At 47.5% G+C, this 72,089-nt stretch overlaps 1 protein-coding gene across 1 annotated transcript; it reads left to right on the forward strand.

Moving 5' to 3' along the window:
• Positions 1-13,852: 13,852 nt before the first annotated feature.
• Positions 13,853-35,032, forward strand: LOC147736456 (uncharacterized). The gene is made up of 2 exons (XM_086953187.1): positions 13,853-13,988; positions 28,988-35,032. Exon 2 carries the CDS (start codon positions 29,587-29,589, stop codon positions 31,627-31,629), a length of 2,043 nt encoding a protein of 680 aa, XP_086809313.1. The 5' UTR covers positions 13,853-13,988; positions 28,988-29,586; the 3' UTR covers positions 31,630-35,032.
• Positions 35,033-72,089: the final 37,057 nt, after the last annotated feature.

A 72,089-nucleotide genomic window follows, 5' to 3' on the forward strand; every position in this document is an offset into this window, starting at 1 on the left:
TAGGCCTTCATGACAAAGCATTTTTTTTCTGTCGCCACAAAACAAAATACATTTGCTAGCCACAGCACCGCCACACCCATTCAATGCCGGGTGGTTACGTGCATACATCCAATCCTGGGACTTTTACAAATGTGTGCCCTTCAGCATTTGCAGAACAAATGTTCTTCAAATGACACAAGATAAAAGCCTCGGGGACCCTGATAGGTGTATATGCCATGCCCTTAGCCCCTTTCACTGGAAGATGAAGAAACATGTGTTTTCCCTGTTAGCTGGATGATTATACTTCGCAGAGTTTTGGGCTGTACAGGTTAAATCATTCCCTTGGGATTGTGGTGTCTCAGTGTCTGACAGGCTGTTACCGTTAGGTTCTGGCCTCGCATCATGTGAGCCAACAGCACCTCTACCTCTGCATATCTGGTGCTGTCAAATCCATTCACTGAATTTGAAGTGTATAGCGTATTTTCCATAGAAGCACTAGGGGGCATATTCTCAAGGACTTATCACCGAGTTATCTGCACTTTAGCGCAGTAAAAGTGCTGAAAGAATAATCGCCCATTCTCAAGCTGGTGCAAACTGCCGATATCGCCAGTTTTCCAGCAATAGCTTCCGCAAAAAACATTGCAGCGGATGAGAGCGACAACTAACGCTAATGATATGCAGAATAGGCGTTCCCATGCAAAAACACCAGAAAACACAATTTCTCGATATTCTCAATGACCAGTCAGACCTGGATGCGATCCAAAAACAGGCGATAAGGTGCGTTAGCAGCAGGGATTCAACACCTGCCTTTTACTGGTTTAAAGCAGGACAACTACCTGCAGTATGAAAGGGAGCCCAGCCCAGAGCCACATCTGAAGACCAACACATGTCATGGAGCTACAGATCATGCAGCTCGGAGACCCAAGAGGTCCACAGCACCAACCACCACCACCCCCATGGCCCTCCGGACCACCCCCAACCCCGACTACCACTGAGGCAGCGCAGAACAGGACAGCTGACCTTCAAACAACGGCATGGCCCCTCAGCCACACAATAGCAGAATGTGGGGATAGGTAGAAACCAAGTGGTGGTGATGTGCTGGACAGACCTCAGTATGCAGAGCACACACCTGTCCATGTGGACATATACATTCTGTTGTTTGTAGTGTTGTGGACAGTGGACGCAACCATGTTACCTCAGGCAGTGGGGAAGACCTCAGTCATGTAGGTGTGTCGTCCTCCCCTGTAAGTGTAAGCAGAGTGGGCTGGTCCGGCGTACGCCAGTCCAGCGTAGGAGTGTGAATAAATAGGCCGGGGCTCTGGGAGTGGTTCACTTCCGGGATGGCCAACGTGTCTGCCAGGGAGTCCCACGCTGTGACTGCCGGCCTCCTCAGCCGATCGCTGGCATCCGCGACACAGGCCCCCAGTGGCACAGCACAGCAGAGTTGTGTCTGTGCTGACTATTGCCTTCGACCTACACTGTGGTCAGCAGGGCTCACAATTCAGATCGAGTCACGATTGCAGATAACACAGTCCAGTAGACAACATACATTGCTACCAGTGCGGCCTGCCAGGACAACGCATCATCACAGGCTGTGCACACGCTGAGCGCTACAGGTGCCACTAACTCTGTGCACCACAAGTCAACGCCACGTGGCTGTGGACCCCTGCTGACCTCTGCCTCCGGCCTACACTGTGGTCAGCAGGGCTCACACACATCAAATCCATTCCTGACCTTCACAGACGATGCATCATCGGAGGTTGCACACCCGCTGGGCACGTAGAGAAGTGTGGCTCAATGGTTAGAGCGGCAGACCCTGATGCAGTAGTCTGGCCGGGACCAGGGTTCAATTCCCGCCTCGGTGGGTCTCGGGCTCAATTTCCTCGGACCTGATAATTCTCGCTTTGGTGCCTATTCTAATCATGAGTCCCACTCTGCACCTCTGGGCAATAGCTTGCTTAATCTCTACAACGGCCCTAACAACGCTGAGGATGCCTGACTTCACCTTGGGGATGCCCAGGAGTGGGCTCCTCACAGGGAAAGGCCAGGAAGGGTTCCTCGGCGGTATTCGTACAAGCGCTGAGATGCCTACGGGTAGTCGTGCGCTATACAAGTGCGTAATCATTTCATTTCATTTCATTTCAGCACCACAGGTGCCACTAACTCTGTGCACCACAATTCATGGACACTTTGGGCCTGATTCACAGAACTAACTTAAGACAACATCCTAAACTTACTACTTTTGGTATTCACAGAAGTTAGGACTTTGTCTTAAGTTTGTCTTAAGACAAACTTAAGACAGACTTAAGTTAGGATTTTGTCTTAAGTCTGTCTTAAGTTTGTCTTAAGACAAACTTAAGACAAAATCCTAACTTCTGTGAATACCAAAAGCAGTAAGTTTAGGATTTTGTCGTAAGTTAATTCTGTGAATCGGCCCCTTTATGATTGAGTTGCGTGCTGTGGACTGTGGACGCAACAATGCCACCTCAAGCCGTGTGGAAGACCTGGGACGATGATGATGAAGACGAGGCAGGTGTAACACACCCCGCTGCAGCAATAATATCCCAAAGGGACACAATCATTGACAATTTCTTCATATGAGAACGCTTAGTTCAGGTGCCCCAACCTCAGTGCACCACAAGTCATGGCCCCTTCTGATTGAATATTGGGTGACCTCTGTACTTGCTCCGGCTATCTCCATGATGCTTCGCAGTTGTTTGTGTTATGTTGGTGTTTTTTGTTTCTGCTTTAATAGTGATCACTGTTCAAGTTGTTGCCAGCACCAACCACTCCCTGAGGGCTGGCTCACAGTCACCCACCCCATACCCATCCAGCACAGGCGTCACTGGATATGTGATGCTGGCAATAAAAAGGGGCCGGGCGCACGTACCCGTAGCCAGTTCCACTATCTATCCAAATGTGTCCGTATGATTATTATGTATGAATGAGGGCCCTGGGCCCTACCACATTACATTGTGCTGTCGACAGCGGACGCAACTATGTCACCTCAGGCAGTGGGTAAGAGCTTGGACATGTAGCTAAGTCCCCCCCCTGTAAGGGACAATGTTGCGATGTAGCATGCACCCCTGAGGGCGGGCGCGCAAGAACGGATTAATGAAGGAGCCCAAGACCGCTCAGGGTCCAGGATCATACATGCCAAGTGTTGTGTGTATCTGTATTGACGCAGCATGAGACAAATGCCTAGACATATTAGCAGAGCGAATTCAGCCAGGCTGACTCTACATCTGTGTCCGCCCTATCCTTACCATCGGCCTACACTCACGTGGCCCACCACCTTCAACGGCCAACATCACAGTGTCGATGTCAGGCTTGTGGACGTGTGCAGACAGGCATGACAATACTGTGCCGTAGGAGTGCAAGTGATGTAATCATGCAGCGCACATAAGTAAATGGGTTCGGGGGAGGGAGGAGCAGCTGTGAGGCAACGTAACACACAGTGATGTCGCTCATATGCCACATGCAGGGCATGTCAAAAATGAATCCCAAAGTCGCACTCATCCTACCCCACCCCCAACAAGCCACTTCACATTTCATGAATGCAAGCAGATTACAAACTCACATTAGGGGTGAATGCTCTTTTGTCTGAACTACCAGGCGGAAGAACATCTGCACATCCGAATTTGAAATTGCATGTGGCCAACACTCCCTGACAGATACGATAGCAGCCGAGGACGACTCCCACACTTTGCACAGTCTGACAACAGACCACCGTATACACACCCCACACACAGAAGTCCTTGCTAGGAGTCATCTTGCATGGAATGGCCTTCACGCTTACTCCCACACCATCCCAGGCGTACAACTGTTGCACCATTAAAACGACTCATTGATCCGAGCTGTGGCATTTCCTCCACAGAACTGGCGCAGGTCTGAACAGTGCCGCTTTAACCAGAGCCAATAACTCATGGGCAGAACATCCCGACCAAATGCACAACCTTGGTCACGTGGAACTGTACCGTGCACATATGCTGCATTTACTGGGGGCACTGCTATTGGCAGTGCTGTGGATAAGTTACCGACTAAGCCTCCGCCTATCCAACTTCACCTGCGTTAAGCCTGTGTTGCATTGTCGATCATGCATATTCGAGTGGTCCACGGCTGTCTGCCTTTCCAACAGGATGGTAGCTGAACTGGATTTTGACATGTGTGTGCGCCCCTTGTTGGACCACTACCAGAAGTGTCACAGTGTTTCCTGTTTATGGGACGCCTGGATACTTGTCATACATGCTGGCAGATGGAGCTGGGGGATTGCACAACTCCTCGTGTACAGTGACCACATTGAACCACTCCCCTATTTAGCTGTCATGCTAATTGGTGAAAGGGGGTGGACGCAGCACATCTCTCCGGACCTGCTAATGGATTACCTCTCCGTCCTGTTTGATGAAGTTGTCAACAACCTCATGTTGTAAATGATGGCCTACGAAGCTACAATCGCTTTCATGGATGAGTAACTACGTACCTGCAGCCACAACAGATTGGAACCCATTGCAAATGTACCAACACCTTCTTGCATCTATGAGATCTGGTCACATGTCCCATGACAATAGTGGACATGGCTGCATTCACCTGGACTCAGAATGCATGAGCGGACAACAACGCAGGCTAACACACACCTGTGAAAGGTGAGGCCCTCCCCCAAAGTGGACAGGGGTGCTTGGCAACGTTCCCCATTCGGACATTCTGCTGCATTGGTCTGCATGTTGTGGCACTTGTGTTGACCGTACTGACACACATTTGTTAATAAAGTCTACACACCTTCACTTCTATTCTACTGTGATGAGTGTTGATTTGAATGACAATGTGTGTCTCACTGCCTGTCAGGGTCACGGTCATACATGCACATTGATAGCATTACCCAGGGAGTATCTTTCTGTGGAATCACTGTCTCTACGTTCATCCATACTTAATCCTAGCCATGACACATCTGTGTGTATTAGAATGCTTTATTCGCATTCAGTGGAGTGTTGGAGCTGGACCAGTACAGGGCCATGCAAACCCCACTTTACATTGTTGGCTCATAGAGGGCCAGCCACAGTCCTTTAGGGATTGACAAGTTCATCGGTAGAGGAAGACTTCAGTCCGCAGTGTGATTGCTGTCATTGGTAACAAAACAAAATATGGCAATCCATGTCGAGGTCCAAGGTGAGAGTCGTTGATCATATCAAGGGACAGTGGAAGGTGATATTCCAAGGCATGAATCAGAGGGCAGAAGCAAGCAGAAACAGGCCATATGGTGGAGATGAATGCTACAACTTCATTCTTTTTTTTTTTTTAATTTTTGGAAGACCTTTATTGATAAAAAAAAGGCAATTACAAGTCAACAGGAGCCCTGGGGCTCACACATACGGTACATTATAACTTACTGAAAGCACAGAGGATTCATTACAGAAGGACTGAGGTCTAGTTTTAAAGTTTTCCTTGTAGGATAGACATAAGCAGGATATCGTAGCACAGCAAGTCAATACTGGTGTAGGACAATCAGGATAGACAATCTTGTAACATAAGAGAACACCAGAGTTGCTGCGCAGCACCCAGAAAAGAAACGTCTAAACCCCAGGGAAGGAAAAAAGGGGAAAAGAATAGAAGGCCCATAGAACAAAAAAGAAAAACAAAAAGAAAGCAGCCCCACCCCCCAAGTACCCCCCACCCTGCACCCCTGCAGCTGGCTACGGCCTGTCCCCCCCTAGCAGTGTGCCTGTCGCCCAAGAAAAGGAGTTCCGAAATATAGAGAGTAAGAAAAGGATAGAATCCTAAAACTCTCATAAAATAAAGAAGGGTGGGGAGGAGCCCACTATCCGTCCCCCAGCTCCGCCATCTCGTACCAATAGTATCAGCAGTAGTCTGACGCCCAATAATGGTAACATGCCCAATATGCAGAGAAAACTGGAGTCGCAGCAGCAGCGCACAGTGTATGTAAGGCAGCAACACCCAACCCAAGCGTAGGCCTCCGCTATAGTCTTCTAGCACCACCGATACATTTCCGGGTCACTCAAAGAAACTAGGTCCCCCGCTGTCCCACCCACAAGAACGGTGCAAGAGCAGGAGTTAGTAGCCTGATGGCCATAAAACGGTCCCAGAGCACAGATTGGAGCACAGCGGCAATATCAATAAAACAGATTACCGACAACATGTCCCCCTCCGTCACAATCAGTAACCAGAAATCCACCAGTTCGATAAGGGAAGTGTCTATCCTTGTCCCGTTTTCTCCTTACCACCGCAGACCCGTATGGTTGATGTAGGTGAAGACGGCAGTCCAGGGAAATAACCGCGGTGCAGGTGACTCGGTGCATACAGGGCAGTTAAATCCAGGAGTCCCAAAGAAAGCGCCGAGCACGCCATCTCAAACTCCCCGGGTATAGCCAGGGCAGGGAGGGAGATCTCTGCGTCCATCACCTCTCGGGGCGAGTCTCGGGGATCCGCGAACATGGCGAGGAGGGAGGGCTCACGTCGTGGCGGAGGCTCCGGAGGGGTATACGATTTCGGGAGCCAATCTCCCGCGACTGATGGTAGTGACAGGCTTGGGGTCACGAGGGTGCCACCGACCCCAGTGGACGCCATCGTAGCACAGGTGAAGGTGGAACAAAGAGCGGCGCCGAGACCCTGCAAGTCGGCCATCTTGGGGCGAGTCGAAGCACTGAGGATGTTCTCCATCTTGTCCAACAGGGCGCAGCCAAAGCGTAGAGCCTCAGATCGGAAGGAGAGGACCGCTTCCAATATACTCCCATAGCTGTGAGAGGTAGCACACAGTATATCAGGCATGTCTTTCCACTCAGTGGGTCCAGAAACACCAATCACAGCCAACCCGTCAGGATACATAACAGCATGTCCACCATAGCGTCAGGCAGGGATTCCCCGGGTAGGAACAGGCTGCGCACCCTAGGAGAACAACTGGGCGTGCTGCGAAGGCAGATGTATGGGCCTGGGTGCAGACAATAATTCAGTCCGTCCAATACGTCGCCCCGCTTAGTTCCGAGTACCTGGCCAGGTCGGAAGCCCATCACCAATAGCGGGACGAAATGCAGGCAATAAGCACACAAACAGCAGTGCAAGTGCCCGTAGCATTACAGTTGTAGCCTGGTGGAATTGTCGCAGCGCCAACAGTGCAGCGGGACATGGGTGCAGGGTCCGCTGTCCGACGATAGCTGCCAATCGGGACCTCACAGTCACCAAGCCCGGGAGCGCGCGTCTGACGACCGGCCTCGATAGACACACGAGGTCCCGGTCTTTATGCCGATGCGGGCCGCCAACTGTGTCCAAGCGTTTCTTCAACTTGCCGAAGAGCAAATACTTCAGGATTTCGTGGCGGGTCGGCGGAGTGCGTCTGCTGTCGAAATCAGCCACTTCGGTACAGGATATCTGGCAGGAGAGGCTCGAAGGCGGAGACGGTACCCGGAGCCGAGGGACTACACGTCCGATCCGAGCACCATTTTGGCTCCTCCCCCCTACAACGTCATTCTTATTTCATAAAACAATGGTCCTAAGCATAGAAGGGATAATCACAAAAGTTTTTATAGACTTCAATAAGCACTATAAAGTTGATTCTTGTGTCCAGCCGGACATGGAATGTTTATTAAATCAATATATAGATACGAAAAAATTAAACCACAAACAAATACAGTAGGGCACAGTCCTGTACCCAACATGAGGGAAAGAAAATAAAGGAAAAGGTAGGAATCAAACAAAATATCAGGCAATAACTTTGAAGCCAAACGTGGCTTGCACCTCATTACGTAATACGGCAAGCTCTAACTGACAGTAACCACAATACATAAACACAATGGTTAATTTGCAGCACAGTTTGTGAAAGTCGACGTTTTGATCCCAAGCTCCTACATTAACGGGATCATCATCAGGACTATTAATATAATTACCTGGTTGTAAACATTTTGGCCTGTTGGAATAAGGGGAGAGAGAAAACAGATAGTGACCCAGGAGAATCACCTAAAGTTCAAGTTCAAGCATGTCAACAACAATTGGCTGATCCTCCATGTGGCTTGTGGGGTTCTGGTTGTCTTCTGTACTTGCTCCGGCTACCTCCATGGTGCTTCACAGTTTTTTGTGTTTTGTATGTGTATTTTTTTGCCGCTTTTATAATGAATTTTGCAACCTGACTTGTTGGAATTGCAGGCCTAGCGCTGCTTATCGCTGACTTTTTTATCGCAGATGGGCCCATCACAACTTTTTTCATGTTTGGGTTTGGATTTTTATCGCCATCCCGGTAATGTTATCGCGGACATTTGATGCCTTATCGGGTAACTAGAGCATGTTACCAACGTGTTGTGAATGTGACGTTAAGACGGAGTTATTTTCCTGCGATAGACGGCGATATAAAAAATTGCGTTCGTATTTTTTAGCGATGATTATCGCATGTTCTTGAGAATATGCCCCTATGTGTAAATGTATTATGTGCCATCTTGAATATCATTGTGTATAGAACCACAAACGAGTGCTATTTTTTAACATTAACACGTTTTTTTCAGTCTGCAGTTGTTTATGGACCAAATAAACATTGTACTACTGTGTGAGCAAGTGGCACCCAGTTAGCCATTATGTTTCGCACTTGTGCTCTAGTTTTGTAACTACTTCTAATCTTGTGCATTAGCCATAGTTCATCATAGGGGGGCCGATATGACAACTTCTAGAGTGCTGCAGATTTTTTAAACCTGCGCTGGTGACAGCTTTTTGCCATCCTCTCTCCTATTATGCTGTATCAGCCTGATATGAATGTTTACAGGGCTTCGAAGAAACGTGTGCTTTATTATGCAACCTTGAATGAAAACCACTATTTTCTAGCTTCTGACGTATTACTAAATCAGTACCTTGTTCCGATGTCTCCAAAGCCACCTTCCGCATATTGGTATCTTATGGAAAATGTGCAAGTTTTGGATACATGATAATAGACCCAAGTTAGACTGGAGACTGTTAATCTTTTAACCAAAAAGTGCTTTATTTTGGAATCCACCCCTTCAAATTGCCTCTGCTTCAGTAGTCAGTGGGAGAAATGCATTCTCCCAATTCGTTATCCTACTTTCCTCTATTAAAATTTTCACATGTTTGGTTTTGTTTGCCAATTTTGAAATTCGTTTCACTCTTGATGCTCACCAGTGCTTACGTGCTTAACCAGAGAACCGTCGGCATGTGATTATTTTTTTTACTTTTGTTTTACACCTTGATATGTAAACCATTTGAAAAACAGTTGAATTAATTGTGTTTATGTCCATTGGTCTTTCTCACATTACTTTAATATGGAAGGGCTGAAGAACCGGGCCTTTGGGCCTGGCGGCGCAGGGCACGCCTGAAATCTTCGAGTTCACCTGCCTTGTTGCACAGAGACACAGAATACTCTGTTGGCGTAGAAAGACCAAGTTTATTAGCTGCTGCTAAGCACAGTTGTCCAAGAAGTACATCAAGTAGGTTCTCAGGAGACTGACACTTTACTCCGTGGCTCACAAACTTTTATATCCAAAATACATCTGTACAAACATACACCCAATGCACAAAGTTTTAGCCAATCAGAAGAGTTTGAAAACAAGGTGTTGTGCAACCAGAATGCTTTCTGCTTACATGTTTGTGTGTTATCCAGCCCCCAGAGTTAATCAATACTGGTACCCATGGTTCAGTCTTGCAATGGCAGGACATGTCTTTATGCTTCAAAAGAAAGGTTGTAAAATAGGAAAACACAAGGAGAGAATGGCGAAGGCCAAAATATAAGATACGGCTAGAGAAGAATACTAAAGGCTAACAGATAGTTAATTTAGAGATTAGGTAGTCCAGACAAGGATTAGTTAGGCCGGCTGGTGTCTGAGATTGGTTTCAAAACAAGGAAGGAGGGGGTTTTCGACGCGTTGCAGTCCAAAAAGGCAGAGATACTTCGTTCATCGAGCAGCCTGTGTAAAGGCAACACAAAATGGCGGCAAATGTAAAATGGAGTCAAAATTAAAGAACCTCAGGGCAACGTTTTAGCTAATTACCACTTTGATTTTTTTTTTTAACAGGCACCATGGTGCGCATGAATGTTCTTGCAGATGCTCTTAAAAGCATCAACAATGCAGAAAATGTGGAAAATGCCAGTTTCTGGTCAGGCCATGCTCCAAAGTGTTTGTGCGTTTTTTAACTGTGATGATGAAACATGGTAAGTATACTGACTAATGCTGACAGTCATATTAGTTGGATGGCATATTACCTCACCGGGTTGTAGTTGTTTTTGTGTGTTAAATGGGTCCGGTATAAATTTTGTATCTAATACGGAGTGGAAGCTCCATGGAAGCTCCACCCATGTTTTTAATTGGCTTGTGTCATTGTCCTTCGTAAATGCTACCGTCTGATTGATTATGAGGCTTGTTGGTCCCTCCTTATTAAGGCCATGTCGTCATTTGTGTTCTTCCACGGCTACTGGCCCCTTTACATCGAGTGTTGCACCATATGTGTTATTTAGATTGTGAGCACTATTTTGTTCCTGTGGGTTCTCCCCCTTCCTGCAGTCCATGACTCCTTGCCCCCTGCTCCCTACCCGCACTCCCGTTTGCAATGCAATAGGTCTCGCGTAAATGTGAGTCCTATTGCATTGCAAATGCTTGTTTACACTGTGTTCTATTTTGGTCACTCACTGTTCTCGCGCCCGCACTAGTTTTCAGTCGCAGCGAGAGTCACACTCTGCGAGACACCCCACCAGTGCCATCATGGCGGTACGTTTTTTACTATTATTTTATTTCCGTCGTAGTGGTAAGACACACCTGCTTTGTTATTGTTTATTCACATGTCAGAATTGCATGCGTTTAATCCCACTGTCATCAGTTTCTTGTGATGCTGGTTACTTACCACGCACGGCAAAATGTGTGTGCTATGCAAGTTTGGCTAACCCCACTATTCACTTTAGATTACAATGAGGCACGTTTGGCTATTTTCACTGAAGGGCATATTACCAACAACTAGCAATATTTATAGCTAAATGGGCTTAGCAAGTTTTTTTTATCGCCAAGCATCGCCGGATATTATCGCAGAGATAACATACTATAAGCAACGGTTATCTCTAAAGCGATAAAATATCCGGCGATTGCGGCAAAATCTGTGAATATCGCTGAGAATACAGCGTTATTCAAGCATTAACGCCAATAGGGTCTTAGCCATAATATCCACCTCCCATTGGATATAATGGCTAAGAACTGGTCTGAGCAGGCTTTAGGTTTTGGAGATATTCACGTTTAGCGCAAATAATTCCATCGCTACCCCTGCGTTGATAATAGGCAATAGCGATGTTAGCGACTGTTTTTAGTCACTAACAGGTTGGGTACGCCCACTTTGCATGTCATTAGCGATAAATATTGCTGATATGCAAATCGGGCCCCAAACCGCTTGCTATCACCTGAAAGCTGTTGCTAACTGATGTTAGCGACAGCTTACTAATAAGGAGATAAAACGGCCGCTAAATCGGGGATAATTAAATTTCGACCGCCTTGATAATCTGCCCGTGAGTATCTCCCTTTTGCATGACCTTTTCTTCGCACAGAGCCCCTGATTACTCGCTTTTTACTATTTTAAAATCCCGTACACCAGTCGTGTGGATTAGTGCCTTTACTTTCGTCCCTGGTTTGGATTTAACACACAGCCTTTTTCTCTCCATCTTTCACCATTAACCTTTCGATGTACTTGTGAACAACAATGGCCGTAAAAGGAAACTAAAGAGTAGGCGAGCCCAGGCTCCAGGCAGTGTTCGAAACACATTTGTATAAACGTAGACTCCCTCTAAAGTGCTTTAGTGCACACCGCAGACGTGTTCCTGTGTGACAGGGGGTATAGGTGAATAAATGGCCCCGGGGGTGGAATGTTATGTTATGTTATGTTATGTTATGTTATGCGTTTTTATTTGGCGCATAGATGCTCCAGCTAAGGAGCGTCCTGGCGCCCGACAAGGCAGCTGCACAACACAACTAAACAAAAGAACAAACATATGTATACAAACTAAGGAAATAAAAAGGTTTTCACCGCACGACGAAAGGAAAGCAAATCGCTCATAGCGCGAATCGCCGGGGGCAAAGAGTTCCAAAGGACAGCTGTGCGCACTCGAAACGAGCGTCCACCGGCCCTACTCCGCTTAAAGCGCGGCACCACGGCCAGTTCAAGGTCTGCAGATCTTAAGGGTCGCGCTGGGATGTAGTTGGCCAGGAGGACCGTAAGGATCGTTGCTGGGGACCCCTTCAGAATTTTATAGGCGACGCAGAGGACCTTAAACTGAATCCGCTGGGCCACCGGAAGCCAATGCAGTGACCGCAGGGTACTGGAAGTAGGACAGAATCTTGGGAGGCCTACCACCGCTCTAGCTGCGGCGTTCTGCGGCGTTCTGCGGCGTTCTGAATCCTCTGAATGTGCACGTAAGTACAAATTTCTTCCAAAAGTCGGAGGCTGTCCACAAACTATGACAAGTTCAGACTCATCATCACTGCTGGTGAGCCCCTGCTGTCTGCTCCATATTTCACCAGGTGGAATTACCAGATGTTAGCAAGCGGCTTTTGCACTTGTAATATTGCCCTTGAAAAGACCAGGTTCCTCCTCCCCCACCTTCCCCTGCTGCAGCAGTGGTTGTGAGCCCAGCCCGCCATTTGCCAGCAGCTTGTAGCTGTCCTTCCATCTCACTGCATTCACCAGTAGTGTAGCAAAATCTGGGGGGTTGATAGGGGACCTGACGCTGCAAGGTACGCTGATGGCCAACCCTGAATTATGGCTACCAGGTAGAGCCGGTGTCAGGCTTCTGAGGCTGGGCGATCCAGTGCTTAATTTGTGCCGGTGGCACGCTACTGAGGGCTGGGTGATCCATTTCCACCCACCAAATATTGGCATCTTGTAGTGAGGAAGAGCTGAAATGAAGTTTAGATGTAGGAGTAGAGGGAGACTTTTTACTACAGGAGCTGAAGCTGGCACACGATATTTTTATTGCTTCATGGGAGAGATCCTTTTTTTTAAAGTATACAACACCCTTCCTGGCCCACAGCCATAAAAGCAGTATGTCTTTTCATTCCAAAGCTTAAATCTTCCTCCTTGTAAGAGTAGGCATCGGTTGAGTTACAATATAGGTCTGGATTTGAGTGCAGAGGGACTGATTGTCTGTTCTGGCCACTATATATTTTCCCTTCAACTGTAGATGGAACTGCAGTGCTTTCCACTTCACCACCAGTTATCTCCAATTGTACTACCAAGTTTTCTGCACTTCGGATCAAGAACCCTTCACTTCCTCATCCTCCAAAGTTGCACCCCTCCCCCAGATGCTGACATTTTTCTGTTATCAGAACTGAGCATGGATATTGAAAAAGAACTCCCCGTATTACGTTGTCCTTCACCAGCCATCCTATCAGATCTTGCGATATCTGTGGCGTAACTGGAATCAACTGTGCGTAATTGAGGGGGTTTGGGGCCCAGTGATCCAAGACATGATTTACCGTGAGTTTGGGGTGGTATTGTGAAATGCAGCTGTTGATACCAACTTCATCCCTTGCACTTTCAACAACATTCTTGTATACACTTGGGTCTATGGTAACAGAATCATAAATTTGCAACATTTTATTTGGGGCAAAGCCTCTGGATACTGTTTGAGGCTACACAGCCGTATTAAATATAACAAATATCTCACAGAAACATGAACATTAGAAAAACGCTGTCCGGTTAAATGCAGCAGCTGTTTACATTTTCATTTGTTGAATATCAATTTACTCCTGGAGACTGGAGGCAGAGGTTCTGTAAACGGCCACTAGGGGCGCACTTCGCCTGTTTATAAAATCTACGGAGAACATTGTACGAGAGAGAGGAGGGTTTCCTCTTCTGGGTCAGTGGCGGTAGAGACAGCACCAGCTGCGGATGCTGACATCGCTTCCAGCTTCCCTGTGCACTTATTTTCATCCTCAGACCCCCACAGACAGCTTTTCAGAACCCAAATCTGCACCTACCACACTCTGGGAGGAGGATAGAGCCTGGGAATATCTGCACAGGCTTCTGCCCAGGTAGGAGATTGTCAGCACCTTCTGCTGTGTTTGTAGAAATAGTCTTGATAATCCTGGAGGAAATCTCTGCCAGGAACCGGGCTGAGCTCTGGGGGCCTTTCCTTCAAGCCCTGGGGTCGTTTATGATCATCGTTTGTGTTAAAGAGGGGATCTGTGCAGTGCACTGCATCCAACTGCACTGTGAGGAGTCAGTGCACACTGCACTGCATCTTCCTGTACTATGAGGAATCTCTGCAGAGTTCACTGCATCTCACTGCACTATGGGGAATCAGTGCATACAGACTGAACCCTTTTGAAGTCTGCGTTTAAGCGTTAAGACACTTGGTATTTGTGCACTTAAGAACATTATTACTTGCTTACTACACTGCATCTTACTGCACTATGAGAAATGTGTGCACTGCATCTTACTGTAGTATGAGAAATCTGTGCACTACACTATGAGGAATCTTTACACTACACTGCATCTTACTGCACTAAGAGGAATCTGTGCACACTACTACTCCATTTTACTGCACTATGAGAATTCTGTTCAAACTGCACTGCATCTTACTGTACTACGAGGAAAGTATGCACACAACACTGCATCTTACTGCACTATGAAAAATATGTGCACTGCATCTTACTGCTCTATGAGGGATCTGTGCACACGACACTTCAGCCTACAGAAATATGAGAAATATGTGCACTGCACTGCATCTTACTGCACTATGAGGAATTTGTGCACACTGCACTGTATTTGTCTGCAGTGTGAGGGATTTTTAAACACTGCAGTGCATCGTACTGCACTATGAGGAATCTGCACACTGCACTGCTTTTAACTACACTCTGTGGATTATTGACAAAAGAGGAGGTGTGTGAAAATGGCTCTGCTTTTTACTACTTTGTGAGAAATGTGTGCACTTCTGTTCACTACTGTCTGTGGACTGTTTTACAATGAAAATCTGTACATTGCATTTATTTTTCCTACTCTAAGGTGGATGTTGACAGGAAAGGAAATGTGTGCACTACACTGCTTTTTTACTACAGTATAAGGGGGATTTAAAATAAAGGAGGAAATCTGTGTAGACTCCTTTGCCTTTGACTAATCTGACAAGGGTGTTTGGAGCACAGCTGTAGTCTGCATACTGAGTTACTTTTTACTAAACTACGAGAGGGGGTTAAAAAGAGATATTCTGAAAGAACAGTTAGTTATAAATTCCTTACCTTAGAATTACCCCCAGGCGTCAGACTGGAGCCAGAAAGTTTTTTGTCAGTAGTACTCCTGTGCGTTGAAAGGTGGCCTTAGTCGGCTTCGCGTTCGTTGTTGGCGTGATGGACATTGCAGTAGCTATTTTAGATGATGCCCTCGCGCGCTGATGTCAGTTCTTTCTTTTTCCGCGCCTTCCAGAGCAGATCCGGAGAGAGCGGTACCTCCAGTCACTTTTTGACTGACTTTCTGCCGACTTTTGTTGACCCTGTTTTCGAGTCTTCGACTCCTGGTGCACGTCAGGGATGCCCGGCTTCAAGGCTGGCGGTTCCTGTACCCGACTGATGTTGGTGACGGATCCGCACCGCATGTGCCTCGCTTGCCTGGGGCGTGACCATGACCCCAAGTCGGGCGCTCAGACTGCCGGACCATGAATACGAAGTCTTTGCGGGAGCAGTCCTGAAAGCTTCTCGAGGCCTGGCAGTCTGTTCCAGTGCCGTCCGAGGTATCGGTCATGTGGGAGTTTGAGGGACAGGTCGCGGAGTCATCATCATCATTCTTCTTTCAAGTTTTCGCACTTGGGGTCAGGTAAGTCGAGGCACAAGAAGAAGTCAACGAAGCATCGTCGCTCTTTGACTACTCCCTGTCTCTGGGCTGACATGATGAGGGATGCAGGTGGTGCCCCTCCTGCGGCTCCTCGTGCGGATCCCGAAGGGTCGACTCCGAGATTCCCTCCCTTCCCGGGACCCAGAGTGACCCCTGCCATGCTTCGCCAATTTTACGAATCGATGCATGCTATTTTTGGGCAGCCAGACTCCGCAAGTTCACCTTCAGGCACTGGGGACTCAGCTGGGGGCCCTGGGCCTTCGATGCCAGTAGCTTTGGCCCCGGCTCGGTAGGGTCCCCTTGGATCCAGGCCTGGATCCGGATCGGCGCCGGTTCCACCGGCACCACGTCTGCAGCTAGCGTTGGTTGTGTCCCCAGCCGACATCGACCCCTGCCTACTCCTCGATGTAGACACGGAGCCGGACCAGCGTCAACCGACGCCAGATCCGGTGCCGATGGGTACTTTTGTGCCTTGTCCTGCCCTTGCTCTTTTAGACCAGATTGGCACCCAGAAGAGGGTGAAGAGGACTGGGAGGGGTCTGGAGACCTTTTAACTGACCAGATAGGTTATGAACCGGACTGGAGAGGGGAACTGGGGGGAAGCCAGTGGTCTGAATACCTCACCAGATCTTGGCATGTTGTCTACTCCTACCGTGGCTACGGAGGCGGGAGCGTCTTACGCCGGGGTGTTGCGTAGGGCGGCTGAGGCTCTTCACCTCGAGCTAACTACGGTGGCAGTAAGGACTAACCTCCTGCAGGAGATGCTTCAACCGGCAACGAGCTCTTCAGAGCCCCTGCTACTGTTTAATGAAGTCCTCAGTGACATACTTTTGGGCATCTGGTCCAGGCCCAACACAGGGGCTCCTGTGGATGGATGGTTGCCCGACGCCACCGCCTGGCCCAGTAAGACCCCACTTTCCTCTCCCAACACCCCACCCCTGAGAGCTTTGTGGTCCAAGCCCCCACCTCCAAAGGCGCATTCCCTACCGCACCACCTGATAGGGAATCTAAAAAGCTGGACCATCTTGGGAAGAAGATGTTTTCTTCCTCCTTCTTGGGACTGCGGTCGGTAAACGCTGCATGCCTGTTGAGCCGTTACACCCACTCCGTGTGGGATACAGTGGCGCAAGTACTGCCCCAGTGCCCAGAGGAGGCCCGGACTGTAATCTTCCATGTACTTGCAGAAGGGAGAGACACAGCAAAGTTTACCACCCCTGTGGGCTGGATACCGCTGACTCACTAGGCAGGATGATTTCCATGTCGGTAGCCCTTCGACGCTACGCCTGGTTGAGGTCGACTGGTTTTCAATTCACTCTTATGGACATGCCCTTTGATGGCCGTCGTGAATTTGCGACAAAGCAGACAAAGCGCTGAGCGCTTTAGGGCCTCTCGGCCTACGGCGAGGTCCTTAGGCCTCTCCACCACCTGCCCTGCAGTCTGCCTTGTGCCCCTTTTGTGGCTGTCGTCTCCCACCTCTAGACTACAGCCAACCTCCTGCATTCGCTGGGGTTCTCCATCAACATGCCGAAGTCACACCTGACTCCCTCCCTCTCAGAAGCTCCTCTTCATTGAAGCGGTTCTGGACAAAACGCAGTTTCGGGTCTATCCTCCCGAACAGTGAGTCCAGGATTTTCGGCCTATGATTCCGATCTTTCAGCCTCTATTCCGGATTTCGGTCAGAAAGACCCTCTGGCTACTAGGCCTAATGGCCTCCTGCATCCTGCTGGTGGACTATGCCAAATGGCATATGTGGACTCTGCAGTGGGACCTGAAGTTCCAGTGGGCACAGCATCAGGGTAACCTGTCCAATTGCGTCCAGATCTCGGAGGGCACTGCACACCATTTGCAGTGGTGGCTAATGAACCAGGATTGTGTTGACGGCAGCTCCCTCTCCCTTACCCAACCAGAGTTCACGGTGGTGACCGATGCATCACTTCTGGAATGGGGCGGCCATGTGAGGGAGGCGGAGATCAGAGGCCTGCACATCAACATTCTGGAGCTTTGGGCGATTCATCTTGCATTCAAGGCATTCCTTCCCTCTGTCCGGGGAAGAGTAGTGCAGGTGTTCACAGACAACACCATCGCCATGTGGTACTGTAACAAACAAGGCGGGTGGGGTCTTCGACCCTATGTCAAGAGGCCCTCCGCCTCTGGACATGGCTGGAACATCAGGGCATATCCCTGGTGGTTCAACACCTGGCAGGATCACTGAACGCCAGGCCAGACAAACTCAGCCGCAGGTGCATTATGGCTCACGAATGCCGTCTTCACTTGGAGGTGGTGCAAGGTCTCTTACAACAGAGGGGGGGACCTTAGTTAGATCTATTCACCACTGAAGAGAACGCACAATGTCAACAATTCTGCGCATAGGAATTTCCAAGGCAGCACTCGCTAGGCAACGCTTTTCGTACGGTCTTCTGTACGTCTTTCCGCCTATACCACTACTGTCCAGAGTGCTGAAGAAGATCAAGCGCGATCGGGCCCAAGTCATTCATGTGGCTCCGGATTGGGCACGAAGAGTCTGGTGTCCCGAGCTGCTACACATGGCCATCGATCCTCCAATCAGACTGCCTCTTCGGGAGGATCTTCTGTCGCAGCAGCTGCGAACCTGTCCAGTCTCCATCTCTTTGCGTGGAGATTGAGTGGCAGCAGTTGACGTCGTTTGACCTGCCTCCCGAAGTCTGTGATGCTATCTTGGCAGCCAAGTGTCCCTCCACTAAGACGGTGTACGCCTGTAGATGGAACAAATTTGTGGCATGGTGTGCAGCAAAGGCTGTGGTTCCCCTTTCTGCCCTCTTTTCTGAGGTTCTCTTGTTCCTCCTTTTTTTGGCCCAGCAGGGCTCTGCTCTGGACACACTTAAAGGCTACTTCCTGGACATTTCAGCCTTTTTTAGGCTTCCTGATCAGCCTTCTCTTTTCTAGTCCCCTGTTGTAAATCGCTTTCTTAATGGCATTACTCATCTTTTTCCTCCTGTTCCCTTCATAATGCCTCAGTGGGACTTGAACTTGGTTCTTACCTACCTTATGTGCGCTCCCTTGTGGCCATCACCTCTGCACTGGGTGAGTGAGCTCCAAGCTCTTTCTTCAGAACCTCCTTTTCGGACTGTTCATCCGGACAAGTTTGTCCTGAGAACTCATCCATCCTTCCTTCCATACTGGACAGACCATCACTTTGCCTACCTTCTTTCCGCATCCTTCCAAAGAAGAGAGGCTCCACCATCTGGATCAAAAGCGTGCGCATTGAGGAGCTACGACACCAACCAAGATGGCCGCATAGTCTCCCGGCTCCGCTGACCTCCGTCCTTCGCTCTATTATCCTGTCGCCTATCCTAGTTACCTGCACCGTATCCGTGTGTGTGATTGGACCTGCTCTCCAGTGGTGCAATCCCGGAGTTTCTCCGCCGTTGTGGAGCGGAGTTACGTCGATGATCGTTTGAGGCCTAACCCAGCAGGGACGCCGGGGTCTCGAGTGCGGGCTCTGCCGGGTCCGAATTGAATAACAACGGACTGCTGAATGAGGTCGGGTCCGCTCTCTGGAACACTCGGACTTTTTGATTGGTCTGCTACCACCAGCTGCCTGGTGCCCTACTGTAGGTGAGGTGACGAGTGACACAAGGTGCTGTGTCGCGGGGGTCCCTGACCGGGGGGTTCGGCATTTGCATCGTCGATCACCCTGGGTCGGTGTCTCGCTGCGTATTACGGCTTGCTAACCGTCAGTCCCTCATGGCTTACTCCTGCTCCGCCTAATTTTGCCCCGGAGAAGGCGCCTCTCAGTGGGGACCATCATGTTGGAGGAAGAAAGGCATCTAGCGGAGCAGGCTCGAACTGGCCCGTCACTACGAACGGTGCTGGAGGCACTCATTGCACTTAAGGGGACCATTGAAGTCCAGACTTGCAATTTGTTGTCTGCGACGAAAGGACTCACAGGCCTGAGAGCGGATCCTGACTCGACACCCGTGCCCCGGCAGCTAGCCTGCATTTCAATAGATGTTTCGGAGATGACCCGGCGCTGGAAGCAGAGTCTGCCCCTATTGTACTGGATCTACCTGACTGTACTGTGCCCGATCACCCAATGGAGCCGTTGGAACCCCCAACTGTGTATCCCTTGGAACATTTACATGTCTCCCCCATTCTGGAACTTTCTACTTTTCATCTTTTGCTGTTTCGGACCTTGTCGACTCCCCTCCCCTGTCGATCTTACAAGATGGCGGATGGAGTACAGCCTGGCTTCGGAGACAGGGAGGGGCAACATTGGCACCAACCATCTACATTGAGATCTGCCGTTCTTTTCTCCTCTGTTTACTCCTGTTCTGTAGACTTTTGCAGTAATTTGTGGAAGGGACTTTCTTTAATTGACGACTTTAGTGAATTTGATCGACGGGGCCAGGGTTGAGATTGTTATCTGGGTCTCTCATTGTGGCACTGGGTTTAACGGGATTGCTTTCTTGACCTAACGGAGTCCGGGGCGGGGCTGGCTACGACGGGTGGAAGGAGACCGGGAGTCCGTAGAAATATGCCCTCCTCCAATTTCCCTCACCGAGTGGGGCTCTTTGCCTTTTCTTTCTTTCTCTTCTTCTATATTTCGGGTTCTGATTACTGGGCGACAGGCACGCTGCGAGAGGGGTGGCCGTAGTCATCAGCAGGGGTGCAGGGTGGGGGGTGTGGGGATGGGTGTTCGTTTTTATTTTTGTTCTATGGCCTCTTTTCTTTCTTCTCTTCCCTTGTCTTCTTCTCTTTTTCCTTTTCCAGGTTAGTGTAGTGGGTTCGGCTTTCTTACATCCTTGTTTCTATATCTGTACCTTGACTTTTCTGAGGTTTTGGTGCTCTGGGGCGGACAATAATGCTGGAGTAGACGAATAATAATGTGCTAGTTTATCCTTATGTCTTATGTCTTAACTCCGTTGACTTATTTTATGGCGAGTTTATTTTGGACACGTTGTTTCTTTGCTCGCCCCCCCCTCTTGTGATCCGAGACACTGTGCGACACCTGACTCTTCCTACTTATTATTTTAAAATGAAAACCTCCTATCCTGTGTCCAAATTGAACTTCCATTGCAACCGATCCGTTTTGTGAATTGAGATCCTATGCTCTCCAGGGAGGCGGGTTTGAAGTTTGCGGGTAATAACGTACTAAAATGCTTAGTGGCCAGCCCTGGGGGTTGTAGGTCCTTGTCTGTATTTGATTGCAAATGTTAAATAAAGGTTTTCAACAAAAAAAAAAAAAAGCGTGCGCATTCCTTGTACTTGAATCGCACAAAACAATTCTGGGTGGATGACCAGCTCTTTGTTGGCTACAAAGGGCCCCAAAAAATGTTGGGCCGTGCAAAAACTGACCATCTCTAGACGGGACGTTTTGTGCGTCAAAGCTTGTCATTCCTTGGCAATGAAGGAGCCATCAGTGGGGCTGCGTGCCCATTCCACCAGGGCGACGACAGTTACCACTGCTTTGGGACATGGAGTCCCCCTTAATGACATCTGTCATGGCAGCTACGTGGGCATCGCTGCACACATTCACAAGATACTACTTCCTGGACAGTCAAGTCCCGAGAGACAGCTTATTTGGCCGTTCTGTTCTCCAGGACTTTCTGGTTATGTTATGTTATGTTATGTTAAAATTTATTTGTTAGGCGCTCGTACGCCCGAGGGCTTCATGGCGCTATCGCAGAGAACAAAACAACATTGCAAAACTCAGAAAACATAACAATTGTAAATCAAATCTCAACAGTAAGCCTGATTAAAAAGCCAAGTTTTTACAGAATGTCTGAAAGTGAGAAGATCTGAACTCATTTTTAAAGAAAACGGTAATGAATTCCAAAAAGTGGCTGCCAGGTGGTCAAAGCAGCAGCCGCCAAGACGTGTTTTCTTGAAAGAAGGAACAACCAATAAAGCTTTATAAGCAGAACGAAGATTTACTGAGGGGTTGTATCTGGAAACAAGGTTTTTTATAAATTTCGGACCTGTGTCCTGTAAAGTTTTAAAAATGATACATCCCGTTTTGAACGCAATTCGCTGTGCAACAGGCAGCCAATGAAGTTGTTTCAAGCCAGGTCTAATAGACTGCCATTTTGCCTGTCTGGTGTGAACTTGTTGTGCAGACCCACCTCCGGGGATGGTATTGCTTGGGTATCTGTTCTTAGGTAAGGAATCTATAACTGTTTCTTTCAGATAAACATGTTACTTACCTTCGGCAACGATATATCTGTAAGAAACATAGGTTAGTTATAGATTCCTACCACGTCACCCACCCTCCCTGTTCTGCGAACTGACTTCTAGGGTTAAGGACTTCCTTTCAGGGCCCTAGTTGTGTGCACCAGTGGTCAGTGTCTTGCATGGCTCTGCGCTTCTGGTGTGGAAAGTCGTGTACAGAACTCTCGTCAGCGCACGAGGGCAGCGTCCAAGTAGCTACTGCGACGTTGTCCTGGCGACCACAATGCCAACAATGAACGTGGAGCCGACCAACGCCACCTTTCGACGCTCAGGGGTACTGCTGACAAAAAACATTCCGGATACAAACTGACGCCGGGGGGGAAGGAATCTATAACTAACCTATGTTTCTTACAGATATATCGTTACCGAAGATAAGTAACTTGTTCATCTGGGCACACAGCACTGCTTTTTACTCTTCACTGTGAAAAATCCGTCCACACTGCACTGCCTTTCTCTACACTGTGTGTGGTATTTTCAGAAGAGATGATCTTTTTGCACTGTATCGTTTTTTACTACATTATGAGCGGCATTTACGAAAGAGGAAATCTGTACACTGCACTATTTTCTAACTGCAGTAGAAGCAGTGTTTACATCTACAGGAGGAAATCTATTTTACAACAGAATAAGAGGTGGTTACAAAATAATTGATCTCTTCACACTGCACTGTTGATTACTGATACTATAAGGTACCTTTACAGAGAGAATCTGTAAGCACTGCTCTGTTTTTACCTATACTATGAGGGGCAGTAACAGGAGGAAATCTGTGTACAGGGCATTGCTCTTTATTACACTTTGAGGGGCATTTACAGATTAAACTGCAAACTGCACTGCCTTTTTACAAAACAGGGAGGGTTGTTTACAAAAGAGGATATCTGTGTACATAGCAGTAATCTTTACTACATTAGAAGGCTATATTATAGGGGTACTTCCTGATCTGTAAGGCGTACTGATATTTACTCATACTAAGAGGCGTTCTTTGAGAAGAGAATATCGGTACACTACTTTTTACTCGCACTACGAGTGGCATTTACTGTGGAACGTTTATAAACTGCACCACTTATTAATGACACTGTTATGGGTGTTCATTAAACGAGGGAATCTGTTCATGTTGCAATGCATTTTACTCAAGTTCACACTGTAAGGAGTGCAAACAGATGACAACATTTCTACTCTGCACTTCTTTTTACTTTACTTCACTTTGAGGAGGCATTTGCAGATGTAATTTTTCCACAAAGTTCTGCTTTTTACTGTGACTGTGGAAGAGAAGTTAGGATGTGGATAATCTCAGTTAGATATTGATTTGTTCCGATATTCTTTCCATGTGCTACACAGTCCTACAACTCCCTAGTAACAAACTGCTAGCTTCTGGTGATTCACCTTATATAGTTCCCTTACATTAACAGGAGGCTGGTTCACTATAATTCCACAAAAGGTTTTCAGAACCACTGGTACTGAATGCTTCAATCTGTGTGACTCAGAACCTCATTTATCTTCTGAACGTCTGAGAAGAAGATGAAATTGGGTTAGTCCCTACATGAGGGTCAGCGTCTGTATATATGGCCTTCTTCAGCAAGCAACCCCTGGTAGCATCCCTGAGCAACCTCCTTGTTGTTAACTAGTTGTCTGGCATAGGGCGTGGAATACACATTCAAAAATATCCTCTTATCTCGTTGGCTCCCTTGGTGATTGGAGACTGGTTGAATGGCAAATTAAAGAAAAGTCTGGTTTAGCCAATGGTAGAATTCTGCCTGTTGCACTGGGTGATGTGGAAGAGTGTGTGTCAGACATCATTTCACAGAAGAGCTCAGATTGGTAGTTCCAGTGCTTGGTATCCATTGTTTGCATCCAATTCTCCTAGTATCTGGCCTGTGTTCTTGCATTGTGTGCTCTGCGTTTATGTTAGTATTCTAGTAGTTGCTGCTGTTCTAAAAAACAAGATACTTTTTATCCCAATAAAGTGTATCTTATAGCAGAGATCTGGCACGGATCCTGCAGCAGTAATCCATTTCCTATTAATGTACCAACAGACAGCACTACTTGCCTATCAGAGAAGTTGTAAGGTCCGAAACAGTACATACCTAAGTAGGTATGATGAAAAACAAACTGTTGACTAAGGTTTTAAATAAAGATACTGCTGTGATAGACAACAAAACATTCATTTTAAAACAACAACAGTGAAACAATGGTACATGGAATGATAATAGTAGTTTTATGTACAGTGTGTGCAGTATGTGGCATGTATTGTTCTTGTCTTCCATTCTCATGAGATGGCTTTACATGGTATCTTTGAGCTCACTGCGTGTGGAGCATCCGCGAATCTCAGAGACAGGCAATTCAAAAGATGGTAACATAAAAGTTTGAAATATTTCAGTCTGGATGCTGGTAGATAGTGTGAAAGATTGGAGTCTGGATTGGACTACCAAGTTCGGTAAAATAGATCGGTAATCCCTGGAGAGTGTGTAGTTGGTCTGTGTGTTAGCACAGCTGCCCACGGGGTGTAAGAAAATGTCAGCAATTTGTGGAGGGCCCAATTTTGGATGAGAACCACCCAGCTTCGTGCAACATGAACTTGAGGGTGTGTGTCTGGGCCTGATGAGTTACAATCTTATAGCAGAATGGAGGACCTTGTCCAATGGGGATAGATGTTACCAAGAAGTACTATCTTCAGTTACACTTACAACAAATAGAGAAGTCCACGTACCTAGAGATTCTTGAAAAGCTTTCTGCGCTGAACTAGGGCATGCAGGACATTTATTCTCTAGTTGGCATTTGCCAGGGGATGTTCCGATACAGTGGTTGAATTAAACCTTGGAACAGTAATTGTAGCGTTACCTCTTGAAGTCTTGTAGTAAGTGGTAGATACAGTAGAACTGTCTCATTGTTCCACGGAGCTCAGGAAATCCAGATTCACCTTCATCTCACAGCTTGAGCTCTGTGGCTTGACCAGTTGAACTCCATTAAAGAAGATGGCATAGACCAGTTCTGCCTCACCCGACCTTTGAACTGATTGTTGAGGAAAGAAGCCCCAGCCTGGAAGGAAGATCCACACAAGGCACCGCTGATAAACGTCCTGTCTGGAAGGAAGATCTGAACAAGGCACATCTGACAAAAGACCTGCCTGGATGGAAGATCTGCACAGGGCTCAGCTGACAAAAGACCTGCCTGGAAGGAAGATCTGTGCAAAGCACTGCTAGCAAAAGGCCTGCCTGAAAGGAAGATCTGCACGGGACACAGCTGACGGAAGTGCTGCCTGGAAGGAAGATATGCACAAGGAGCAGTTGTTGGAAGTCCTGTTTGGATGTGGCCTTAAAGCAGTGAGAAACCCACAAACCACAAGTTCCTTCAAGCCCAACTGGCCACAGTCACCAAAGCAGCAACAAGCCTAATCCAGGTCCCGGAGCTACAGAGCATCCATGTATCTCAGGGACAGGGAGTTCCAGTGATGGGAATTTAGAAAGTTGAACGATTTGAGACTGAATGTTGGTAGATAGAGTCTGGATTGGACTACCAAATTCTGGTAGATGGATTGGTAATCCCTGGAGGGTGTGTTGGTCTGTGTGTTGTCGCGGCTGCCCGAGGAGTGTCATAAAATGTAAGACATTTTTAGAGGCCACACTGGACACAATGTATACCTAGGGCCTGATTTAGATTTCGGCAGATGGTTTATTCCATCGCAAATGTGACAGATAACATGTCTGCCCTATAAAAGTGCATTATATCCTTGTAATAAGGCAGACAGGATATATGTCCTGATATGAGTCAATAACCTGTCCAACAAACTCCAAATCAGGCCATATGTCTGCAACAAGTGTTGTAGAAGGATCGAGAGCCATGACCTCTTGGCTATCAGGCCATTTTCTGACTCCTGCTCAGCATTCAGAGTGAGTGCACAGACAGAGGGGAGTACGGGAACCGAAGGACAGGTAATGAGGTAAACTTGAATAGAAGAAATGTTTAAAGGTATAAATGCTGCAACAGACACCTCCTCCCGCTCTACCAAATGCCCATCCAGTCACAAAGAAGCATCCTGGGCCCCAAACAGACAACATTAAGTCTGATACCATGTAAAGGTAGAAAAAGGAGGAAAAAAAGATGAATGTGTACACAACCGTTGCGAGGATATGTTAGGTAAAATATTGGTTGTGATGGATTCTCTACCAGGACTAAATGACTGATATCTTTGCATATTAAATGATATCAATCAGTGTTTATTTGCCTTTTCCGCATGTGTAATGTAAAGGTCGGGCATTACAATGAACTCCTCATTGTGTTTTGTAAAAAAAAGCACTGCTTTGTTTTTTTATGTTGACTTTCAGGGCCAGAATCAGGTCCTGTAAGCAGTACTAGTACTAAACCCACCTCAATTTGCAATAATGAACACATCTTCTAGGTTAGAAGAAACTAGAAATGCTTGAACCAGGGGAGCTGTTGAAAGTGTCAAAGGTGACTTAATGAACTGCAAGGTAAAGACAGGAGTTTGCATTTGGGCTGATCCAGTGTGAACAGGAAAGCACGAAGAAGTGTGTGAATGAAGTTACTTTGGTTATATACTTCCTGGAGGGATGAATGAAATGAAATGAATGAAATGAAATGAAAATTGCACTTGTATAGCGCTAACTACCCGGAGGCCTCGTAGCGCTTGTGACTGAATTTACTTAGCGCGGGCTCAGGGCAGATCAGCAGGATTTGGCATACAAGTGTGTTTTCAGGGCTTTCCTGAAGGACAGATGGTTACTGTTTCCTCGAAGGGATAAAGGGAGGGTGTTCCAGAGTTTAGCCGCATTATGGGAAAAAGAGCGGCCTCCCCAGCGGGCTTTCCTGACTCTAATGGAGGTGGCCAGCTGGAGGGTACAGGAACGGAGGGAACGGGACGGGACATAGGGAGTAGCCAAGGGATGTAGGATTGCGAGACCTGTGCGATGAAAGGCTTTGTGTAAAATACACATAGCCTTAAATTGTACTCTTGCCACTATAGGGAGCCAATGAAGCTCCCTTAGGGCGTTCCTCGCTGACTGCCAGCGAGGGAGGTTATAGAGTAGGCGGGCCACACTGTTTTGAGTGACTTGGAGCTTCTGGGTGGCAAAGGTCGGAGCTCCCATGTAGAGGGCATTCCCATAATCCAGGCGGGAGAGTATAAGGGCCTGAACCAGAATCCTCCTTGCCTGGAATGGGAGCAAAGGGAGCACCTTCCGCAAGTGGCGGCGGTCTTTGTGGCTTGGACCGAAAAGTCCAAAGCTTTATCAAACCAGATCCCGAGGCTTTTTATTTGGGACTTGGGGACAGGGGGCGGGCCCAAACATGGTGGCCAAATGGATGCAAGGACAGGGGGAGAAGGATTGCCCAATAGGATGACATCTGTCTTCTCCCCGTTAAGTTTTAAGCAGGAAGATTGCATCCATCTGGTAACAGCCTCCAGACAGGGGCCTAGGGTGTGGGACGATCCCTCAGGGTGGTCTAAGGAGACCACCAGTTGGGTATCGTCCGCGTAGGTGACAATACGCACACCGAAGGGATGGACTATCCTGTCTAGGGGTTCCATGTAGGCATTAAACAGGGTGGGGCTCAGGGAGGAGCCCTGAGGAACCCCACACCTGAGTGGATGTTTGGGAGACACCGCCTCACCCTCGAAGACCTGGAAGAAGCGGTCAGCCAGGAAGGATGTCAGCCATTCCAGGGCCGCGCCCGACACGCCCATGTCCGCCAGTCGTTGTAATAGCGTGACATGGTTAACCGTGTCGAACGCGGCGCTGAGATCTCGTAGAATGATGGCGACTTTTCCACCCCGGTCCAACACGGCTCTTGCCTCTTCCGTTACCGCTAAGAGAGCGGTTTCAGTCCCATGCAGAGGACGGAACCCTGTCTGAGAGACACGCAGAAGACTATTTGACTCCAAATAGTTCATCAAGATGTTATTTACGTGCCTCTCAAGCAGTTTGCTCAACCAAGGGAGTAAGGAAATAGGACGGTAATTCGCCAAGTTGTTCTGGTTGAGATTGGGCTTCTTCAACAGCGCCCTCACCATCGCGCACTTCCATGGAGGTGGTACGGATTTGGAGGTGATGGATGTGTTGAGAGCGTCCAGTATGACCGGGCGAATAACGTCCTTGACCTTAATGAGGGTCTGAGGGGGTGCTGGGTCGTTGGGAGAGCCAGAGGTAATTTTAGGGATAAGTCTATCCAAGGCAGGAATGTCCAAGAGTGGAATTGTATCGAGCGTACAAGAGACAGAAGAATCGGAGGTTGTAGGTACGAGGGGTTCCGTGTCATTATTGGCATCCCAAAAGGAGGAATATATGGTCTGAATTTTTTGAGAAAAGAAAGTGGCCAAATCGTTACAGCGATTTTGGGCGCCTTCAGCAGAGGGACACTCGGCAGGGGGTGTGACGAGGGATTTGACGATTTTAAAGATTTCCCTTGGGGCATTAGCGGCTGCATTAATTTTGCCACTGTAAAAAGAAGCTTGTGCCACCTTTATCTCCTGTTCGTAGAGCTTGATGGCAGCTCTATATTCAGCCTTCCTGAGTTGGGAGTAGTCCTGTCTCCAGGCTCTCTCCCGTTTACGACAAGCTAATTTCATGGGATACCTTTGTAATATACTTCCCGAAGAGTTACCTTTGTTATACACGTACTGAAGAGTTACTGAAATAACAACAGCCGACCCTCATCCCTCTCTTTTTTCCACAATTTGTTCTTGTTTAAATAAAATCTTGTCCATGTGTGTCTACCTAAGGCTGTAGCAGTAGCATGTGGGTGCTCTGTGACCGCCCTTTCTTTACTAAGTTACGCTGTGAACAATGGTAAATCACCTCCTTTTCAGAAGTCAATGATATGTGACATGATCAACAGAACTTTTAGTTAAATATCTGTGTATGATGAAATATTCATTGCTAGGTTTCAAAGATGGTAAAGGAGAATTGTCTTTTACAACGAGTTAAACATTGTGAATTCACATTCCATCATGTTTACATTTAGTAATTTTAAATATCTTTACATCCAACAGAAAACAAACCTTGAATGCATGAAATGATTATGAATAATGAATGCTGTAAATCTGCAAAAAAAAAACAAGAAATAATGAGCTCCAGTATTCAGGAAACATCATGGCAATCAGAGACAGAAGAACCTGCACATAAACTAACCGAGCCATGAAGAATCAGTCAAGGGCATTTCAGAGGACGTAAGAGTCTGAGCTGTGCACCTCCACGCAATAAGACTAAAAAATAACATGTAGAACATTTAGACAACAAAACTGACAAACCACCTTCATTATAAACAGGTGTCCAACACCAGCTTTGATCGTGGGCTCAACATGATATGGTACTGCAGTGCTCTGTTTTCTAAAATTATAATAAGCCATCATTCAGGGCTCTAGGTATCTTGTAAACTCTTTCTGCCCAAACCCCAGTAACCAGAGAAAAGCACAATAGAGTGGACCCAGACAACTGAAGTGTAAAGGAAAGAGGGGTTCTGCTATCTCCAAAACAATGGGCTGTACCGATTTGCAATGGGCAGAAGGAAGATTAAGCTTTAATTGCAAGAGTGCAAAACCATTATCCAATCTAAAGACACAATTGCCTACAAAAAAACCTTATACATTTTATGAGTGTGGCAAGTATTTGGAGGCTATTGAACGTTTCTGTTAAACAAGAAATCAAACGTGCAATATACCGCACAGACAGTGGAAATAACACAAGTTCTTTATCAGCAATGTTGGCCCATCAGGAAACACAGTCTTGGGATATAGACGAATATATACTCAACCCAGAGACATTAACCATGAAAGAAAAATCATACGCATGCAATGAGAACTTTAGTTTGTCATCATTACTAAAGTGCAATCAGCAAATACACACAGGAGAAAATCAATTCAAGTGCAGTGAATGTGTGGAGAGCTTTAGTCAATCAGCACACCTAAAAGAGCATCAAATAACCCACACAGAGGAAAAGTCATCCAGGTGCAGTAAATATGTGAAGAACTTCACTTGGTTATCGCAGCTACAAACACATCCCCGAATATACACAGGGGAAAAACCATACAAATGCGATGAAAGTGTGAAGTGCTTCAGACAGATTTCGCATCTACAGAGACATCAGCGAAAACACACAGTGGAAAAATTATTGAAGTGCAATGACTGTAAGAAGAGCTTTAGTCAATCAACACTCCTTAAAGAGCATCAAAATACACACGCAGGAGACAAACTATTCAAGTGCAGCAAATGTGTGATGAGTTTTTGTCAGTTATCAAGTCTACAAAGACATCAGCGAACACACACAAGAGAAAAATCATACAATTGCCATGAATGTAGAAGTAGTTTTAGTAGTTCCTCAACATTAATGAATCATCAGCAAACACACACAGGGGAAAAACCATTCAAGTGCAGTGAATGTGAGAAGAGTTTTAGTCAGTTATCACACCTACAAGGACATCAACGAACACACACAGGGGAAAAACCATACCATTGCAATGAATGTGGAAGTAGTTTTAGTAGTTCCTCAACATTAAAGAATCATCAACGAACACATACAGGAGAAAAGCCATTCAAGTGCAGTGAATGTGCAAAGTGCTTTAGACAGTTATCAGACCTACAAAGACATCAGCAAACACACACAGGGGAAAAAACACATCATTGCAATGAATGTGGAAGTGCTTTTATTGACTCTTCATCCTTAAGGATTCATCAGCGAGCACACACAGGGGAAAAGCCATTTAAGTGTAGTGAATGTTGGAAGAGCTTTATTACCTCTGGACACCTAAAAGATCATCAGCGAATACACACAGGGGAAAAACCATTTAGGTGCAGTGAATGTGTGAAGCGCTTTTGTCACTTATCAAATCTATATAGCCATAAGCGAACACACACAGGGGAAAAACTATACCATTGCAATGAATGTGGAAGTAGTTTTAGTAGTTCCTCAACATTAAGAAATCATCAACAAACACACACAGGGGAAAAACCATTCAAGTGCAGTGAATGTGCAAAGTGTTTTAGTCAGTTTTCACACCTACAGACTCATCAGAGAACACACACAGGGGAGAAACCATTTTATTGTAGTGAGTGTGGCAGTGCTTTTATTGACTCTTCATCATTAAGGACACATCAGCGAACACACACAGGGGAAAAACCATTCAAGTGCAGTGAATGTATGAGGAGCTTTATTCAATCAGGACAACTAAAAGAGCATCAACGAACACATACTGGGGAAAAGCCTTTTCGGTGCAGTGAATGTGTGAAGAGCTTTAGTCACTTATCAAACCTGAAAAGACATCAGCGAACACACACTGGGGAAAACCCCTACACCTGTTGTGAATGTGACAGTAGTTTTAGTGACTCTTCAGCATTAAGGAATCATCAGCGAACACACACAGGGGAAAAACCATTTAGATGCAGTGAATGTATGAAGAGTTTTAGTCACTTATCAAACCTATATAGTCATAAGCGAACACACACCGGGGAAAAACCATATAAATGCAGTGAATGTGTGAAGAGCTTTAGTCACTTATCAAACCTATATAGTCATAAGCGAACACACACAGGGGAGAAACCATTCAAGTGCAGTGAATGTTTGAAGAGCTTTAGTCAGTTATCACACCTACAAAGTCATCAGCGAACTCACACAGGAAAAAACATTTTAGTGCAGTGAATGTATGAAGAGCTTTATGCAATCAACACACCTGAAAGAGAATCAGCGAACACACACAGGGGAATAACCATTTAGATGCAGTGAATGTGAAAATATTTTTAGTCACTTATCCTGAAAAAGACATCGCGAGCACACACCGGGGAAAACCTCAAACATTGCAGTGAATGTGGAAGTAGTTTTAGTTACTCATTAGAATTAAACATTCATCAGCAAATGCATACAGAAAAAACCTTTTAAGTGCGCTTAATGTGTGAAGAGCTTTTGTCATTTATCAAACCTACAGAGCCATCTGCGAACACACACTTGGGGAAAAAAACATATGACTGCAGTGAACATAGAAGTAGTTTTAGTGAATCTTCCACATTAAGGATTCATCAGCGAACAAGCACAGAGTAAAAGCCTTCCAGGTGCAGTGAACGTGTAAATATTGTCAGTTATTAAGCCTACGGATACATCAGGAGACACACACAGAGGAAAAACAATATCATTGCAATGAATGTGAGAAAAGCTTTTGTCAGTTATCAGATCTCCAAAGACATCCGCAAACACACAGAGGGAAAACCATACAAGTGCACTGAAAGTGTGAAGAACTTTGGCTATTTTCAATCCTGCACAGCACTCAGCGAGCACACACCTTCAATTAACTCACATAGAAATAATCCTAGAGATGCAGTGAATCCGCGAAGAACTTAAAAATAATAACAATAATATTGAACCGTCTGTGAAAATAGACCTGAGCAAAAAAGTGATGTTAATGTGAGATGAAAGAATTACAGAAAAAGATAAAATTACAATTATATGGGATATTGAAATACCAGATGATAGAAGACCCGACTAGCAGGAAAGAAAAAAACAGATAACAATATTTGTAGAACTATGAAAGTGTCTTTTCCCAGTGATAAATAACTTTTTTACACAGTAAAACAACATGACATACCAGGAAACACATACGAAGACTAGCACAATGTGGACTAAAAGAAAATAAACATTGGTTAATTTTATTTGGTGAAGAAGAGATACAAAGAAAAACATCCAAGCACACCTGATCATACTAGATGTTAAAGCAACACTATGAACAGTACTGGGGCTAACAAGGGTATTTTCAGCTAACTTGAGGTATTTGTGATAACACCTATAAACCGAACACACCCAGACTGAGACCCTGCAAGAAGAAATAATTTAACAAGTGCACACTGGTGAATATTCACAGCTGATTGTGGTGTTTTGTTATTTCATTCAACATTGATGATTCAGTGACAGTGACCATTGAACAGTGTCCAAAAGCACAAGAAGTGAAAGTAGCAAAATGTGAACTGTTAGGGTGAATGCTTTCTGTGCACAACATTTAGCCCCCAAGCCCTGACGTGAAAAAAGTGAAAAGAACAGAATGTGACCTGTGACTCTCAGAGTTAATGCTTGCAGTGCACAAAATCTACCACCCAAGCCCTGACGTAGAAGGAGTGAAAGGAACAGAATGTGACCTGTGACTCTCAGAGTTAATGCTTGCAGTGCACAAAATCTACCACCCAAGCCCTGACATGGAAGAAGCGAAAGGAACAGAGTGTGACCTGCAACTCTCAGGGTTAATGCTCGCAGTGCACAACATTTACCACCCAAGCCCTGACGTGGAAGGAGTGAAAGGAACAGAATATGACCTGTGACTCTCAAGGTTAATGCTTGCAGTGCACAACATTTACCACCCATGCCCTGACGTGGAAGAAGTGAAAGGAACAGAATGTGAGCTGTAACACTCAGGGTTAATGCTTACAGTGCGCGGGTTTACACTCAAGTCCTGATGCGGAAGAAGCGATGCTACAAGTGTCTGGAAATGCACCCATCATAGTGGCACTTCCCAGAGGTGTCCAACATCGATCTGAATCTTGGCTCACTGCTGACTATGTAAATGACTCGCGTTTACATTAATTGTATATGAATATGTTTTATGAGTTTTTCTTATTTACAGAGAATCATTCAAACGAATCCTTACTGGTTAAAGAAAAGAACCAGTGCATGATGGCAAAATTATTGATAGGAATTATTGGGGAATGAATGAGGCCAGTACAGAGAGTTTCTCATAAACCTATGAGCACCATGAAAGGGTGAAGGTGAGCAGTTATAAAGTTATATTTATTTGAGGGTTTTAGTTTGTTGAAACGCTCCTGCAAATATCATATCCAGAATGTTGCTCTTCCTATGTCTCAGACAAACTCATTTTTAATGTTTTTTTCCACAATATGCGAGGCTGCTCCTCTGAGACCCTGTGAGGATGTACAGTGCTAAAAGTCTAGCAAAGCCAAATTTATGGTGCTACTCCACTGGCAAACTGAGTAGGACCTGCTTCTGCTGTAGTCATATGTTACCTGTAAACTAGAATGTTTTGGGTTTATCTGGGGGCTAGTATTTCCATAGCACTATGGTTGTGTAACTACAAATATTATTTATAATGGAATTAAGAGCCCTCCTGGACTGGGCCAAGAAAGGGGCAAGTACGTGACATGTATGGATGGATGTGTTTGTTACCCAGACCCTGCTGAGATTCTGGGGAGAATGTTCACAGACGGCCCGATTCACAAAGGTAACTTCCATGTAAATTTACAAGTGTGGAGTCTCTACACTCGGGGAAGAGACTCTGCATAACTTTACGACATGTAAGTACCTTCGTGAAACGGGCTTTGAATGTTTTAGAAAATATTTGTTGTCCTTGAGTGTAAGTGATTGGCATGGGGATCTGGGATATCTCACAGTTTATTCTGCTAATGGATTTTGTTAAAGTGCCTTCCTTTCATGTGCATATTCACTCCAGTACTTCTAAAGGTATGCAACCACATCTAAAAATTAATGCAATTGAGTATGATTACTAGATTGAGGCATTTCATAATGGTAGTGGACCAAAAAGGTTGACATAAAAAAACTTGGATATCAAAGTGAATCTGTTTATTTTTGTGAAGGGGTAAATCAAAGAATCTTGAAACCTTTTTATTTTTCTGACCCTGGTTCACTTGAAAACAGCTGCTAGTCCATATGTTTATAAAGCTGGTGTGAGATAGAGATGCATCAGTTACTGCACTAGGTTTATGTCCAGTAGTCTGGGACGAGATCACTTTCAGACTTTGTAAATTAAACTATTACTTGCTGTTGAATGGCAGTATGAGCACAGCACATCTATGGAGCCAGAGCTCTGTCTATCCTGGCTTGTTTGGTATGGAAAACAATGGGAGTAAAGTATGGCGAATTCCTAGACTCATGGCTACCTGTCCTGCATCACATTGCGTGGTTTCACTGAGAATTGTGTTGGCCACCCAGGCTGGGGGCACTGGGGTTATTTAACTAATTGAAATGATCACTTTATTGATAAGACATCTGTCCCTATCTTTCACATGTACAGTATAAGGAGATGCAATCATTAGCTATGACTTCGAGGCAGTGTATTTGTGCCCCTAAAATGAAAATAATTATTTCAGGTGATGTAGAAGTTCTGGAGTAATAAAACATATTTAAACTAGAGAGAAATTGTCTAATTCTGTGAATTTTAGCTCATAAATGACTTCATTTACCTAAAAACTGTATCACCCATAGGTTGGTGGATGCTGCTGGTACATGTTTCAGCAGGTTTCGTTTAACTATTGACGAGATAAACTAACAAATCATTTCAGTTAGTCTGTGTATCTTTGAATGTTTAATTCAAATTGACTCAGACCTCTCAATGAACTCACAGATTGGTTCAGGTACCTAGGCCTGTTTTTTCAAACTTCGGAAGCTGCGGAAAATCAGAAGTTTTTTAGCAGAGAGGCCAGCATCCAAATCACTATTACCTTGATTTTTTTCTAAAATGAACTATGCTAATGCTATTTACCTCGTCCCTCCTGAAATGAGAAGCATCATTTGCAGCTGATCCAAAACCAAGCATCCAGAATGATTTAACACAACAAGGCAGACGTTGCCATGTCAAGCCAATACTGAAGGAACTCTGCTGGCTCCCAGTGGAGCACTGTCCCATGTTTAAAACTTGATGTATACTGTTTAAAGCTATACATGGTACTGACCCGCAATATATAACCTCAAGAATTCAGAGATACTCTCCACAGCGCACTCTAAGATCCATGCATATGAATATTTTGGTGGTGCCTAGACGCAAACAAATAGGAGGGTCGCGCTTTTCAACACAGTGTCCCCCATTCTGGAACTCTCTTCCCCCTCTGTTGAGATTAGAAACGGACCTCTTGCGCTTCAGGAAAAAACTGAAAACCTGGTTGTTCACCTAAGCCTACAGCTAGATATGGACCTGTCAAAAACGGTGCCTTGAAAAGGAAAATAAACTGTCCAGCGGCAAGAGACCTGTTGTTAAACGTGCGCTCTTCAAATCCCCATTAACATAACATAACATAATCAAACATATAATCAATTTTAGACGTGTGATGAATAATATTATTTTGATGCAGTGGGTGTTTGCTTCCCACCAGTGTTTATGAATTGATTACACTAAGAAAGTGTGTTATTGGTTGAGTGGGGGTGAGATCTCCACTCAGGCAACAACCACAATCCTTATGAGGGTGACAGAAGTTAGGATTTTGTCTTAAATTTGTCTTAAGACAGACTAAAGACAGATTTAAGACAAAATCCAAACTTAAGTCTGTATTAAGTCTGTCTCAAGACAAACTTAAGACAAAATTCTAACTTCTGTGAATATCAAAAGTAGTAAGTTTAGGATTTTGTCTTAAGTTAGTTCTGTGAATTGGGCCCAGAGTCACTAAATTCATCTCTGCTCAACCCTCTGATATCTTCTCACAAAGCAGTCAGGTTTCACTTAGAGGCCAAGCAACAAGTATTTCCACAGCAAACAAGCAGTAATAAAGTGAAAACACAACACAAGAAAAATCCCAAATCGAATTAGACAACTAGATAATGTTTTAATAAATAAATTGTGATCAGAAATACAATACTCCAATCACTAGAGCCAGAGATATACAATTTAAAATGTTTAAGTAAAAATAGTGTTTAGAAGTGAAAAGCACTGTCTTTGGTTATCTAGTTGCGTGACTAGGACAAAGTCACAGGTTCAAGCCAACCGTGATGGAGCTTGGGCTGCGTACAACACCAAATTCAGTTTGCTGAGGATTATAACCTGTATCTTTTGCGTCAAGATGCAAGGTCTGCGTCTGCCTATGCTACGTGGGTGTCACTGAAGCCTTCAGACAGGAGATACGATGAGAGATCCTTCCTTGAGATATGTTGCATCAGGTCCACAAAAAGCCATAGAAATTCACCAGTTATAGTTATCTCACATATCTATGACTTGTGCCCTAAGGTAACTATAATGCCCGCCATGCACAGTTTTCTCATCAATAATTTTATTTCAAATGTTGCAGTGATAATATCAGTGATGTCATAGAAGATGTTATGAGTGATGTAATACGGGAGTAATTGGTAGTTACAGGCGAGGGCGCGAGTTATGGTACTTTTGGGCACGAGCTATAGTTACTTGAGAAAACTATAATTGATGAATTTCAGTGGTATTTAGGAGTTTAAAAGTTAGTTTGCTACTAAAATCTTCACTTAACTATAAAGTTAAGTTTTTTTCAGTGAATTTCTAGACGTTTGGCCGTGCCTGGCGAGGGCTTTTGCACTGAAAAAAACAAAAGTTAAAGAGACGTTATAGTTGGATAAAAATATCAGTTAAACCATACCATTTTAAACGAACAATACCACTGAAATTCACAGTTAGTTATCTCATGTAACTATAACGCGTGCCTTAAGATAATTATTACTCACACCCTTGCCAAGCACTGCAATTTACTCCACATATTACATCAGTTATGACATGGAGTATCAGTACATGGCGAGTGCACAAGTCACAACTCCGTTAGGGCACAAGTTATAGCTCCTGTAACTGTGAATTTCACTGGTTTTGTTCACTTGAAACAATCCATTTTAACTGACATTTTCACCTTTATCCTTTGTTTCTTGACACTCTAATGTTTTAAACTGATTATTTTTTACCGGGTTATAGTTATCTCAATTAGCTATAACTCACGCCCCACCATACATTTTTCTTCCCAATAATGTCAATGCATATATTGCTGTGCTATGTCATAAAAGATGTCATCAGTGATTTAATATGTGGGGTAATTAGCAGCGTATGGTGAGGGCGCAAGTTATAGTTACTTTAGGGCACAAGTTATAGTTTTTTTGAGATAACTATGACTGTTCAATTTCTGTGATTTTTAACAATAAATATGACCCTCAGGGTGGGCCAAAGCACGGGGGTCAATGTATTGTATTATTTGAGGTTTTCGTTCGGACATGCCACCCCCATCACCGAGCTGATTACAGCCTCCGGGATGCCATCCCCATGGAGCCATCGCCCGGACCAGACATATTCATGAAAGGGGATGGAGGGATGCATGGCATCCATCCCCCAGCCAATCACAGCCCTGGGTAGCCCATGCCCTTGGGGCCCAGCATAAGTATTAAAGGGAAAGGAGCAGCCCTCCTCCTTGAGCCTCAGGGACCCCATCCCCCCAGGGCCTGCCATAAATAGTAAAGGGGTAAATGTGCATGCCCAAACCCCCGGCCTACAGATAGCTTCTGAGGCGGAAGCCGGGAGACTAGTCCTGATTCTTAAAAAACTTACTGTATTTGTACTGCTTATATTAACTGTTGTCCTCACTCGGCAAGGAGCACTTCCCCCCCAACTCAGTCTCGCCGACATCACCGCGCAGCCGACTTAAACGCTGCCGCGGACTTGACAAAACTTACTTTGGCCGCCATTACCGAGGCCACATAGGCCACGCCCACCTGACGGAGGCCACACCCCCGCCCGCTAGTTAAGCCGCGCCAGCCCACGCATGCATTAGCCTACAGATAGCTCCTGAGGCGGAAGCCGGGAGACTAGTCCTGATTTTTAAAAAACGTACTGTATTTGTACTGCTTATTTTAACTGTTGTCCTCACTCGGCACTGAGCACTTTCCCCCCACCTCAGTCTCGCCGACATCACCGCGCAGCCGACATAAACGCTGCCGCGGACTTGACAAAACTTACTTTGGCCGCCATTACCGAGGCCACATAGGCCACGCCCACCTGACAGAGGCCACGCCCCCGCCCGCTATTTAAGCCACGCCAGCCCACTGACGCATTAGCCTACAGATAGCGCCTGAGGCGGAAGCTGGGAGACTAGTCCTGATTTTTTAAAAACGTACTGTATTTGTACAGCTTATTTTAACTGTTGTCCTCACTGGGCACTGAGCACTTTCCCCCCCACCTCAGTCTCGCCGACATCACCGCGCAGCCGACATAAACGCTGCCGCGGACTTGACAAAACTTACTTTGGCCACCATTACCGAGGCCACATAGGCCACGCCCCCCTGACGGAGGCCACGCCCCCCACCCGCTATTTAAGCCGCGCCAGCCCACGCACGCATTAGCCTACAGATAGCTCCTGAGGCGGAAGCCGGGAGACTAGTCCTGATTTTTAAAAAACTCACTGTATTTGTACTGCTTATTTTAACTGTTGTCCTCACTTGGCACTGAGCACTTTCCCCCCCACCTCAGTCTCGCCGACATCACTGCACAGTCGACATAAACGCTGCCGCGGACTTGACAAAACTTACTTTGGCCGCCATTACCGAGGCCACATAGGCCACGCCCACCTGACGGAGGCCACGCTGCCCGCTATTTAAGCCCCGCCAGACCACGCACGCATTAGCCTACAGATAGCTCCTGAGGCGGAAGCCGGGAGACTAGTCCTGATTTTTAAAAAACGTACTGTATTTGTACTGCTTATTTTAACTGTTGTCCTCACTCGGCACTGAGCACTTTCCCCCCACCTCAGTCTCGCCGACATCACCGCGCAGCCGACATAAACGCTGCCGCGGACTTGACAAAACTTACTTTGGCCGCCATTACCGAGGCCACATAGGCCACGCCCACCTGACAGAGGCCACGCCCCCGCCCGCTATTTAAGCCACGCCAGCCCACTGACGCATTAGCCTACAGATAGCGCCTGAGGCGGAAGCTGGGAGACTAGTCCTGATTTTTTAAAAACGTACTGTATTTGTACAGCTTATTTTAACTGTTGTCCTCACTGGGCACTGAGCACTTTCCCCCCCACCTCAGTCTCGCCGACATCACCGCGCAGCCGACATAAACGCTGCCGCGGACTTGACAAAACTTACTTTGGCCACCATTACCGAGGCCACATAGGCCACGCCCCCCTGACGGAGGCCACGCCCCCCACCCGCTATTTAAGCCGCGCCAGCCCACGCACGCATTAGCCTACAGATAGCTCCTGAGGCGGAAGCCGGGAGACTAGTCCTGATTTTTAAAAAACTCACTGTATTTGTACTGCTTATTTTAACTGTTGTCCTCACTTGGCACTGAGCACTTTCCCCCCCACCTCAGTCTCGCCGACATCACTGCACAGTCGACATAAACGCTGCCGCGGACTTGACAAAACTTACTTTGGCCGCCATTACCGAGGCCACATAGGCCACGCCCACCTGACGGAGGCCACGCTGCCCGCTATTTAAGCCCCGCCAGACCACGCACGCATTAGCCTACAGATAGCTCCTGAGGCGGAAGCCGGGAGACTAGTCCTGATTTTTAAAAAACGTACTGTTTTTGTACTGCATATTTTAACTGTTGTCCTCACTCGGCACTGAGCACTTCCCCCCCCACCACAGTCTCGCCGACATCACCGCGCAGCCGACATAAACACTGCCGCGGACTTGACAAAACTCACTTTAGCCGCCATTACCGAGGCCACATAGGCCATGCCCACCTGACCGAGGCCACGCCCCCGCCCGCTATTTAGGCCATGCCAGCCCATGCACGCATTAGCCTACAGATAGCTCCTGAGGCGGGAGCCGGGAGACTAGTCCTGATTTTTAAAAAACTTACTGTATTTGTACTGCTATTTTAACTGTTGTCCTCACTCGGCACTGAGCACTTTCCCCCCACCTCAGTCTCGCCGACATCACCGCGCAGCCGACATAAACGCTGCCGCGGACTTGACAAAACTTACTTTGGCCGCCATTACCGAGGCCACATAGGCCACGCCCACCTGACGGAGGACACGCCCCCCGCCCGCTATTTAAGCCGCGCCAGCCCTAGCACGCATTAGCCTACAGATAGCTCCTGAGGTGGAAGCCGGGAGACTAGTCCTGATTTTTAAAAAACTTACTGTATTTGTACTGCTTATTTTAACTGTTGTCCTCACTCGGCACTGAGCACTTTCCCCCCCACCTCAGTCTCGCCGACATCACCGCGCAGCCGACATAAACGCTGCCGCGGACTTGACAAAACTTACTTTGGCTGCCATTACCGAGGCCACATAGGCCACGCCCACCTGACGGAGGCCACGCCCCCGCCAGCTATTTAAGCCACGCCAGCCCACGCACGCATTAGCCTACAGATAGCTCCTGAGGCGGAAGCCGGGAGACCAGTCCTGATTCTTAAAAAACTTACTGTATTTGTACTGCTTATATTAACTGTTGTCCTCACTCGACACTGAGCACTTTCCCCCCCACCTCAGTCTCGCCGACATCACCGCACAGCCGACATAAACGCTGCCGCGGACTTGACAAAACTTACTTTGGCCACCATTACCGAGGCCACATAGGCCACGCCCACCTGACGGAGGCCACGCCCCTCCCCTCTTCCCCCCTCTATCAAAATGTGCCTTGGTCGGACGCGCAGCGGGCGCGCCAAAGGCAAGCCCGTCTGCGCCCGTCATCGCCAAGACATCGCCTCTCGCCTGTCCCCCTGGCCAAACTCCAAGGGAATCCCACTATTACGATAGGGAGTTTCTCCTCACCCTGAACCCTGGCCAGAGCTGTGACGAGACATCAGGCTGCCTCGTACAGACATGCCTACAATGTAAGTCATGTAACTTCGCAACACCCAGCCCCTGTCTATCTTGCTACAGTGTTAACTCGCCTAAATATACCCCTTTTACTGTCCTCCAACTGAACGTTAGGTCGCTCGTGAAACACCATCTAGAGGTAAATACCCTCCTAACTGACGAGAGCCCTGATATTCTATTTCTATGTGAAACTTGGCTCCGTGATGATATGAAAGTAACAACGGGGGGAGGTAGAGTATAGAGATAGGATTCCTACTCCACAGGCACTGATAATTAAACAAGAAGAATCCTACTCCCAGTGTACACCGCAAGGATGGGGGACACTCAGTGTTGTGTAAAATACCCCTCACACACCAACAGGCCCCTTGGTGTCCGTGATGATATGACCAGTCTTCCGAACCTCACGTTGATAGACGGCTTCTTAATGAAGACTCTTAACCGAGATGCTAGTGGTGGCGGCATAGCAGTCATCTATAACAAGCATTGGAAATGCAATAGGTCTCGCATTAGAAAAGTTGGAGCTATTGGTCTTGTAAATGACAAATATTTTATTTATTTGTTGGTTTTTAAAATAGCTAAATTGATAGCTTTGTCATTTACAACACCAATAGTTATAACTTTCGCGAATGTGACACCTATAGCATTTGGAATGCAACATTTTTTGTATTTTCGTTACTTAGATGGCAGCTCTGGTCGTTAGGCCACATCTCTAGAGAGCAGGAGAGTGCAGCAGGGGAGAGAAGCACAGCAATGCAATAGGTTTCGCATTAGGAAATTTTGAGCTATTGGTATTGTAAAGGACACATTTTTTCTTTATGTGCTTGTTTTGAAAGTAGCGAAAGTAATAGCTTTGTTATTTACAATGCCAATAGTTTTATGTTTCGCAAATGTGACACCTATTGTAACACAATATGTGTTGTAGCACTGAGTGGTGTGAGGGTGAGGGGTGTGAGGGTGAGGGTGTGTGAGGGTGAGTGAGGGGGTGTGAGGGTGAGTGAGGGTGAGTGAGGGGGTGTGTGGGTGAGTGAGGGGGTGTGTGATGGTGTGTGAGGGTGAGGGTGTGTGAGGGTGAGTGAGGGGGTGTGAGGGTGAGGGTGTGTGACGGTGTGTGAGGGTGTGTGAGTGTGAGTGAGGGTGTGTGAGGGTGTGTGAGGGGGTGAGGGTGTGGGTTAGGGGGTGTGAGGGTGAGGGTGTGAGGGTGACTGAGGGTGGGTGAGGGGATGAGGGTAAGGATGTGTGAGGGTGAGGGGGGGTGATGGTGAGAGGGTGCGAGGGTGAGGGGTGGTGTGGGTGTGTGAGGGTGAGGGTGTGAGGCGGGTTGAGGGTGAGAGGGTTGTGAGGGTGTGAGGGGAGCGAGGGTGTGTGAGGGTGAGGGGGTGTGAGGGAGAGGGGGTGTGAGGGAGAGGGAGTGTGAGTGTGTGTGAGGGTGATGGTGAGTGAGGAGGTGTGAGGCTGAGTGTGTGTGACGGTGTGTGAGGATGAGGGTGAGTGAGGGTGTGTGAGGGTGAGTGAGGGAGTATGAGTGTGTGGGTGTGTGACGGTGTGTAAGGGTGAGGGTGTGTGAGGGTGAGTTAGGGAGTGTGAGGGTGTGTGAGTGGGTGAGTGTGAGAGTTAGGGTGTGTGAGGGTGACTGAGGGTGTGTGAGGGTGAGGGGATGAGGGTAAGGGTGTGTGAGGGTGAGGGGTGTTGATGGTGAGAGGTTGCGAGGGTGAGAGTGGGTGAGTGTGTGTGAGGGTGTGTGAGGGTGTGTGATGTTGAGTGTGTGAGGTGTAGTGAGGGTGAGAGTGTTGTGAGGGTGTGAGGGGAGCGAGGGTGTGTGAGGTTGAGGGGGTGTGAGGGTGAGGGCGTGTGAGTGAGGGTGAGTGAGGGGTGTGAGGGGGTGTGAGGGTGTAGGTGTGTGAGGGTGTGTGAAGCTCCAACTTTTCTAATGCAAGACCTATTGCATTTCCAATTCTTATGATTTACTTCCCTGTCAGGCCTACGCTGATATCTGCGTGTTTTTAGGGCGGAATTAAAACATGAAAAGTAAAATAAAGGGAGATACGGCCTGGCGGCCGTGAAACTGCAGGGAGAGAGTGGGGAGGTGCTGTCGGCTGGGGAAGGGGAGGAGAAATGCGAGCCTGGCGGCCGTGAAACTGCAGGGAGAGAGAGGGGAGGTGCTGGCGGCTGGGGAGGGGGAGGAGAAATGCGACCCTGGCTGTGTGCGGGGAGAGAGAGGGGAGGAGCTGGCGGCACCAAGCTGGGGAACAGATGGCAAAGACTGGCGATTTGATGCTGTGCACGCGCATTTTAACTCATTGCGCTTGTGCATTGAGCAAAAAAGCGCACATGCACTGCATCAAATCGCCAGTCTATTTAAACGTCTGTTTAAGCCCCTATAGTCTCGCTCCGCTCAGTGCGCATGGGCATTGACAGGCGAGACCTAAAAACCGCTGACCGTCAACTACCATATTCGATATACAGAAGGAGCCACAGCCGAAATGGAGGGGGTGTCCTGCATGTGACAAGCACTGGAGACTGCCATGGTAGTTTTTGTTCCCCAGGTCAGTCAGTCAACAGACACCGTTGAACCCAACAACTTTCTTTTTTCAGGATATCTACAGGGTGAAGGAGCAATACTTGGGTTTGCAGGAGGAGGAGGAGTTTCTCCATGTGGAAGAATTATTAGATGAACATTTTTGAATTTTAAAGTGCAGTTGCACTAATGCGTCACATTTATGCACACTTAAATGGGCACCATTGCACGATTATGAAGGCAAAGATTCTTTCACTTTGGTATAAACGGGAATTTTAAAAAAAATCTGGACTCTCCTGTAAACCCCTGACTTCCCAAAGTACTCATCGTATTGTTTGTGAGTTCCAAAAATAAATCTGAAATTTACTCCACATGTAGGAAGAAATTAGGAAGAGTACATTTCCATCTTTTTGTAAGCTTTGCCCTTGTAAATTTTCCTCTTTTCCAGGGGCAGTTTTGTGAATCGGGGACATAATGATGACCTGGTTACTGTTGAACATTGATATTCTATGTTTTGTTCGCTACTCCTCTTAGTAGTGGCCTCTGAAGCCATTGAGATAAGGAATTTCAATGTTACTTCTGCTCTCGTAATTATTTAATAATTGGCCATTACTAGCATACTGTGCAGTATCAGAGATTTTGCTAATTTACAACTAGAGGTCTGAGTAATCGAGTTTTTCTGAAGCTACTTGTGTTTTACTTAATGAACGTTCTGAATTACTCCTGAATTTTTGGTCCTTATTCCTAAAACGTTATTCTGTGGGTAGTTATGTCTTACCACAGACCGGTTTGTGGCTTACAATGGTTCATGGGCTTGTTTCACTACGTTTTTTTGCATGTATGAATATGCTAATGCTGGGGATCTGTGAGGAGATTACACCAAAGGTTGGGATAAATTAGACACAAGTACTCGCATACTTTGAGTCAGCCTAAAATCAGAGTAATAGTTACCACCTAAAAAAGGAGTAAAACAAACCTACTTATTCGTTGGAAAAAGCTTAGCTCGCCTTCAAAGCACCCCTTGGATGGGTATTTGGTTCTAATGTGTTCCACCATGTAGAAGAAAACAAAGTAACTTTGAAAAGGGTAACTTTAAGATAATCAACCTTGGCCCAAGAAGAATATTCCCTCATATAAAGGAGTTAATTTTACTTTTTTCGTCCAAAAGAAAACTAAAATATTCGTTAGGGGTTTGATAGATTTGGGATTATCGATACGTAGAGCAGTCTTGTGTGGCAGTGACAAGTCACATAGTCCTATAAACAATGCTTTCGCTCATAAGTTTACAAAGAATATGCCCCTCCGATACCAAAGCATATTCAGATATTGTGATTTTTTGGGGAAAACCGCCTCGCAATAACTCTTTTTACTGCGCTTGGTGTTTATAAAAAGTTATCAGTTCTACATCAAGCGTATTGTTCTTCCTAATGGAGCCAGCAAATGGCAGTCTCTACTCCGTTGTACGTAAGCAGTTCGACGAAAACTTGTTTTTTAAGATCTCATTTTGCAGCAGTTAGTTTAAAGAAGATGGAGTGTATCAGTGATGGAATTGGAGAAAATTATCTCCAGGAAACCATAAATTGGTTGTCAAGGTGTGGCAAAGAAAGTGGGTGGACTCACGAGGGGCAAAGTTTAACAAGCAAAACAAGTCAAATAAGGAGACACGGCAGGCCGAGCGGCCGTGGAACTGAAAGCACGGCCGGTGTCCGTGAAAGCCTTTGATCCGGCAGGGGGTGGAGCGGCACCAAGCTGGGCAACAGATGGCTGGCGATTTGATGCTGTGCACGCGCATTTTAGGTCAATGCGCTTGCGCATTGACCTAAAAGCGCACGGGCACAGCACCAAATCGCCAGTTAGATAAAGTCTGTTTAAAGCCCTATAGTCTCGTGACCTCAATGTGCATGCGCATTGATAGGTCACGAGACCTAAAAAGCAATATATCTGCTCCTTTACCAAGGAAGATATCTGGGGTTGCGAAAGTGCCCGCTTTAAGATCACTACGGGCCCCCACTTTACCTTGTCAGGGCTTTACATCTATCGACCCCCTGGATCTGCTTCCAAGTTCATCAAAGCACTCCTAGAAGTGGCAAACTCCTTGGTGGTGAGTTCGGCCAACTTCACCATACTTGGAGATCTTAATCTCCACTTCGACTCGACACTAGACCCTACCATTAAAAATCTCTTGGCGGACTTTGCTGCCTTACAACTAAACTCGGTAATTCAAACTGCCACTCACTCAGCTGGACATATATTAGACCCTGTCTTTACTAACATCCCGGAAGTCAGGACTGACCTGCCCAAGCCTATGGGTTGGACAGATCACTATCTCATCAAAATCACTATGATGGTTAGGGAACTGCCCAACAAAGAAGAGCCAACTCGTCGTCTAAAAAGACCTTGGCATAAACTCTTAACCAGAGATCTCCAGTCTACCCTAGGAGAATTTCACTACGAGGCAAATAAGGATATTAACACGACAAATGCTGCCTTCCATGACTTGATCACTAGAGGATTAGACGCTCTCATTCCAGCCAAATGGACTAAGGGGCGCTGCTCCCCCTCTAACCCATGGTACAACGGCACTCTGAAATCCATGCGGAAAGAATGCAAAAAAGCTGAGCGAACCTGGAGAAGGGAGTACAATAATACGAATAAAGTATCCTACCTGTCTAAATTAAAACTCTACCACAAAGCTATTCGCTCTGCGCGCGCCTCCTTCTACGCTGAAGAAATCAATTTCAGCCTGAATCCCCCCAAAGTCATTTTTAAATTGGTGCAAGAACTGCAAAATAGTAGAACCCCTGCCTCCTGTATTACCTCCACGCAACAGTGTGAGGACCTTGCCACTTACTTTATAGAAAAAGTGCAATAAATCTACAGCTCATTCCCGCATAACTTCCCTGCTCCACCTAACTCCATTAATGCTAGCACAAATGGCACTATACTGACACTTATACCTGAAATCTCTTACGATGACCTAAATAAACTTTGCAGGAAAGTCAAGTCTGGTTCTCCAGCCGACCCCATGAGGCCATCCCAATTTCTTGAATCTTTGGATTTCTTCATACCCTCCCTTGCCTCAATACTCAATAGTTCCTTTTCCTCGGCTGAGGTCCCAGCTGTCTGGAAACAAGCATGGGTTTCCCCCATCATTAAGAAGCCGACTCTTGACCCTACCAAACTAGAAAACTACAGACCCATCTCGCTGCTCCCATGGGTGTCCAAAATTGCAGAGGCCTATGTAAACAATGTGCTGTCCCACCATATGGCTCAAAATAACGTCTTGGACCCATCTCAAAATGGGTTCAGGCCGGGACATAGTACTGAGTCGGCCCTCCTGTCCACTACCGAACATCTCCGGACTATCCTCGATGCCGGTCAGAGTGCTGCGCTGATATTGCTCGATCTCAGCGCAGCCTTTGATACGGTTTCTTATAACATCTTGTTAACTCGTCTGGAGACAATATGGATAAACCGTCTTGCCCTGGAGTGGTTCCGCTCATTTCTGAAGGACAGATCCGTCCGGGTATCAGCTCCCCCGTTTCTCTCCCAGCCCCATTCCATCGGCCAGGGAGTTCCTCAGGGCTCTGCACTTAGCCCATCCCTTTTTAATCTCTATGTGCAGCCACTTGCGGTAGTGGCTAAGGAGTGGGACCTAACGCTGGTGTCATACGCAGACGACACTCAGCTGGTCATCACCCTCACCGAAGGCCCTTCGATCTCGGCCTCGAGATTTAGGGATGGCCTGGCTGCAGTAGCCCAGTGGATGACTGCCTGCAGCTTAATGCAGGCAAGACGGAGGTGCTGCTCCTCGGGAGGAATACCAGTTATTGGAATGAGCACTGGTGGCCTTCCTCGCTGGGCGCCATCCCGCCACCCAAATCCTTGGTCAAGAATCTGGGTGTCTGGATGGACTCCTCGCTCAATTTCCAGACCCACACGAAAAAAGTGGCTGCTACTTGTGTGGGCCTGCTGAGGAGCCTTAACCCGATACGCAAAATCCGCCAGCTCATTGTTCAGTCCATCATCCTTTCACGACTGGACTATGCCAGCGTTCTACTTCTAGGCGCCAATAAAGCGGAGATAGCTCGATTCCAACACGTACAGAACTCAGTGGCTAGAGCCCTGGTGGGTCTCCCCCGGAGGTGCTCAGTCAGAGCTACAATTCGGAAATTACATTGGCTGCCCATTGAATCTCTTATTCAATTCAAAACCCTGACTATGGCCTTCAGATTCTCAAATCCGGATGCCCAGAACTCCTGCGCCCGCTCTTAACACCTTATGCGCCACAGCGCAACCTGCGCTCTTCAGGACAGCACCTAGTGACGATACCCCGTACTAGGCTCTGCCGTATTGGTGGCCGATCCTTTAGGGTTCTGGGAGCTAAGCTCTGGAACTCCTTGCCGCTAAACATTTGTTCCCTGGATAATCTGTCTGCCTTCCGGAAGGCTATTAAGACCCATCTGTTCCCCCCCTCCTAGGACTCCCTCCCCCTCCCTTTCCCCCCCTTAGGATAGCTTCTGTGGTTACTCAGCGCCGGGACGCCTCGTTGCTGGGGCAGCTGTCTGCGCTTAACCAAATAGATAACATAACATAACATAACATTGTGTTTACCTATGGAACCCACCCACTGGACACTGTTTATCTGAAGCAAGGGCAGGGTCAGGCAAACTCATATTGCTTCCACCCAGTGGAAGTTGTGAAAAGTACCTGCTCCCGCTTCACCCAGGATGGGTGAATGCATGTAGCCAAAGGTGCTACGGAGACCCTGTGGCTCTCCCAGCTGCCCCCCAAAAGATTTCTTGTGGGTACCTTAGGTGGGCACTGGGGCAGCCACATTAGGCCCTGGGGAAGACTTCATGGGGCCTTAAAGGCTTGGTGGGCAGGGCACCCCATCTCCTTAATAAAAAAGGCCCAAAAGGATTGAGTCTCTGGGGCCCATAGTTGCCCAGGGAGGGGGCATGCATGGACCAGCCCCCTAATAAAATGTAGGCCCAGGAGATGGTGTCCTCAGGGCCCGTAGAGGCTCAGGGAGGCTTGGGGAGGGGGGAACGTAGCCCCCCTCCCTATTAAATAGAGAAGGCTCAGGTTGGGCTCTCCGACGTCCTGAACGCGCTTGCGCTTCGTTGTTAGATTATCACTGGTTTTGGCGATCAGTTGACTCCAGCCTGCCGGTCCCGCCTAGCTGGGGCGACCAATAGTGAAGGGCAGGGGGAAGAGTCTCAGCCACTCTTACGGCACATATGACAAAGGCAAGCCCGTCTGCGCCCATATGCACCCAGCCGTGCCCTGGGCCCTGTCACTTTGCCCAAACTCGTATCTACTCCTCCGTAGAACTTCGAAAGCTTCACTTCATCTCCCTAGCACTAAATCTAGACACCAGCATGAATTTGCAGAATCACTTAATCTGGCTACCACAAAACCCCTTTCCAGAGGTTAACAAACCCCTACATCACAGTGTAGAACACCTACAAAAATATAAGTGTTCAAAGCTCTCAATTTATTATTTTAACACGTGATCACTGGTTAAGCACCAACTTGATATTTTTACCCTTCTGGATATTGAAAAACTGGATATTCTTCTACTTACGGAGACATGGCTCACCTTGAACTCCTCTCCTGACATACTAGCAGCATTGCCTAATGAGTACTATATCCTACACACCAACCGCCCTCAAGTTAAACAGGGGGGCGGGGAGTCATGGCCATCATACGCCAAGAGTTTAAATTTAGTGCCCTTACCCCACTTTGTCTCCCTGCAGTTGATAATACAGTAATCAAATTGGAATCAGATGTGTCCCCGTTAGTATGTATCGTTCTTTATAGACCGCCACAGCATATGCCCTAATTTCCGTACTCTTTGGTTGAACAAGTCGCCAAGCTGGCATTTGACATCGCAAGAGTTCTACTGATAGGTGACTTTAATTACTGGGCAAATGTTACTCACGAAGGGCCGCCATCGGCTGAGCTGACTGAATTGCTAAGTAATTTGAACTTTGCTTAACAAGTATCATCAGCTACGTATTTTAAGGGACACACTTTGGACCAAATCTGGTCCATTCATTTGGTATTATCTGACCTATATGTAGTACCGTGCATCTGGTCAGATCACAACTTGATAAAATTTACTTTAGAGGTCCCCATCATGAACAAAACACAAACTAAAGGAGGGCGTTTGGTATGTAAATGGAATGCTATTGATATGACTGACTTCAGTAGCACTTTGGCAAACACAATACCTCAGTACACTTACGACATTAACACCCAAGAGGAAAATATTTCAGCTTGGCTACTGGATGCTAGCAACAAACATACACCTTTGAAAAAATCTAAATCGACTCGCCGTTTCGATGCTCAGAAATGGTTCTCGCATGGACTAAAAACTCAAAAACGTACTCTCCGCCAATTGGAGAGGAAGTGAAGGGTGAGCTATTCATCTAAAGACAAAGTATCCTATCAAACTGCTATGAGAGAATATAAAAATTGCATCCTAAATGCAAAAGCTGCTCACTTCTCATCCAGACTTCTAACCTCCACCATCAGTCTAAAGAAATATTTAACATCGGAGAGGAACTGTCTAATCCAGACAGAGTATTAAGTAAGCCTACTCCCTCACAAACTCTATGTGACAAACTGAACAATTACTTTATTGAGAAAATCTCCATTATCAAGGCTAGCATTCCTACTCATATAGCCCAAGACGTTTCCCCATCCATATATAAAAACTCATGTTCCTTGAACACTTTCTCCCCCATTGATTCTAAGACCTTTCATAGCCTACTGCTTAAAGTCAGCTCTGGCTCTCCTACAGATCATTGCCCTCAACATGTCTTGAAGGAGGTCTTTACTTCCCATTAAAGGCCCTGCTCTTGCCTTGCTAAATGACTCTTTATCTCAGGGCTATGCACCTAAATCTTTTAAAGAAGGAACTGTGATCTTCCTCTTGGAGAAACCTGGAGCCGACCCCCTGACACTGTCCACCTATCGACCGATTTCCCTGCTCCCATATCTGCCGAAGATGCTGGAGGCTCATGTGGCAAAGTGTCTGTCCAGTTTTCTGGAACAAACTAACTTTCTTGATCCTCACCAAGCGGGGTTTCGTCCTGGCCATTCCACGGAGACAGTCATTACTGCGCTAATGGACGCCCTACGGGAGAAGGCTGATAAGAGGATTCCACAAGCCCTGGTGCTGCTCAACTTGTCCGCGGCTTTTGACACAGTCGACCATGGTATCTTGGTGGACCGTGTCAAGGAAGCGAGCCTTAAGCTGGATTTGTTCCTTTCTGGAGGATCGCTCCCAGGCCGTTCAACTGGCTCAGTTTGTGGCGCCCAAGGAAAGTACCATGTGCGGGGTGCCACAAGGATCCTCGCTCTCTCTACTTTTATTCAACCTATATCTCCTTCCACTGATCAGGTCATTGAAGGAAAGACAAATGGTTACCTTCAACTATGCTGATGACCTGCAGCTACTCTTCACCGTTGATAACTCACCCCTCTCAGTCTCGGAATTTCAGTCAACCTTGTGGTTTATCAGTCACTGGATGGACAGAAATCATCTAAAACTAAACCCAGGAAAGACTGAATTAATCTTGACAGGTGGCAGCCAGAAATTCTGTGGCTCCCACTACTGGCCTGGAGAACTGGGTCCATCTCCCACCCCTTCCTCTTCTGCCAAGGGCCTTGGAGTTAAGATATCCAACAACCTGTACCTAAAAAGGCAAGTGGGTTCTGTTATATCTTCATGTTCACACCAGCTATGTAAAATCAGAAAGATAAGCAATTGCTGACCCAAGCCGCGCTGGTACAGGTTGTAATGGCCATGGTTCTATCGCAGCTCGACTACTCTAATGCAATTTACCTTGGATTACCAGCTGGTCTTCTGAAACGGCTGCAGATAGTCCAAAACCAGGCAGCCAGACTGATATACCGGCAACCTAGGTGGCATCATGCTTCCCCCTTTTTGAGGGAACTGCACTGGCTTCCTATACTCCAACGCTGTGCTTTTAAGATTTGTTGCTTGGTATTTAAGTAATTGCATGATCAGAGGCTGGATTCATAAATAATATTATTTCTAGTTACACTCCTTCACGAAACCTTTGATCAGCTCACCTTCAGCTACTATCAACCCCCACTTACAAACTAAAGCAACATGGAGGCACCATGTTTGCTACCCTGGCCCCTAAGCTATGGAATTCCATCCCTCTGTAAATCAGGTCCACTACTGACCAACTTAAATTCAGAAAGCGGCTTAAAACCCGGTGGTACTGTCAGGCTTATAATTGAACTATCTATTTCTCTGGCATTTCCTAGATCCAGCGCCAAGAAACCTATCCGGTTAACGAGCGCTTTACAAAACAGTACTAACATAAGATAACATAACAGAGATGCAGGTAGTGGGACTACGTGCCCCCCTCCCTAAATACATGAGTATGGCCCTGGGGGATGAGTCTCTGGGGCCTTTAAAGGCCCTTTGGAGTTGGACGCAACTCAACCAAAATAAAAAGAATTGTAAAAATAATGAGAGGCTGGAGCCACTCATTTATTATTCACTGCTCCTTGAAGGGGTACCTCTTTTTAAGCATTTCTTTTTACAGTTTGGTGGTGTCCTAGAAGGCACAGGAGCACCACCAAGTATCTTTTTAAGCCCATGCATGCGGTGCATTTTCCAGCTGTGTGCTGAAAAGTGATTTTCCCATTGTTCATGACGAGCTTAGCTCGTCATGAGCACACAACCAGTGTACTGCATGACGAGCTGAGCTCGTCATGAGCATGGAAGGGGTTATTGTTGTGGGGAGAGCTGCATGGAGTGCAGCAGCCTTCAAGCAACATTTAAAAATGAACACTAGCTATCCGGGATATTTGAAGACATGACCCCATGAGAACTTACCATATTTTTCAAAAACACTCATACCTGGAGGTCTACGCTTTTCTTCAACTGCAGTGCAAATCCCTCTTGTGATTTTGGTTTTTATTCCATCTTGTGGGTTGAAAAATGTTAAAAGAAAGACTGCGGGGATGTACCATGTTACTCCGCATACTTTTACTCCGCATACCGTTACAACGCGACTTTTACAACGCATACCATTACAACGCATAGCGCTTTGGGGTGCTGGATAGTGGTAAGTATAATTTACTATTCTAACTCCAGTCCCCGTGGACCCTAGGGAAGGTGTTGGATAGTAAATTATACTTATTCCCTATCCTAGAGCACCCCCCAGCGCAATGCGTTGTAATGGTATGCGGAGCAAAAGTCGCGTTGTAATGGTAGTGCGGAGTAAAAGATGCGTTGTAACGGGTGTATACCGACTGCGGGGCCCATTAGGATGGCGGGCGGGCTTTAGTCCGCCCGCCAACCTCGTGCCGCTGGGACCACCCGCCAGACGGTCGCATTCCACATGTTTGACATTGCGGCGGGTGCTGCTGCTAAATTGACATGTTGTGCATTCCTATGCACAACGTAGCAGGCACCCTACTGTGTCTGCCACCTTGTGCATGGTAATACAGGGGGGTACCATGGGTACCCCGAAGTGCACCCCCTCCCTCTCACTCCCCCCCCCCCCGGTGGCCCGCAACAGGCTCCCAAAGCACATCCCCGCCAGCCTTTCCATGGCGGCATCGCCACCACATAAACGCCAGTTACCGTACCCAGCACCGCCACCATATTAGTGGCCAGGTCTGCCTGGCCGGCAATCGTAATGATTGCCGACCAGCGGAAAAGCATCGAACCCACTTTGTGTCCACCGCGAGACCCCCGCCATAATAATATGGCGGGGGATAAATTAAGTTGCGATGGCGGGCGGATCGCTAATGACCTCCTCAGTCATGTGTTGTTGTTTTTTAAAACACTTCTCTGAATATTTTCTTAACAATTTTTCATCCCTCTAACTCTAGTAATTGAAACTATCTTAAACAAAAGACTCACAGACATGTTGATTTTTTTTCCCATTAAAACATTATCAAACATTTTTTTAATAATCAATATTATTAAACTTTGTATTGTGTGAATTGCTGAAGTATACATTTGAGGAAAAACATTGGTGATTTTTTGGAGAAAGATGATGGATCTGCCCTATGTATATTTATATGCTCACCCCTTGATGAAGCCAATAGGCCGACTTGTTATGTTTGGTGTTATGACTCTTTAACAAAATCATTAGTCTAGCTGAGTGTAGCCACAACCTGTGAGACCAACTGCACCCCCTACATGCCAGAAGGCCATGTGTGGTGTGGGGTTTGCTGCTTTCAAGAAGTTAGATGCAGGGTCTGACCACAGGCCAAACCCTGCAGCCAACCTCATAACGTGCACCGCTAAAGGCTATTTGTAGCGTGGGGCTCCTTCTGTGCAAAGGGTTGGATGCAGGGGCCTGCCCGCAAAACCTTTAACATAATGATTGTCCGTGGCGGGTGTTGGCTGCCATCTGGGAATCTGGCGTTAGGCTTTATGTACTGTAATTAAATATTACTTTAATTTAAAAAAACTAGAAATTCACTAAGAAATCAAAGATCAAAGTGGCGTTATAGTTATTTAAAAAAAAATATCTTTGTTATATTTTTTATAATTTTCTCGATACAGACAAGCATAGATACATATTGCACTTACATACAAAATCAATATCACTGTGCCATTTTCTATGTAGGTCCAGGTGTTACCACTTAGTGAGCACAGCGTAATGTACCTCTAGCTCGCAAAAGGTGACGTGCATTGGCAGTTTGGTATATGTATACGATACCCATGTATACTGTTACCTCTAATTGAGGGGCAGGACATATGTATCATATGGGTCCTCTTCCTACAATACTTGGTCAGATGTGAACACGTCTAGTAGCCCAATTTCGTACAACTTATGTGCCATACAGTCGTTGAATAACAATAGACAATAAGGCACAGGTAATATGAAGTGAACAATTTAGCTGATTGCAAGGTATCTTCGTTTTTCAACTCTTGGACCATAACTAGGAAACTTAAAAGAAATGCAAAAGTAAAGGAGATATCGGGAACATAAAGAAACATGTGACTAGACTTTTCTCCTACTAATACGTTCTCGGGAATCCTCTTATACCGTCCACCTGGAACCTTAGGAGATTTTGCCATCAACCTCCCCTCCATCTCGGCCATTTTAGCGAACACACCAGCAAATTTTACTCTACTGGGAGATCTTATTATTCACTTCGACGACACTAACAATCACACTGCTCTACACTTGCTAGCAAGCCTATCGGCCATACAACTGACCCAATTAGTATCTGAACCAACCCACACAAAAGTTCATCTACTCGATCCCATTTTTAGCAACTGAATAGAGCTGGAAGTATGTACCCCCTCCCCCATTCCGTGGTCTGACCACCACTTGATCCCATTCATCTGAACCGCTCCTTACCTACACTCTCCGCCACACACTACTACACTTATGCATAGAAACTGGTCCAAACTCCCGCTGGACGACTGGCTGATAGCTCTGGACAATACCAGACCACGCAACAATCCAGACCCTACCTCAGCTAACGAGGAATACAACAGCTGAATCTTCGAATCCTTAGACTTAGTACTTCCCCTGAAATGCGCGGAAGAAGCTTAGTTCAAAAACTGCTCCTTGGTACTCTCCCAGATTACGGGAACTAAAATGTAAATGCAAACGATTAGAAAGGAAGTGGAGACTGGAATTTTCCCCCACCAGTGAAACTGACTACAGAGAAATGCTTAGAACCTACAAAAATTAGATTAAATCAGCACAATTGGCCTTCTTTGTAGAAAAAATTAATACAGCAGCCTAATCCGAAAGAGATTTACCGCATTGTTAAAACCCTTCTTAAATGTCCAGAACAGCCCCCTGACCCTTTCAATACACAAGCCTGCTGCAACAATTTGGCCGAGTTCTTCCTCCACAAAATTCAAAATATCTAAACCTCTTTCCCCCTTATCCCCACTACCACCCAATCAGTAACCGTCCCCATCACTGACACCCAACCCACCTCTTCCATGCAATCCTTTCCTCCTCTCGATCTCACCACACTAGATTCCATCCTGCCACAGGTAAAATCAGGCTCTCCCAATGATCCGGCCCGCTAAGTTCTTTGAATCTGGTAAACAACAATATTCTTCCAACGGTACTCAATCTACTCAATGCCTCCCTAGCCACTAGCTACGTTCCACCTCCTTGGAAGTGCGCCATGGTTAAGGCCCTTCTTAAAAAACGTAACCTTGATCAGAGAGATTCTAACAACTACCAGCCAATTTCTCAACTACCCTGGCTGAATAAGTTACTTGAAAAACACACCAAAACCGCACTAGTAAACTTCCTCGACACCAACCACTTGCTTGATATCTCTCAAACTGGCTTCCGCCCCATGCATGGGACCGAAACCGCGCTACTTGCAGTGACGGAGGAGGCAAGGAAGATCTTGGACCAGGGGGGATCAGCAGCTAAATCCTCCTTGACCTAAGTGCCAACTTCGACACTGTCAACCATAGCATGCTAGTCCATCTGCTCTCGAACAATCTGGATCTCTGGAAAGGCCATTTCCTGGCTTGAATCCTTCCTCTCAGACCGCTCTTTCCAAGTGTTCGAGGGTAACATCACCTCCCCGAGCAAGCCTCTTGTCTGCGGTGAACCACAGGGCTCTTCCCCGAGCCCTACGCTGTTTAATGTTTATATGGGGCCCCTAGCTGAGGTAGTCCGTCCGTATGGAATAAAAATCATTACCCATGCAGATGACACTCAGGTAGTGGTGGCCCTCAATCAACTGGACACAACCCCGACAATCTCAGGACCTGCCTGGCAGAGGTCTCTAAATGGATGACTCTGTTCTGCCTTAAACTCAACGGCGAAAAAACTGAGCTAATGCTCCTAGGCAACCCCTCTCCACACTCGCTCAAGTCACTGTGGCCCCCCTGCCTCGCGCTCCCCCACACCTAAGGATAAAATCAAGAGCCTAGGCATATGGCTCGATAAATCCCTCAATTTTAACGCCCAAGCCACTAAACTATCAGCAACCTGTTTTGGCCTACTCAGGCTAATACGGAAGATCCTCCCTTTACTGCCTTTCCAAGCCAGAAAAATTATGATCCAGGGACTTGTTCTCTCCAGGATGGATTTTGGAAATACCTTGTACTTAGGAGCCCCCCAATCTACCTTGAACACGCTCCAGATCGTACAGAAATGCGCAGCGCGTACACTACTCCAAATACCCCTCCGACTCTCGGTAAAAACTGGCCAGAGGAGCCTCCACTGGCTTCCAGTGAGACAAAGAATCGAGTTCAAGACCCTCTATATAACCCACCGAGCATACTGGAAAACCGGAGCTGCCATTAACCATTCTTTGATCACTGTATACAGCCCCACGAGACATCTCAGATCATCGTCCACTCTCCTGGTGACAGTACCTAGGATCAAGAGAATCAGATGCGGAGGTCGGTCCTTCTCGTACAACGCATCAAGGCTCTGGATTTCCCTCTCCCACCACCTGCACGCAGAGCCTAATCTCCTATCCTTTCGCAAGCACCTAAAAACCCTGCTCTTATCAAAACCGAATAATCTTTAATACTGCTCCCCACAATGGACAAGTCTACAGCGCTAGGACGCCTCAGGGTAGCTACTGCAGCCTACAAACTATCTTTTCATTTAATTTCATTTCATTTCTAGTGCGGTATGTGCCTTCCGAGTGAGGTCATGTCGAGGGTCACGCGCATTGTAGTGGATTTGGTTCTCTGTTCCTAGCCAGTATGTAATTGTGTGGGTGCCAAGGCATCATGCGTCTAGGATCGTGTCTATGTAGCATCATGATGGAATGTGGGGTCGTTGCCCAGCCTAACTGCTATGTCCAAGGGTGCCCTGTGTACACGGCCCATCCACTCCAGCCAGGCATTGTGTAAGGCGTCTCCCAATCGCTGTGTCGGGGGAGCACGCAATGCTGTGCTAGTTTGTACAAAGGTTTTCAGCCCAGCCGTTTCTTCTCTATGAAGAATGGTGCACTCCGCCTGTGCCCAATTTTCTAGAGGTTTTAGCCACTGGGGTGCCTCCGTCGAATCTTTGTTTCCATCTCTTGGTTATCAGTCGTTTTGCAGTGATTAAACCTAGGTCACAGAATCTAGAGCTTACTTTGATGGCTTTCGTGCGTTTTGTAAATCCCCAGGATGCAAACCTCCCATGTGTGTGGCACTTTGGTATTAATACTACTGGTGAGAGTTGCCGTTGGATATATGATGTTACAACGCGTACTTTTAGCACGCATACCATTACCACGGATTTTTTACAACGCAGGTCATGTTACAACGGATACCTTTACAACGCAATACACTACAACGCTGATACTATTACAACGCATACCATTACATCGTAAGTATAATTATAGGTAAGTATATAATATTAATTTATATTGTAAATAATTATATTAGAATTATTATATTTAATTATTTATTATTAAATAAATAAAAAAATAAAAATTGTAATTTGTAAATATATATTAAAAATACCCCTGTACCCCAAAACACAAACCCAGCCCTAAGTATATAATATTAATTTATAATGTAAATAATTATTTTAGAAGTATTATATTTAATTATTTATTAGTAAATTAATAAAAAAAAATTTAATTTTTAAATTTGTAAATATATATTAAAAATACCCCTGTACCCCAAAACCCAAACCCAACCCTAAAACCTAAAAATACCCCTGTACCCCACAACCCAAACCCAACCCTGAAACCTAAAAATACCCCTGTACCCCAAAACCCAAACCCAACCCTAAAACCTAAAAATACCCCTGTACCCCAAAACCCAAATCCAGCAATAAAACCTAAAAATACCCCTGTACCCCCAAACCCAGCCCTAAAACCTAAAAATACCCCTGTACCCCAAAACGCAAACCCAACCCTAAAACCTAAAAATACCCCTGTACCCCAAAACGCAAACCCAACCCTAAAACCTAAAAATACCCCTGTACCCCAAAACCCAAACCCAACCCTGAACCCTAAAAATACCCCTGTACCCCAAAACCCAAACCCAACCCTAAAACCTAAAAATACCCCTGTACCGCAAAACCCAAACCCAACCCTAAAACCTAAAAATATCCCTGTACCCCAAAACCCAAACCCAGCCCTAAAACCTAAAAATACCCCTGTACCCCAAAACGCAAACCCAACCCTAAAACCTAAAAATACCCCTGTACCCCAAAACGCAAACCCAACCCTAAAACCTAAAAATACCCCTGTACCCCAAAACCCAAACCCAACCCTGAACCCTAAAAATACCAAAACCCCTAATAAATGTTATTTAAAAAAGATAAACTTACCTATAAACTTACCTAAACTTACGATGTAATGGTATGCGTTGTAATAGTACCTGCGTTGTAGAATAATGCGTTGTAAAGGTATCCGTGGTAATGGGTTTTGCGTGGTAATGGATCCGTGGTAACGGTACTGCGTGCTAAAAATTGCGTGGTAACAGTTACATACCGTTGCCGTTATTGTGCGCCAATAGGAGTGAAGTAGGGGGCAGGACCAAAGCATGTGCATTAGATCAGCGTCTAGCTGATGACATCTTGGGCAAGCAGTGGTGGTGATGTTAAAATATTTATTAATCTTGTCTGGCGATAGATACGCTCTGTGTATTATGTACGTTTGTATGAGTTTGAAGCATGAGGTACGCGGTATGCCTGTGGCACTGGCCAGGACACTTTCCCAGTCTTTATCTGTCCAGGGCTGACCTCTGTCTTCAGCCCATCGCGCCCGGAGTCTCTGTGGTGGTTTTAACACGTGTGTAAGTAGGGCCTGCACTAGACAGTGAATCACATTCATCCCCTCCCCCATCACATGCAGGTACTGCAGCAGCTGATGTGTTTGTGGCTCAATTGTCAAATCTCCCCATGTCAGTGTCAATGTCCGTATGAATGCTGCGTGTAAGAGGAACTGACCCACCGGCAGGCCAGTATCCGCTGTCAAGGTTGCAAAGGACAACAAGGTACCATCCGCCTATAGATCTCCTAATGTCTCCACTCCGGCCTCAGTCCAGGGCGTCTGCGCTACATCCGTTACAAAGTCTCTCCCTCAGGGCATACCGACCAGTGGTAGTATTGGGGCATAGGTAATAGTGTCTTTCGTAAGTTGTAGGCTCCTTCAATAGCATCTGTGGGCCAACTCAATATGTAACTGTGTCGGCGAGGATATTTCGCCAGTGGGTGGAATAAGCTATAGATTTGTGTCTGTGTCCATGAACATGACTCCGTGGCGGTATCTGCCAGGTTCTTGCCGCTTAGCCACTTTACAACCCACTGCAACTGCACCGCTAAGTAATACAATTCTAGATGAAGAACTGCCAAGCCCCCGCATTCCAGTGGTGCATGCAATTTCTGTAGCGCTATTCTGGGCCGCCCTGTATTCCATTAAAGCTTTGAGTAACCCGTCCAGCTCCCGAAACAGCAGCACCGGGACATATACCGGCAGATTTGCAAAATAAAATAAAAGCCTGGGTAACACTATCATTTTAGTCAAGGTGATGCGACTCAGCACATTGAGTGGCAGTCTTCCAAAATGTTATCTGCGCCTGTATGGAGGAGATGGCGTGCACCAGGTTGCCCTCCAGTCCGCTGGGGATCTGTAGATGTATATGCCCAGATATCTAAACATTGTTCGGTACCAGGCAAGCACAGTGCCGTTGATTGTTATATCAGTTGCGTCCACATTCTCCTGAGACTTCCTCAAACCTTTGAAATATGTTAGATATAGCTAGCTGGCGGTATATCATGTAAGTCTCTCATGTACAGCAACAGGTCATCAGCACCGTGTGGAGACCATCTTTCAGGGGAATACCCCAGTCTGCTCCACTTTCTCGCAGTAGAGCCACCAGAGGTTCCATGGCAAGGGAGAAAAGCAACAGGGACAAAGGGTACCACGTCTGACCCTGATTGTATCAGACATGACCTGGCCTATGCGGGCCCGTATCATGGGCCGCTGGTACAATAACAGCACCATTTGTAAGTACCCATCCCCTAGCTCGTATTTACGTAGCACTGCTGCAAGATAGGGCCACTCAACCGAATCAAAGGCCTTCTCCAAGTCTAATACTAAGGTGGTGTTATAGTTATGAGTTGTATTTATATCTTGCTGTCCATTAAAAAAATACCTTAGAAATTCACTGAAGTTTAAAGTAATGTTATAGTTGGGTGAAAATTTCAGAGACAACGTAACGTTTTAAACCAGAAAAAAAACACTGAAAGTCACAAGTTATAATTATTTCTGGTAACTGATACTGGTGCCTCAAATGAACTATATCCCACACCCTCACCATGCACAGGCAATTACCGCACATATGACATCACTCATAACATGCTCTAGAACAACATTGACACCATCACTGAAACATTTCAAATGACATCAACTGTGCATGGCGGCCATGAGTCGCTAACATATAATTAAAGCATCATGTAGTGATGCACTGTCATTTACAGATGGCACATTCTCCTTTCAAATGTCCACTAAGTTTTGAGAGATGCAGTTTTACTGATAAAAGTATTCAGCGGGCAAATGATAATGTATAGAAATCGAGTTTCAGTCAATATCATTTGTACATCACCCAAAACTGTCTTGATTTGTTCTGATCCTTTGAAATCAGAACTCATAATTATAAAAAAAAATGGGGTTCATTTTTGCTTTCCTAACTGCTGATATATTCTGAAATATATCAGCAGTTAGTAGAGCTACAGGTATTTACATAGCTGTACTGTATGATGCAAGAAATGACATCTTATGACCTTTCCTTTCACACTGCATGTAGGCCAGAGATATTGACATAATATGTTCACTTTAAAAATTACCATCGCTTTGCAGTAAGAGTAAGAAAGGTAAACACCAATCCACAGGGTAACAGACTAAGCAGGAATTTGGCAGAAGATATATCTTAACGTTTGACATCTGCCTTTCAAGCACCGCAAATGTAACAAGATAAATACACATATAAAGGCATCTTTATTTACACTCTTTCGTGACCCAGCAGAAATTAGATGGTGCGCAATTTAGGAAACGCTGCTCTATAATGTTGATGTATCGATTTAATGGAATATACATTCATTCTAAAATAAATGTCAATTGATTCATTCACTCACATTCTGTCGACTCTTCAATGAGTTTCTTATTTACGGACAGAGAGTGCGGGATCCCACAGGAGTGAGATAAAGGATTAGGGAGTGTCTGGTGGTGGATTAAAGAATTTTGAGAAAACAGGCTTTTTGCAGGTTTTCCCTAATGTTTTGCCCTCTTTTGGACTACTATCTATAGGTTTTCGACTTTGAAAGTGCACTGAGGCCTGCTGGTTTAATTGGGTGTCCCCAACTGGCATGTGCTGACTAACTTATAAGTAACTGGTATATGGTACCCAGGTACCCAGGGCATGTGAGGCTGGCTGTCCACTCACGAGCTTCAGCACTGGTTGTGCCACTCTGTTTGTTACAGTTGCAGACTGAAGAGGCTGTGCATGCACTGCACGCATGACGTTGCCACTACCACTAGTGTCAAAGTGCACAAGTCCCTTTACTATATACATGTCTCCTCTAGGGCAGATCCATGAAGCCCTAAGGCAAGGAGCTGTATATTGTTAAGATAGACATATATTTTTGGATATGTCTATGCAGCACAACCCTAAAGAGTAGTGTTTGCTGAGGATAAGTAAGTAGCCTTATAAGGTAATTACAGGGTTAACGGTCAGCATTCCAACGTGTTTAACTCCTGATAGAGGCTACTTACCTATGTCATGTAAGGTGTCAAATTAAAGGGGACATTAAATGCGACTCAATGGTGCAGTCAACATTTATGTCAAGTTTATTGCTGAACACTTTTGCGAAAGTTGCCATTCTTTGACCCTGCTGCTCCAGTGACTTTGCAGAAGTACTGGGGCTGAGACAGGGTTCTGCCTGCCTGGGGAGACAAGTAAACAACTCTCAGGCAAGGAACAAAGGCTGTTGTAGTGATGTGGCTTGCTCCCCTCCCCACAGGATAGCCTGCAAAGAGCGTTAGCCCAAAAGGCACACATCAAAGGTGATGGCGCCTTTGAAGGGCCGCGCGACAATGCTCCCATACAGGAAGGCTTTTGTTTCCCCCAGACAAGGTAGCGCCAGGGACAAAGAAGGGAAAACCAGTTTTAGAACCCGTTTTCCATGGCGTGAAGGCCATGGTAGCCACACCTCCGGGAGTACCAAGGTCTTTAAACTCAAAGAAGACCTCAGCCATATAGGTTGAAACATGTTTTTGCACTCTGTATTAGCCAGGTGCCACACTTCACCGGAGCTGTGTTACCAGATAGAAGGGCACCCACCCGCCCATTGGCTAGTGACCGCTTTGTCCCCTGGAGACACTTTACTGGGATATAGTGGGCACCCCTGCAACCTGAGACTTCTGTACTCGCTGGACTTGGAAGGAAGACGAGAAGAAGACCACTTTGCACCCATGGGAAACGCACAAAGGCCGACAAGTCAGAGTGATTGCACCACCTGCACTTTGGGCTAGCAGAGTTTGGACCCTGTTCTGTGTGCCTGGCTTGGGGAAACGTTGATTCCCAGTCCAAAGTAGAGACTCTAAGGGTTTTGAGAGCCCAATTCGTATCTCTGGTAGCCACCACAGACATTTTGCCTCTACCAGATGCCAGGCACCCCAAACGACAATTCAGAAATAGCACCCGTGTCTGCGGGTCCTGAGAGTGTTTGTTATGACCAGATTTGTCACCCAAGAAGGACACCAGCCCCCACCAAAGATTTGCACAGTGACTGCTGTGATGCAAAAGCGCATGGTCTGCATTGGCAGTCTTTGAAAGCCTGCATAGAGGGCTTTGTGAGAGCCCAAAATCTATGAGTCACCCTCACTCACTTGTGGACCAGGAATTCGGCCGTACTCCATCCCCATGGACTGAACAGCATCATTGAGCATATCTAAGTTTGCATCCCTCAGCATCAGGACCACTCCGTAGAAGTCAATGGCGGTTGTCCTGTAAAGTTTGGAACTCGCTCTAAAATGCTCTGGTGGCCAGGTAACTGTCCAAAGTATTACTTTTATCCCCCTAGACCTTGTCCATGCTGGATTTGGTTACCCTAGTAGGGTTGGAACACACACTAACTTTTACAACCTTCTTAAAAGTTTTCAAACTTTGCATTTGCCAATGCTTGTTTGCGCTTGCATTCAAAAGTTATAAAAAGTTATAAAATCTGTTTTTTTGGAATCCTCTGGTGGGATTAAGGTCTCTAAAAATTCATAAAAATATGCTCTATTATTATAAATTGTTTTGCCTCTTTTTTGCTTGGTGATTTTTAGGTCGAGCCTTGCGTTGCAGCACATTCGCTGCTCGCTCTGCAAGGCATATTATAGAAGGGACAGATGTGTAAGTGTTGTGGAATCTCCGTTCATATTTTTCAGTGGCTGGTGTCATTGTCTGTGGCAAATGCTGGCTTCCAATTGATAATGAGGCTTCTTAGTCCCTCCTTGTTACCGCCATGTCTCCTTTTTGTAACTGCCCATCAGGTCTGGATCTTTTACTTGCGGCGGTTCACGGTCTCCTTCATTAAGTCGGAAAGCATTATTTTCTTTCAGTCAGCTTTGGCAATGTCGGCTGCGTGTTTATTTTTGCATCACACTTTCACTTTAACAATAGCTGCTGCACCACCCCACGAGTGCTGTGTGGGGCGGCAGCTATTATTAAAATGAAAGCGTGATGCAAATATAAACAAGTGGCTGCCTTTGCGCAATGGTTGACAGCTTGTTCTCCAGTGAAACTAAGTTCTGGATCCATGCGATGGGTTGAGATAAAAATAGCCCTCCCGTAGCACTCCCTCGCAACACCGAGACAGGCAGCCAGACGAAACTTCCTCTTCTAACAACAACACCCAGGCAGGGGAGTGTGCGCCGCGTGCACATTTGTCAGCATTTGAAAAGTGAAAAGCGGAGCGCAGATGAAAGTAAGGGAAGAGTGCTTCGCTTTGAACTGCTTTGACATCAGTGCCATGATGTAAGTGCAGTCCTGGTGATGCCACTCGCTGTCTCCCAGACGCTCACGTAGGTGCAATTGATCTTGCACTGTTAGTTATCTACTGGCCTGACGTCACAGTTCGATGCACCGAGACTCACTTCTGGTGATCCTAAGCTGCTTTCATTGGAATGGCATGTGGGCTGAGTGGACTCTCGTGTTAAGGTGTGCCAGAGGCTCAAAACCTCCACCAGCATGCAAGGGCAATCGCGCTGGTATTAAGCCCCCTTCACCCCACCTTTAGTCAAGTGTTGCAGTGCTCTTTTTTCAGTCCTCGCTTCAGCACCGGTGACAATCATTAGACTGTAACAGCTGATGGCTTGATATTGTGAAGTGTGTTGGTGATCTGACCTTGTGATCTGATGTCATAGCCAGATGGAGTGAGGACATTTTTTGTCCGTGATTAATGCCCCGGTTACTTACCGGTAATCTTCATTACTCCGAGTATAGTCTTCCTCGCCACATGAGTTACAAAGTGAGCTTTAGCTCCACAACAGAACCCTCCAAAGCAAAAAACCACCACCTCCCACCCCCTCCCAACATGGCCGACCAGTCCCACCTGACCTCTATAAGAGGCGGACCGGCCCGACCAACAGCCTGACCTACCAAGCAAACAATGAAGCCGATAGCCAGACAGGGAGGGGGGGAGGGAACTCATGTGGCGAGGAAGACTATACTCGGAGTAATGAAGATTACCGGTAAGTAACCGGGGCATTACCTCCTCGTAAGTCTTCCTCGCCCCCTGAGTTACAAAGTGAGCAAATACCCAAGCCAACAAGGCTTCATTGACCACCAGAAGAACCACACCACACGGTGATGCAGGTAAACCAACATAAGGCTTTAATCAGCATAAGTAAAGTACACATGAATTGCATCAAACCTGAAACTAGACATAACAGAAACACACCTCAAGGAGCCACCGCTCCCGCACTGAGAACGGCCCCCGCGAAGTCCCCCTGGTCAGAACCCCCCAAGACAACGCGATAGTGTTCCATGAACATGTGGGGGGACGACCACGTCGCCGCCCGACAAATCTCCTCCGTGGAGACACCCCTGAAGGAGGCCCAGGACACAGCGACACTCCTCGTGGACCGCCCCTGGACCCCCACAGGAACCCCCGAACCCTGCGAAGCATAGGAAAGGATGATAGCCTGTTTAAGCCAGCGGCTCAAGGTGGAGAGAGAGGGCTTGTGGCCTGAGCGGACTGGACCGAAAGTAACGAACAGGCTATCACACCGGGCCAGGGGAGATGTGCGTTCAAGGTACAACAACACTGCCCGCCGGACATCCAGCAAGGCTAAGGCAGGATCCGTGCCGGGGGGGAAAGAAGGCAATGACACTTCCCGAGCCCGGTTCACCATGGAAGGCACCTTGGGAAGAAACCGTGGGTCATGCCGGAGCAGTAACCGGTCTGGCAACACCCGCAAGAAGGGCGGGGAGCGGAGGAACGACCCCAGCTCGCCCATCCGCCCAGCAGACACCATGGCAACCAGGAAAATCACCTTGAAGGTGAGAAACCGCTAAGCCACCGAGGCCAGGGGTTCAAAGGGAGGACCCTGAAGCGCCCGCAGCACGAGAGGCAGATCCCACGGAGGGGACAGGCAGAGTGACCGCGGGCGACGGAGAAAGCAACTCCGGAGCAAGCGGGCCACCAGGGCATCCAGCCCGTCGAAATCCGGACTGCAGAAGGCCCGCAAGGCCGCCCACTGGGCCCTCAGGGAAGAAGGGGCCAAGCCCAAGGAAAACCCCTCCGCCAGGAAATCCAAGACCCGCAGGGGAACCACGGTGGCGGGGTCAGAACCCCGCAGATCGCACCAGCGTGTGAAAGAAGCCCAGTGCCGGGCATAGGACGACAAGGTGGAAGACCTGCGGGAGCCCTGTAGCAAATCCACCTCCCTAGGAGAACACCCCCGAGCCAGCAGCGTCACCCGCTCAAGAGCCAGGCCTGCAGATGGAGCCGGCGCAAAACCGACTCCGGGAGCGGGGGGCCCCTCAGGGGGAAGGGCCGATCCGGGATCGGCCAGAAGGCCTGAACCGCCAGATCGCAAAGGAGAGGATACCAGGGGCGGCGGACCCAGCCGGGCACCACCAGGAGCACCCTGGCCTTGTCCAAGCGGATCTTGCAGAGGACCCGGGGGATCAGGGGGAACGGGGGGAATGCGTACAGCAGTCCGGAAGGCCAAGCGAACGACAGGGCATCCACTCGCCATACCCCCGGACCCGGGAGGAGAGAGCAGAACTTGGGCAGAAGGGCCGAGTCCCCGTCCGCAAACAGATCTACCAGAGGAAGACCGAAACGAGACACCAGGCGTTGAAACACCCTCGGTGACAAGGAGAGACACGGCAGCGCGGGAAAGATCCGACTCAGTCGATCCGCCTCCACATTGTCGGCCCCCGGGAGATAGACCGCCCGAAGGGACAGGACCGAAGTCTCCGCCCATGTGCACAACTCCTGAGTCAGCAACCAGAGGGAGCGCACCCTGCACCCTCCCTGATGGTTGACATAGCATCTCACCACCTGGTTGTCCGTCCGCACCAAGACATGGTGACCCAGCAGTGACGGAGCAAAATGATGGCAGGCCAGGAGGACCGCCTTCAACTCCCGATAGTTCGAGGAGCAGTGAGACTGAAGGGGATTCCACCGACCCTGAATCGACTCCCCGCCCAGATCCGACTCAGTCGATCCGCCTCCACATTGTCGGCCCCCGGGAGATAGACCGCCCGAAGGGACAGGACCGAAGTCTCCGCCCATGTGCACAACTCCTGAGTCAGCAACCAGAGGGAGCGCACCCTGCACCCTCCCTGATGGTTGACATAGCATCTCACCACCTGGTTGTCCGTCCGCACCAAGACATGGTGACCCAGCAGTGACGGAGCAAAATGATGGCAGGCCAGGAGGACCGCCTTCAACTCCCGATAGTTCGAGGAGCAGTGAGACTGAAGGGGATTCCACCGACCCTGAATCGACTCCCCGCCCAAGGTTGCCCCCCAGCCGAGGAGACTGGCATCGGTCGTGAGCACCCTGGATGGGGATACCAAGAAGGGAAGCCCCTCCGCGAGGTGAGCCTCCACCAACCACCACCCCAACTCCGTCCGGAGTCGAGGGGTGACCGGGACCAGAAGCTCGTAATCCTCCGAGCGGGGGTCCCAGAAGGACAGCAGGTGGTTGACCAAAGGATAGAGGTGGAGGCGAGCCCAGGGGAGCACATTGATGGTCGCTGACATTAGGCCCTGAACCCGCAACCAAAGGCGGACCGGAGCAGACTCCTGATCCAGCAGGGACCCCAGATCCCGCCACAAAGTGTCCCGTCGCCCTAGAGGCAAGAAAATCATCCCCTGCACCATGTCCAGACGACCCCCAATAAATGCCAAGTCCTGAGCGGGCAACAGATGTGACTTCCGCTCGTTGATCAGGAAGCCGTGGGTGGACAGGACCTCGCAGACCCTCCTGACGTGCAGCATCCCCTTGGAAAGAGAAGAGGCAGAAATTAGCCAATCGTCCAGGTAAGGAAACACCCTGATCCCCTCCCGGTGCAGAATACCCACCAGGGGGGCCAGGACCTTAGTAAAAACCCGCGGGGCAGAAGACAAGCCAAACGGAAGTACCTGGAACTGATAGTGGGAGCCTGCCACGCCGAATCTGAGGAAGGACTGGGAATTCGGATGAACCGGGACATGTAGGTAGGCGTCGAGGAGATCCAGCGAAGCCACCACCTCGCCCCGCACCAGAAGAGGCAGAATCTCCTGTAGAGAGATCATTTTGAATTTAGTATGAGGAATATAAACGTTCAACCCCTTCAAATCCAACACAGGGCGGAACTCCCCAGACACCTTCCTCACCAGAAACAGGATGGAGTAGACGCCCCGGCCCCGCTGTGACGGAGGGACCGGGCGGATGGCCTGTTTTTCCAGCAAGTCCTGAACACCGGCCAGCAAAGCCCGTCTCTTGACCAGGGAGGAAGGAAGGGGCGTAGCGCGGAAAAAATCCGGAGGAGGGGAGGAGAAGGAGATGGACAATCCTTCCCTCACAATCCGCAGGGCCCAAAGATCCGTGACCGAAGACTCCCATGCCAGGATGAAGTGGCGGAGACGTCCCCCCACAGGGAGCCCCCCGGAGGGAGATGGCCGAAAGTCAGGACTTGTGGGTGGCAGAGGGGGTGGCAGCCGCCGGCTGAGACCGGGATTTTCCGAAGTAAGGTGCTTCATGAGCAGAGTCTTCTGGGCCGCCTCCGACTTCCAATGGCGCAGCCAGATCTGTCGTCGGGCCTGGATCGCTGCACCCCCCGCGGCAGCCGCCGCACCCAGGGTGTCAAAGGAAATGTCCGATAGTAGGCGAGTCTGCTGTTCCATCAGGGCTAGCGTGGGCACCACATCAGCCCCTTGATCCAGGAGTTCCCCCAATGACTGGAAATCTCTTAACAGAGACTGGACCGTGCACGACAAATAGGCCGAGGCCCGGATGGAGAAATTAGCAGCCGCATAAGAGCGCTTCGCGGCAGCCTCCACGCGTTTGTCCACGGGGTCAGAGGGAGAGGCGTCCTCCGAAATGATGGAACCCTGGGACGACAGACCCACTACCAGGGAGTCCACCTTCACAATCGGAGGGAAGTCCTTGGTGAATTCCTCCACAGCGTAACGTTTCGCCAGATACCGTGGAAACGCCTGTTTATCAATGTCCAGCCACTCCCCCTCGATGACCTTCTTGATGGAGGCATGTAGCGGCAGGGAGTCCGGCGCCTTGCGCTGATATTGGACAAAGAAGTCCTCTGACGCCTCCTCCGCTGCAGGTGGCGGGAAGGCCAAGTTATCTTTGATGTGCGCCAGGACCTCACGCAGGTCCTGGCCCTGTATGTATCGTCCATGGTGATCCTCCTCCTCCCCCTCCTCCTCAGAGACAGGAGAGGGGTCCCTGCGTGGCCGTTTCGGCGAGGAAGGACCCTGCGCATCTCGCCTCGCCAGGGCATCGGTGACCGCCGACTGGATCATCAGCTGAATGGACTGAGCCGAAATGGGCAAAGCAGAACAGGGGCCAGGTCCCTGACCCGCCGTGACATCCTCCTGCTCCATAGTCAGAGTAAAACACCACCAACCCAAGCAAGCGGTAAAACTCAATGACCCCCGGGTCAGTGGTGCCTTATCAATCCGCCCGAGGACACAGCTGCAAGTCTATCCACACGAGCTGCACCTGGCGAGAAGCCCCGCCCCCAAAAGGCGGGACGCGACCTCGGCCAATCAGGGCACGGGACCGTTCGCGTGCCGCAGCTGAAGACCCTCCCGTCTGGCGGCAGCGTCCAGCGCTGTAACCCGTCCAGGGAGTCGGCACGGAAGACCCGGAACCGCCGAGGCGCGTGGAGCGTCAGCCCCCGGCCCGGCGACTGCAGAGATGCCGGTAAGAACATCCCCAGCCCCGAGCGGGGAGCGCGGAATCCCGCGAGTGAGCTCCCAGGCCAGACGCGGCAGCCCCAGCCACCGCCGCCCAACAGGGGAGACATCGGAAATTACCGCCCCTGGTACACCCAGGCGGCCACACGGCAGCCGCATCAACCCGCGACCGGCGCCGCGTCTCCCCACTCACTAGAGGCAGAGATGGAACCCAGAGCCCTAGCAACGGGCGAGGGCCACCCCCAAACGGCAGGAACAGGGAAAAGGGCGAGACCTTAACCCCCCCACCGCCCCCCCCCCCATCCCCCCAGGAGCCCAGGCACGCTAGAGCAGCACCTCACCCGCCAAAAAAAGACGGGGGACGGGGGAGGGGGAGGGGGCAAGGTCCCAGGTCCTAGGGTCCGCTAGGGCAGGACCTCCAACCCAAGAGCCACGGACCTGCTAGAGCAGGACCCATCCTTACCTTACGGCGCTCTGGAGTAGAATGCGCAGAACAAAAAAAACAGGCTGTTGGTCGGGCCGGTCCGCCTCTTATAGAGGTCAGGTGGGACTGGTCGGCCATGTTGGGAGGGGGTGGGAGGTGGTGGTTTTTTGCTTTGGAGGGTTCTGTTGTGGAGCTAAAGCTCACTTTGTAACTCATGTGGCGAGGAAGACTTACGAGGAGGTAATGCTGTGATGTTACTTAGTGTGGGTGTTGTTAAGATTTGCAGAACTAAGGGGCAGTGAGCGTTTCCACTAAATTCTATTACCACACGACAGTTTCAGTGAAGTGTAAACTGACTTTACAAGGCAGTTTACACCAAAATACTCAGTTAACACTGACCCTGACGTCACAGGGTAGTTTACGTGAGGATACTCAGTCAACACTTGCATCACAGGGAAGTTTCATTCCTGAAATTCAGTGAGCTTTGACGCCACATTGCAGTTTTAGCACAGATGCCACAGGATAGTGTTTAATGACACTTAGGGGCCGATTCACAAACTAATTTAAGACAAAATCCTAAACTTACTACTTTTGGTTTTCACAGAAGTTAGGATTTTGTCTTAAGTTTGTCTTGGGACAAACTAAAGACAGACTTAAGACAAAATCCTAACTTCTGTGAATACCAAAAGTAGTAAGTTTAGGATTTTGTCTTAAATTAGTTCTGTGATTCGGGCCCTTAGAGTGCGCTCTGACTTTGACGTCACAGAGCTCACTTATTAAGGGTTTCTTGTGACTTGTGATTTCAGGGGCACTTTCAGTAAGGATATCCCGTGAGCTCTGGTCTTCGTGCTATTTCACTTCACAGTGCTCTCAGTGAGGCTATCCCGTGAGCTCTGGTCTTCGTGCTATTTCACTTCACAGTGCTCTCAGTGAGGCTATCCTGTGAGCTCTGGTCACTGTGCCATTTCATCTCACAGTGCTCTCAGTGAGGCTATCCCGTGAGCTCTGGTCACTGTGCCAGTTCATCTCACAGTGCTCTCAGTGAGGCTATCCCATGAGCTCTGGTCACTGTGCCATTTCATCTCACAGTGCTCTCAGTGAGGCTATCCCGTGAGCTCTGGTCACTGTGGCAGTTCATCTCACAGTGCTCTGTGAGGGTTTTCAGTGAGTTCTGGCCACTTTGCCATTTCGTGTCACAGTGATCTTAGCTAGGCGATCAAGTGAGCTCTGGTCACTGTCCCATCTCAGTCTTCTTTCAGTGAGGCTATCCAGTGAGTGCTA

This window comes from Lissotriton vulgaris, chromosome 1_2 (assembly GCF_964263255.1).
Source record: "Lissotriton vulgaris chromosome 1_2, aLisVul1.2, whole genome shotgun sequence".
Lineage (NCBI taxonomy): Eukaryota > Metazoa > Chordata > Amphibia > Caudata > Salamandridae > Lissotriton > Lissotriton vulgaris.

Coding starts and splice junctions, on each gene's coding strand:
- LOC147736456 (XM_086953187.1), top strand. CDS start 29,587: ATGAGTGTGGCAAGTATTTGGAGGCTATTGAACGTTTCTGTTAAACAA.